We start from the raw sequence: 72,089 nt of genomic DNA, 5'->3' as shown, positions 1-72,089 counted from the left end.
GTCACTAAGTTTCCATGGTACGCTCATATCGTTAATTACTTAGTTACTGGCAAACTTCCAACTGCATGGAGTGCACAAGATAAACGTAAATTTTTGGTAAAGGTTCATAACCTCTATTGGGATGACCCATATCTTTTCAAGTATTGCCCCGACCAAATTATGAGACGTTGCATTCCAAATGATGAAATTTTTAGTGTTCTGAACTTTTGTCATAATGAAGCTTGTGGTGGTCATTTTTCTATGAAAAAGACTGCTGAAAAAATCTTACAGTGTGGTCTTTATTGGCCCACTTTGTTCAAAGACACTAACAACTTCTGTCGATCATGTGAAAGGTCTCAGAAATTAGGTGCCCTGTCCCGAGGACATATGATGCCATTAAACCCAATTCTTGTAATAGAAATATTCGATTGTTGGAGGGTATACTTTATGGGACCATTTCCACCTTCTTCTACCTTTACATTCTCCTCTCCATAGACTATGTCTCAAAATGGGTGGAAGTTGTGCCTTGTCGAAATAATGATAACACAACTGTTGTGAAATTCTTAAAGGAAAATGTGTTATCTAGGTTTGGCACACCACGCGCTATCATAAGTGATCAGGGCACCCATTTTCGAAACCATTCTTTCGAGACCTTAATGCAAAAATATGGTGTAATTGATAAGGTGGCATTGCCTTATCACCCACAGACAAATGGCCAAGCTGTGTTAGCCAACCGAGAAATTAAGCAAATCTTAGAAAAGATGATTAATCCTGACCGCAAAGATTGGTCCTCACTACTTCTCGATGCTCTCTGGGCATACCGCACTGCTTACAAAACTCAGCTTGGTATGTCTCCTTATAGGCAAGTCTATGGTAAAGCCTACCACCTTCCTGTTGAGGTTGAACACAAAGCTTATTGGGCAGTTAAAAGCCTAAATTTTGATCTCAAGGCAGCAGGACTCAATCGTAAGCTTCAGTTGTCAGAAATTGAAGAGTTAAGAAATGATGCTTATGACAACTCTAGGATCTACAAGGCCAAAATGAAAGTGGCCCATGACAAGCAGATCCTCAGAAAAGAATTTGAGCCAAACCAACGAGTGCATCTTTATGATTCTCGTCTGCATATCCACCGTGGCAAGCTGAGATCAAGGTGGACTGGTCCATATGTTGTGAAATTTGTCTTTCCCAACCGTGCTGTTGAGGTCATAGACCCAACTGATGGGAGAGAATTCAAAGTAAATGGCCAATGACTGAAACACTACATAGAGAGGGTGACCCAGCCTGAAGAAGTCACTCTCGTGGAACCGGTTTACCAAGTCTGAGTAGTGTTCCAAATTGTTTGTACATAGGTTTGTTTTCTGTTTATTTGCCTTTTGTCATTTTATTTTATTTGTTATCATTTTGTGTTTTCAGTTTTTCATGTTTTAGAGAATCAATATTCGCTCTATCACTCGACGCTCGCTATCCAGGTGTTCTCTGTCCCTGCTCTTTTACATTTATTATCTTTTGAGACATTGAGGACACTGTCAGATTTTGGTTGGGGGTGGTGAGCATATTCATGCACATTCGTCTTGATTTTTCTCATATTAATATTTTCACGGTCAAATTTTTTTTTAAAAATTACTTGTTTATTCTTGCAAAATGTTACTTTTTAGTCAATTTTTGTTATCTGTATTACTAAGAGTTTCTCTAGAGTTACCTAATGCACATGCCAAACATTGTGGTAAGATGGTTGATTAGCACATATTTGCTTTGAAATTTTCCTTGTTTAAGAATTCATTATTTTCTGTGAGAGGTGAGACTTGAGAAAACAACTTTAAAAATTTTATTGATTCTTAGAAATGGTTATAATTATTTGGACAATGTATTGTGGTATGAATGGATGATGTTTTAGGGATAATATTTTCTATAGACAAATCTTATTAGAGAGCCTTTTATTATGTTCTTCATGAAAAAAAAAAGAAATATATAGAAAAAAAAAACACAAGAGCAATAGTTCTATCATTTTCAATTATGTTGTCTCTTGTGTTAAAAAAAAAAGGGGCGTGTTTATTAATTTCATGTTTTATTTTATAGCGCTTAGAATAAATGTAAAGATTGTCTATTTAACTTAGAATTCCCAAAAAACTAGTTTTGTGGTACTCTTTTTTATGGTGGTTGTCCAAATAGTTTATTTCCTATCTTCGTGTCAATGATTATTTAAAAGTTTGTCCAAAATATATATCCATTTGATGAGTGCTTGCTTCTTTATTTCCAACTCCATGAGCGAAACCTTTAACTTTAAATATTTTCATTTACATGAGAGGTTAATGGAGTTGAGACTTTTACTTGGCATAATTTCAATGGCTTTATGTGCTATGGTTTGCGATAAGAAGGTTCAAGTTTGGTGCACACACTCACAACTCTAGATTTACTCGAAGTAATTTTGATAACTCTTGTTGACTTATTACTAACATTTTGTGTTAATACTTAAGTTCTTTTATAATTTTTGACCGGAAATATATCACTAAGTTTCTAATTAGATTTCTGAAGTTCTTCATTCATAAGCACTATACTTCAATTTTTCTAACTTAACATCGTTGACGAGTTCTCACTGTCACTATGTGTTATATATGTTTCTGCATGTATGCTTATTGTTGTTGTACCACTAGCTTTTGTGCAGTTAGTTGCTAGATTCTTTTGTATGTTTGATTGTTGTTTGTCAACAATTTATGAAGTCATGTTGTGTTTGGTTCAATATGTCTTGGTTAAGAGGAGTTAGCCAAATGAGGCAGAGAAGGCGATCAATAGCTCTTACTAAGTGTTATCCCCAAATATTTATATTTAATGACATAGCAATTTGATAGACATGTGTCAGTGGATAACACACTCTTATCAATGTATTGACTAAGGAAATGAGAAAGGTTGAGACCAAAAATGTGTCATGCCTGACCAGGGATGAAACATGGCCGACCAAAGGTGTGTTTGCCTTAGCCAACCAGTGTGTTCCATGCCCAACCCTTTGCCTATGCCGACTAGAATATCCCCTGCCGACTAGAATGTTCCATGCCAGCTAGTGATGTTCTTTGTCCATGCCAACCGGTGGTGTGTTTGGCGTTGTCTTAGCCGACCAATTATCTCAGAAGTTATCATCTAGGTGACTCTTCGATAAGGCCTCAGTAACATCCTCAAACTGAATCATTCGCAACTACCGCGGGAATATCTAAAACATCCCGGAATAATAGCTATATTGATGTAATTTATTTATTATTCATTAATCAAAGTTGTTGAAACAATCAAGGCCCCCGTCAAAGCGGGATATTTCTCATGTACAATCTATGAGCCTATAAATAAATGGCTCATGGCATTATTGAGGGGGATCTAATTCTAGGAGTATTTTTACTGAAAGTTTAGAGAGAGAAACATTGTATCTTTTCACTTGCACTTGAGAAACTCAATTGACTCAGGTTCATCTGATCCCAAGTGTAGGCCATATTACAACTCTAAGTGGATTAGGCTATTACCAACGAATTGGGGCTGAACCACTATAAAATTACTTGTGTCATTTATCTTCTATTCAAGGTTTATCGTAGTTTTTTGCGTCTACTCGCAGTTGGCCAAAATCGTGGTCAACATTTTTGGTGCTTTCATTGAGAGCCTAAATAGAAGAAGTACACTGCTACCCTACCAATATGGCTCCCAAGAATACCAGTATGGCCTCCAAAAAGAAAAGTATGTCAAAAGAGCTTGCTAGAGTAGAAGGTCCTGGACCTCAGAACCCAGAGATTGAGCCCAGGGTCTTTCTTGAGGAGACCACTCTAGAAGTTGAACAACTCCAGGAATCAATAGACGCTTTCCAAGAGGGGATGATGCAATTCAATGCTCGGTAGGAGTCTTTCACTGAGGAAATAGCCAGGCAGAAGGCTGCATTCGAGCAGCAAAAACTGGAGATGGATGTCAGGAGTGAAGAGATTAGGCGACGACAGGAGAAGGCCGACCGGGGACATCGTGGGGCTGCACTTGCTCTAGAAGCGGCCACCCAGTTGACCCAGGCCAATGCCCAGGCTGTGGCATGAGGAGCAGCCACCTAGGAAGCAAGGAATAATAATGCAAGTCGAAGGACCACTGGCAAAGCCAATTCTCAGGGACTGGACAGAGATAGGAGTAATCCCTCTGGTCGGGAGGATGATGGGGTCCGCTCCAGAACTGCCTCGACACAAAGGGAGAACTCTAGAACTCCCTCCAGGAGCCACCAATCAAAAACTTCTAGATCAGGAAGTCACCGATCAGGCAGTAAGAAGACTCCACCTAGGCAGGATCAGACTAGGACTCCTCGAGAAAAGAAGACTTCACAGTTTAAAGATGGGCATGGTCGTGATGAGGCAGATAGTCATCATACTGATCGATCAAAAGATAAAGAAGGCAACAGCCCACAAGGAGGAAAAGACTGCCCAGGACATACCAAAAAGCCTCTGCTACATACCGGCCAGCAACGTAGTGGTAGAGAGCAAGTCCCACGCAGTAAGCTTTCTGAAAAATCTAAGAGCACAGTGTTTGATCGGTTAGGAGGACGCACTTCCCGAAATGATCTAAGGGATGTTATCAGTGACAAGAGAATGACCGTCCCGGTCGAAGGGCGAGATCTGAACCGCCCTGCCAGTCAAGTAGAAATACTTGACAACAGTGCACTAGATAGAAATGCCCGACCAGGCAGTCAAGACCTTGAGACCCCGACGGTCGCCCTAGCCATCTAATCCCAACTTGATGCGTTAACGGCTGCAGTTCAAGGTTTGTCAAAACGACCTTCCGAAATGGATGCGGTAGACCACAGGAGTGGCAGTCCGTTTTGTGCCTGAATCAGAGCAGCCCAGCCACCAAAAAACTATAAAGCACCAGTGCTGCCAGTATATACAGAAAAGGCAGATCCCATAAGAGATGTTGGGAAATTTGAAGACCAAATGGATCTGCTCGTGGTAAGTGATGATTATCATTGTAGAGTTTTCCCTACTACGTTGTCCGATACTGCCCAGGAATGGTATTGGAAATTCAAGCTGAATTCTATTACCTCTTGGGAAACTTTCAGGAAGGAATTCTATAGAAAATTCAGTACTTCTCGGACTCCTCCAATTTATGCCAACCACTTGGCTGATATCAAACAAGGAAAGGATGAATCTCTAAAGAATTATATACAGAGATTCATGAGAGAGGCCAACTGAGCAAATGCTGTCGGAGATGAGGGGAAGATGGTTGCCATATCCTCTGGGATAACTTATCGGAGCCCTTTGTGGGATAGTGTACATCGCAATCCAATTTCAACACTCCACCAATTTCTTGACCGAGCAAGCAAGTATATGAAATTGGATGACGCGATTGAGAAGAGGAGAAAGGCATAAAAAATCCAGGCGGATCAACTGACCCTCCTAAGAATGGAGGAAATGGTCAAAATGGTGGAAAGAAACATGGGAATAACGGGTCTGATCGCCATGAAGAAAAGAAGGCTAAGTCGGGTCCGAACGATAAGCCGACCAAGTATGAGCCTCGATTCACTAATTACACCACACTTTAAGCCAGTCGGGCAGAAATATATCTCACAAGTCATCAAGAGGTTTCCTATCAGAAACTCCCACCCATCAGGAAGGAGATGAGTAAAAGAGACATGAATAAGTTTTGTCATTTCCATGAAGACTATGGTCACGACACAAATGAATGCAATCATCTCAAGGACAAGATATAGTTTCTTCTCTAGTGGGGAAAGTTAAAAAAGTATCAAGCAGAGAAAACCCAAGGAGAAGGAAGCAACAACAATCCTGGGTTCAAGCGACAGTGGTCTCCACCCTTGCAACCCGAGCCTGTGGACTTCACTTTAGATACTATATGCGGGGGACCACATTTGGCTGGGGATAGTAACAAGGCAAGGGAAAGATATATGCTCGGACGCTTCGACATGATTTGGATGCAACATCAACATCAGAGTTCATGACTGTAGAGGAGCGACCTCCAAAGAATCCACGGTATGAAAGTGAGTCTCTCACTTTTACTCGGGATGATGCTCTGCATGGGTATTGTGGTAATTTTGGCCTGTGAGGGCAATTTGGTAATTTATGTTGATGCACATGTGAATTATTTTTTGTATTATTTCATGATTATGTGTGATTTATTTCATGATTATGATATGTGTATGTATGGTAGCGGCAATACATGATTCCTTCAATTATTGAGGGCTTAAGTGCCAATTATATTGGAAAATAATGGGTGAGAATAGAAATATGAATCTTGTGGAAGAAAATGTAATTTCTATAAGTAAAAAATATTAGCTTAAGGAGGAATTACTAAAAAGGGCTTAAGTGGTTTCATAAGGAAGCTTAGATGGGGGATAGGATGGTAATTGCGTATTATTGATTATTGAGAATTAATAAATTATGGAAAAATAAAGTTTAAATCTATTTTATTATTGTCAATCGATGTATCGATCAAAGCAAGGGTTTTCTCTGAGGTTGAGGTCTAGAAGGTTGGAGAAGTAAGAATCAACTTGAAGGTAAGATCTTATTACTCATTACAATCTAGGTCATGTTTATGATTGTTCATGGAATTTAATGGTAGATGATATGAATTAGTTCTTAGAATTTCATGTTAGGGTATTAATATGTTTTAATGTTATGAACATGCTATGGAAGAATTAATGATGAAATAAGGACTGGTTTTGGGATATATGTTAATAACTTAGGAAGAATGGGTTTTATTACGTAAGAATTGTTAGAGATATTGAGTTAGGGGATTATCATGATTTTTTGGTATTTTATTGATCTCTAATAATTGTATTATGTTTTAGAGGGATTCAAGAGGAGAAAAGCGCAAAAAGAATCATTCAAATCATATTTAAATTGAGAGAGTTATGGTTGTCTGAAGAACAGTCGCGATCTGGATTCTTCGTCGGGCGTGACCGCGCCCAAGGGGTAGCGCGACAGCGCTACATGCCCATAAAACATGTGTTTTTCCTCAATTTGATGGTCTTGGTTGGCGCTTTGATGGTATAGTTTAAGGATTTTCTGTTTGGGGATTTTAGGACTTTCTTAAGGACATTTTAAGGCTGTTAGGAGTTCTAGAAAGTCTAAGATAGATTGCATAAGTCTAATATTATGTATGATCTATAAGTTCAAGTGTGTATGTTGTTTGGCTTAGGACTTGTTAAAGGATACTTTAATGGAACAAGGAACGTGTTTTGGAGTGCCGCTGAACCTGAGGTAAGAAGAGTGGTCACTGTAACATAGGATGTGCATTTGAAGGCACAAATTTATGTATATGTGATCTAATTAAGTTATGTATTTTATGATTATGATTTTGTTATGTATGTTATGAGTTTATAAATATTGCATGTTTATGTACGTTGTTGCATTCTTACATTGATATGGGTGTGAATACACTTTAGCAGAGTTGCTATAACCTATGTTTATGTTATGACATTGTTTAGTGTTTGGTAAGATGTTGGGCAGGGTAGTTATCGAAATAGGTAAGTGTCTGAGGCCATGAAGGTTTAGGGTGGGACGCCACTCGCTACCATAAACTGTCAACACTTGTTTACATTGTTTGTTTGATATATACTTGTGTGGCATGCTTATGTGATGAAAATGCATGTGTAAGTTATAATAAAATGCATGCTTACGTTTCTCGTGCTACGATTCTATGATGAGATGTTGTGGTACGGTATGATTATGAAATAATTATGATATGTTATAGTATGCTATGGTATGTTAAGTTATGTTATGAGAATGATGTGATACGATATGAATTATTATTGAACTCTATATATGTTAAGGTGTAGATTATGAGTAGTATATGAATTAGGTTGTGATAGTTTGAATTAGTTGATGATTTATGTTTATGTTTTTTGTTTGACCTTTGGGGTTGTGACCTACATAGCTCTTATTGCTGGGTATTAGCTCACAGGTACTCTGTGTAGCAGGTAAGGGCAAAAGCATAGTAGATGAGGAGATGAGTTGGAGCAGGCTCGGTCCGATGTGTGCATGTCGTGATTGGTTGACTTGGGAGTCAAGTGGTTGCTACTTATGTATTATTGTTATAAAGTTTTTTTTTATCCTTTGGTTTATGCTGTGTCTTGAACGTGTATTTTTACTTACATCGTACATGTGAAACATGATATATTTCAAATATCGAGATCTCGAGCTGCATGTTTGTAAAATATGTTAATTCATTATTGTGTTTAATAAAAGTTTTGTTTTGCTTAAAGAAATTCATGTAAACATTAATTTACTTAAATATGGAGTATTTGGTAAATTAATGGGTTTTAAGTCGGGTCCTTACAGTGTGTCATCAAGAGGGGCGGTGGTAGGGGTTCGACGGCATGGGCGGCGAGCGGCAGCAACAGGCAGACCTGGGCGGAGCCATACGGTCACGTCGCACGGATCTATACGGTGTACGGACGTGGTCGTAGGAAGGGAGGGAGGGGCACCTTGGGGTTCGTGCCACAACAGTCACCGATGGTGGTGTAGTCATCTCAATTTTCATGCCAAACTCTGTTGAATCCAATTACAACAATTTTATAATTTACATTTCAAAAACTAAAAATTACAAAATTCCGATGCCCCAGAAATGACTAACATTTTTCATCTAAAAATTTTAATAACAATTCCTAAACCCAAAAGCACCGTTATAAACAACCCTTAAGAATCTATCATCATCAATATAAACATCCATCTATTCTAATATATATCACATATAATATAAAAATGCACATAATCCCACACACAAATTAATAATATGCAGATATTAATGACTTGCTCTTGATACCAATTGTTGGAAAAACAATCAGAGTGCGCAACGAAATGGCATGGTGGACCCAGTTTATTAAACAAAACAAAAAAGTTCCACCTCTCATATAAACATTTTATATGTTCAAGAATACATACATACAGACAGGAAATATTAATATGCAATATCATTAATCATGCAACATATATATAATTATACACATACTTATATATATCATATGCACATATATACAAATACTCAATAACATAATTATTTACCTCTTGAGGCCTATCAAGTATCCTTGAGTCATTTTGTATAAATAACGATCTTCATATCCAACGCTTTGAGTACTCAGACCACGATCTTTCGAAGTGTTCTCTACACCTCAAGATGTGTGTGGGCACATAGAGAACAAGGGTTTGTAATTTAGAAATCACAAGTTTATCTCAACACATGAGTACTTGGATCATGACTTGAGAAAGGTTGGAATAATAGAAGAAGATGAGAATTTCTTGTCTGGCAATTTTCTGAAACGTTTTCTTAATCACCACTCTCTATTTCTTATTATCACATAATATATATAGAGATTATATATTACATTATTATTCATAATAATAATAATAATAATAATAATACAATCATAATGATGATATAAATTGATTTAGGTAATGTCTAACTTACCAAATTTGAAAAAATCTATTTTTAAATTATTAATTAATTAAATAAATAAAATAAAAACAAGACTGTGTCATGTGTGTAGCACTATTCCCTTCAACGAATATTGCATTTTTCCTATTTGCTTTTATTTATTTAATTGTTGAAATAAATCATTCCCACAAAATATGGTATTATCTTTTTTAGAAAAAGATCACAACCATAATTCAAATTTAAATTTTAAATTCAAAATTCAAATTGATCTTTATCATTATCATCGTCTTTTAAAAATCAATAAATCAAAACTATTTTGACTTGCCATTTTTATTTTCTCCCACTCAAATAAAATAATTAATTTCAAAAATTAATTTATTTATTTTACATATATATTTCGAAATTCTATATTTAAATAAATATATATTTTCAAAATTTTAATAATTAATTCTAAATTAATTACTCAACATCAATCATCATATAATTGTATATTTGACCCAAAGAATAAAATTATTCTCAAATTTCCAAATTACAGTTTTATCATTGTATCAACTTACCTTGATATGGTGTTGACAGAGCCACTGCGGGGACCTATGGACCTATAATATCAAGCCTCAATAAATATTAGATTATTAATGAAAGCTCTTTAATTAAATAATCACATTTATTAATCTCATGATTACTCCACTATAAATATGAGATTTAACTCTTGATAATTGTAGACATATATATACATAGTACTTTATTAAAGAATAAAGTGTTCATTGATATAGTCATTACATACAACATTGATCCTCTATTAATGGTTCATAATTAAAAGGGAATAAAATTACTATTTTACCCTTTTAACTATATCTAGTTCCTAGTGTACCATTGACTTTACTAGTGAAGGTTGTGTCACAACAAGTTTGCGACGTGAGCGCTCATATCATTTTCAGTTCCAAAAGTCAACCCAATAGGGAATCATTATTCAATCTATAAGAAAGTATATATTCCATATCTGTTAAACTATGTCCTCAGCCATATATATCATTGAGTCCTCAAAAAAATTGTCCTTAGCCTAATCATTCTTACAAACCTTAATGCATGAATCAAATGATCAGATGATATATATAAGAGTTCATAGTAACCTAAGGATTAAGATCACCATGTATATGATCATTGTTTGATGTGTTTGATTAATACTACGAAACGGTGTTTAAACAAGTATTAACAAATCACATCTAGTCCAGTTCTATATATCACTATATATATAGTACATTCACTTAAGTGTCCTACTACACTGGTGACCTGGATCTAGGTCGCTTGTATTCATAATACTAGTGAATCATACTAGCAGCAATTAATCTAAAGATTCCATAACTTTATTTTACTGCGAATTATTTTAAGTGCATTATCTCAATCTCGATCCTCTCATACCAATATGAGATTAAGACCACATAGATGAACTTTGAAATTTTCTAATATTTACTTAATATTATCAACATAATATCGGACATAGTTTATATATATAATAATTCAATTCAATTATTTATTTCATTTAAAATATTTGTCAACTACAATTGCTTTAAGGGCACTATTCCCAACATATATATATATGATTATTTGACGGGAAATTATGACAACTAATAAATGAACTATTAATGTAAAATAATAGGAGTAAATTTCCTGTACCTTAACCAAGAGTGTTTCACTAGCAAGGATTTAGGAAGTTCGGAGATAAGGTAAGTAAATCTCACTTTACGTGCTTAATTGTGAAATATATGATTTTGTTGATTATGAGTGTTTGAGATAATTAAGTGTGAAATGATAAGACAAGTGATGATTTACAGGTTATATTTTCTAATATGAGAATTCAAGATTTATGTGTTATTAGAAAGTTTACCTTATTTGGCTATTTTGAACTTGAGTTATAAGCATGTGCGCTGACAATTTCATCATAGCACCCGTTTATGGCATGGAAGTATATAAGTAGACGAGCATATTGTTAACGTTATTTTTCATTACATTCTCAAATAATTTTGATTAGTTTAGTGTGTTTTAGATTAAAATTGATAGTTAATAAATAATTTGGTGTTTATAATGAAAAATTTCAGTAAAAGTATTAAGTTTGGAGTTAAGCAAACATTTTTCATCAAGATTTTGTATTGATTTGATACGTTTTGTGCTAAGCTGGAAATTAAACTCTATTTTCATCTATGATCCACGCCTTTTCTGGGGAAAAAATCATGAAATAGAAGCTTTAGATCTCTCTCTCAGCTTTCTAAATTATATTGAATCGTCTTATTTGGAGTTCGGATGAGAAAGTTATATGAGTTCTACTAAGGAATGTTGACTAGGGAAACATACTTTGGACAGCAAGTCGTTGGGCCCTCGTGGAATTCGTGTGAGGGCTTGTGGAGTCATGCTTAAACTTATTTAAAGGCCTTTTCAAAGCCCATTATTTAAGGAAGAATTCATAATTTCACCTAGGGTTATCATATGAGACCGTATCTGAATGTGGAGAGCAAGATTTTGAGAAGAAAAACACAAGAGAAGATTAAATTTTGAAGAGTGAAGATAGATGATCACTCCTAGTTTCATATTTTCTTCTTTTTCTTTATTTTATCTTGTTCTTTTGAATTTCAAAGTGTGAATTGTTATTCTTGTTTGGTATTTTAGTTTGAGAAGATTAACTAATTAAGGAAGGGTTTAAGGGGAAGAGAATGAGAGAGAAAAGAAAAATGGGGTGAAAAGATAAATGGCTCACGACTAGCCTCGCGTATCGGCATCTAGGCACTTGCATGGGTGTTGCCTTGTAAAGATCCTCGTGTACAAGTCTTGACCTTGCATAGCGAGGCCCTCACATAGCGTCTAAGCCTAGGCCTCACATAAGGTCCTTCTTAGTCACGCGTCTCATGTTGAAGTCTTTGTGTTCAAATGTCGCAAGGTAGGTCCACCTCCCTTCGTGGTTAGACTTTGTTTCTGTTATTGATCAGGACAATTCTCCATGCTCACATCATCTTTTAACTCTATCATATCCTTGACCTCTTTCTTCCCTTCTTCCTCATTCACTTCCTCTTCCTCTTCAATTGCAGGAGTATCTACGTTGACATTATATGACAGTTGATCACTATGGCCAAAACTAATTTCTGTCAACTGATCAAGTTCGACAAACATATGGAAATCAGACAATCAGGTATCATGCATAACAACTATTTCATTCATCAACTACTGGGATGTCCCACACATTTTTATGATGTACTTCTTCGATTACTTTCCAATCTCGATCTTTTTTCATATCATCAAGATAGAAAACTTGTTTAGCCTGAGTTGCCAAGATGAACTTTTCATCTTTGTACCACTTAGACTTAGTATATATACTCGTTATATTATTCTCACACTTATTCCCGCCCTTAGTGGGATCCATGTCAAACCATTTATACTTACATAATACGACAAAACATCCAAAAAGGTATGACATCACTACAACCTTCTCTAATTGTCCGTAGAAATTATTATTTTCTACCCCAAGTACGGAGACACCACTATTTTGAGTTTTCAAATTTTTATCTCTATCATAACACAGAAATCTAACTCCATTGACAACATACCCAAGGTACGAAGAAACAAGATTAGTCATTCCATGCTTTTCCATCAGCAGGAAGACACATGACACCATCTTCTTTAACATGCTCTTTGTGATGCCATCTCATATGTTCTGCAATGTGCCTTGACGCAAATTTCTACATCAGCTGAGGGATCAGCAGAAACTAATGCATCACTTTATGGGGCACTTTTTTGCCCTTAGTATTGTTATCCACCCAACAATCCTCCCCACATATTGGATACATAAATCTTCTAGCGTGTTCCTTCCAAAACAACGCACAGTCATTCTTACAAACATGGACTGACTCATAACCCAAACCCAGTTTCCTCAATAACCTCTTCACAATATAATGTGACTTCGGTAACTTATTTGGAGCTAAGAATGCATCTTCTAACAACTCAAAGATTCCATCAAAAATCTTATTAGGAAGTTTCTCCAACACATAGAAATGCATCAACTTAACTACAAAATTCAAAGAAGTACACACTGGGAATAACAGAGACTCCATATTATCAAATACGTCATTATAGTATTGTTCAGTGCCTCTATAGTCTGATGTTGGTGGTATCTCATTGTCAACCTCGTTCTCATTATCTTCATAATTTCAAGTTGCGCTATATCATTAAGAACATCCATCATCTTATTCGAGCAATTGTCCTATCACTACAGCAAAATGAGGATGTTATGACTCCCCTGGGGAGTCATACAAATTCTACCATGTCATCCTTATGAGGAGATGTGGTAGCTTGAGTCATTGAAACTGACCCTACAACGTCTCCCCTAAGGAGACGTGCTACACTTTCCATGTCTCCTTGGGGGAGATGTGATAGGGTGTTAATAAATGGAACACCTACAATGTCTCCCACAGTGAGACGTTGTATGTATGTACTTTTTCTTATACGAGCTTTTCAATATATATGTTACACAAATTTTCCAAATATGAAAAATCCAAAACATAGATTGCACTGCTAAAAAAAGGTATACATAAATTTCATGATTTTTCATTGCCACTTCATTTGAAATGATAGATACATAAGTAAAAATACATTAAATTAGACTTTTACACAAACACATTCCTTACTACTAGATCACAAACTCATAAAAAAAAAATCAAAATTTTACACAAGCACAATCATCAAGTATCATTCCATTTTTACACAAATCCCCAAAAGAGGGCACTAATATTACATCTTGACCAAACATTGGTTTCATGTCAATTGGACACTGTGAACATTCCACCTGAAATATATATAAATATAGCATCAATATATAAAGATAATCATTACTTTACTACTTTAAAGTGTATAAAATATATTATTTCTGTACATTTAACATTATAAAGAAAAAGAATTATTCAGTTCAATTGTACATTTTCTAATCAAATATAACAAAATATATATACATAAGTATATATATTTAAGAATAGAAATTGCAAAACGCTTGAATTTCAACTCAATAGAAATTAAATATAATATTGAAGATTAATCTTAATTAAATCAAATAATTTTGTTTATACCCATGAATCATCAAACTCTTACTCAATCAAACCCATTAAATCAGAAGAAAAAACATCTTACCAGAAAAATGGTGTGCGCCTCATCTTCTAGACAAATTAAGCATCGTATTGCCTCATGAGAATGCCCACCACACCTCTGCCTATCCTCCACATCGTTGCCACTGCTCATCCACTCTCGCGCGGTTATCATCAATGCACAACTCATCGTTGACGGGTTTGAGAGGTGCACTAAGGATGGTTTTAAGGGTTAAGGTTGACAACTAATTAAGGAAGGGTTTAAGGGGAAGAGAATGAGAGAGAAAAGAAAAATGGGGTGAGAAGAGAAATGGCTCATGACTAGGTTTAGCTTTAATTTAAATGAGAAGATGTAAGTGAAAAGGGTGAGAGAAAGAGAGAAATGTCAGAGAGAGTAATTTGAGGGTTGAAAAAAAAAATTCTTTTTTTTTATTAATTAATTAGGCCTCAAACCAAATTTTAGTCCAATCAAATAAAATATATAATTAGTTGTAAATAAATGTGGGAGAGAGAATTGTACATCAATTGTATTATTTTTTTTAATATTTAGACATCTCCCTAGGTGACACGTGAGAGGCTTTTCACATCTCCCTAGGGTAGACGTGATACCCAAGCCTAATTTTTTTACACACCCACTTTCAACGTCTCCCTTTATTTTTTTATGTCTTACGATTGTAGTCATTAAAAGTCAATTTTGTTGTAGTTCATACGACAATAGTACTTTGGGCAATTCATTTGCTCATCGTCTTTTAGCCTACTTGAGATGTTTTTATTCACGGCTTCAACCTGCCCATTTGCTTGTGGGTGTGTGACAGAAGAAAAACTCTTTGTTATACCATTAAAAGCACAAAACTCAGTAAAGAAATTAGTGTCAGACTAGATTCCATTATCATACACAATATTATTTTGCAATCTATATCGACATATGATGTCCTTTTACCACAAAGTCTAGTACCTTTTTAGATGTAATAGTTGCTAGTGGTGTTGTTTTTGACACAATCTTCTTTTGCAATCTATATCGACATATGATGTCTTTTTACCACAAAGTCTAGTACCTTTTTAGATGTAATAGTTGCTAGTGGTGTTTTTTTGTCCATTTAGTAAAATAATCTACTATAACTACAACACACTTTACTCCTACTCGACTTGTTAGAGGTTGTTTGATCAGGTCGATCCCTCAAACTGGAAAGGGTCACGGTGGTGCTCGAGGTATCTTGGAAAATCCATGGTACTTGTCCCACTTCTTGACATACTCTATTGAGTCTTCATTCATAGTCAACTAGAAATATCATTGTCTTAAAATCTTTTTGGAAAGGCCCCGCATCGTGGTTGCCACAAAACCCCTCATGTATTTCTTGTTGGGAATACTTATACAGGATCTTATTTATTTTCATGTAAATCATATATTAAACAAATTAATATAAGAAAATCTAGAACATGTTTCTATAATTGAATTTAAACAAAGATAATGATAAGAGCACTTACATTATATGTAGCGGAATGAATAAGTCATTCCTTCAATTTCTCTAACCCTTGTATCCTTTCTGTCGCAAGGTATCACCAAGAAACTGAAACGATCTTCAAATTTCTTCACACTCTTCCACAATATCCTTAGAATAACCTAGACTAGAGTGGGAAATTCTCAACACATGAGATAGATATAGAGAAAAGAAGAGATGTGAATATGGAAACTTAGAAAATGACTTTTTGTGTAGAGAGAGTCTAAAACACTAAAGTATCAAAACTAGTTCTTCTAATCATCTTTTTTCAACTCTCACTTAACATTCCTTTTAAAGGCTCAATTAGGTCACTTATTTAATTAAGAAAATCAATAAAATAATAGGCAATAACAGCCCTTAGGTCGAAATTCTCATGGGTTATAGGCCTGTGAAATTTCTCATTTAATTATAAGCCCATTGGACTAAAATTCACAGCTCGTATTATTTTCTATTGATTAATTATTTATAATTTGAACCTTCATTTAAACTTATTTATTAATTTAGACACAATTTGTCTTAATTAATAAATTTTCCCTAAAATCTATTTTCTTCTCTAAATTGTATAACTATGTGAAATTATCCAAAATTGACTTGGTCAACTTTGATAATTACAATTGATGATTAAATCAAATAATTGAGACTATCTAGATTAATTTGTCCAAGGTACTGCGGGGACCATGGACCTATGAAATCAAGCTCCAATAAGTTATCTTAAATTTAACAAATAAATTTACTAACTTATTAATTCCTCGTTACTCCACTAAAGACTCGGAATTGCACTCCTTAATCAATAGAATACTCTATAAGCAATATAGATACGTTATTAGTTATTCATTGTTACAACCATAATTATAACTCAATCCTCTATAGATGGTCTACAATGAGATGGGACTAAAATACCATTTTACCCCTCATTGTATTTTATTCTTAAAACACTTAGTTCTTTGTAAATGATATTTCAGTAAACTAATATTAATTACTGAAATGAGATCTCTATCATTTAACACCTCAAACCAAACTAAAATGAAACCATCGTTGTACTTCTTCATCAGAAGCTATAGATGTTCATATCTATGATTAACACTCCCACTCAATTGTACTACCGAGTTCCCAAGATATAAGTATGGGCTAGTCCGTAGGGTAAACTGGTAACGAATAAGTCAAAGAACTCAAATAATACAATCAGTTAGAATACTAACCACTGAGAATTGAGATTGAATTGACCAATGGTCAACTATATAATATGACTAGAATAAATAATAACGGTGTGCTTACTTATCTTATCTACTGTCAATATGAGTCCTGTCCGATGTAACAAATACATCTAATCTTATCTACTTTGCTAATGTTCTAGAAAGAACATAACTCTATAATGTGTAAGTAGAACATATCGTAGATTGGTAAGTCAGTGTAAATCCTGTGCACTGACTAATCTTAGGAATAACTTATTTTTTGAACATATAATCATATTTATATTCCACTGTGATTATGTCACTATAAATATAATTGGCTATATGCTCGGGATTTAATAGAAGTTTATATTAAACAAATAATCATGAAAATAAAATATGTGAGCAAAGTGATTAACCAAGTCAAAAATGATATCCATTCTTTTATTGATAATAAAATGAGATTACAAAGAAATTGAGTTTTAATTAGGGCATAAAACCCCAACATTTCTTGCCACTACTACAAAAAGTCATTTTCATGCCAGTCAAACACATCAGTCAATAAAGTCGAATGACATTGTTGACCCAAACATGGCTAACTGGCGCAAATTTAGCTATACGATGTCACAAAGAAGACTGACGTCGTTTACTTTCGCCTTTAGCACCTGTGATGGGCTGATGCATTACTACTCATTTGTGTTAGTAGGGCAATGACAAGAATGAAAAGTGGCATAATAATCAACCAATGATGCTAAAGGGGCTATTTTTATCAAACAAAACAAACAAAAAAAGTCCACGCACACTTATGGGCTTCTCTCTTACCCTAAATTTAATTCACTCTCCCTCTCAAACTTTTCTCACAGCCGTGCTTCACCCTCTTTCTATCACCTTTTCCATTTTCCCTTACTCTCGCAATGTCTCTCTCACTCGTTTCCCTTCATCTCTCTGTCTCTCTCTATCCCTTCCCTCTCTCTCTGTCTCTGTCTCTCTCTCTCTCTCTCTCTCTCTCTCTCTCTCTCTCTCTCTCTCTCTCTCTCTCTCTCTCTCTCTCTCTCTCTCTCTCTCTCTCTCTCTCTCTCTCACCCCTTCCTCTAAGTCTCTCTTTTACACTCTTACATTATTTTTCCTTTTGTTCTATAGGTGCGGTAGTGCAAGGAGATTCAACAGGGGGTGGCGGTGGTTAACGATGACAACGAAACGCTTGAGGCCTTTATCATTTTAGACAAATACACACATACAGGCCTAAATATATGTTTGGAATAGAAGTTATTTTTAAAAGACTTAATTATTTTTCTCTGTCATATTTTTTTCAAGTTTGGAAGTTTTCTCTTTAGTTTTAAGTTATACATATTTTTTCTAAATTTGATTTTTTTTACCATTTTTCCTTTCATCTGGCTTGAGTATAAAGATTTTGTTATGATTGATTTTGGTTTTTCTTCTTTATTTTGGTTAGATTATTGTTCAACCCTTGAAGGAGACGAATCTTATGGTTGCTGGAGAGCTTATTTTGAGCTCAAAGATCCTGAGGTGAATTTCTCTATTTATAATGTTTTCTTTTAGATGATGAGAAAAATGTAATGAATTTTGATTTGGTAGCATGACGAGACTTGTTTAAGCAAACAAACAAAAGTCTTATTTTTGACCTTATAAATGAACTACTGTGAATGTTATTAAATTGAATCAAATAGTTATATATCATCATGACTGGTTATTTTCCCACACTTTCCTCAAAACCAACTCTTCAATCTAATAGTTTTGTATTATTCTTCTCCTTAAGAAAGAAACACTGAAAGCTGATGTGGAGAAGCTAATTCTTCAAGCAAGATAGGTGAAGTCCTTGTTTGTATTTTAAATTATATGTAATAAATTGTGATAGGTGTTTGTATCTGTCTTTGTGTTATTGATATTCTAAGTTTGATTTTGTAATGAATTTTGTTTTTAAATTCTGATGATGTTGAAAAATATAGTATCCAATCAATTCTGAGTTTTATTTTGTGTTCTTGACATTCTGAGTTTGATTTTGTGTTCCTGATATTTGATTGATTTTATTTTTTATTTTGTTTCAAAAATCAAATATATTGTTGATTTTAATTCGCATCAGTTTCCCACTGATGCAAAATCTAGCAAATTTGCATCATCTGATTTCATGTCACTTTTTGTACTGATGCAGAAACTCTTTAGTGTTTGTTCTAAACTAACACAATTATACTTTTCGAACTGAGCGAGCATGCCTTTTGCTCTGTTCAAGTATACCATCATTTTTAGTCATCTTGTCTGATACTTTCCCATTATCTAATTCATGACCAGTTGTGAATCACTATATATATTTATCAATCGAGCTTTTACATCCTTGGCTAATCTTAATCAAGCGAGGAAGACTTCATATTCTGCTTTATTATTTGACGCACTAAACCCAAATCTTAAGGCACAATGAATATCATTCCCTTTAGGAGTAAAAAAGAATTATACCATCACCTGAAATGTGCTCATTTGATGAACCATCCATGAATAGTTTCCAAGTAGGGAGCTTGATCTTTTTCTTATCCACTATTGGTATTTCTTCAATTTTTTGGTTGTTGCTATTTAGTAGTTGCATGCATTCGACTATGAAATCTGCTAGCACTTTCCCTTGTTCGAGGTTGATAATTTATTTTATATTGGCCGAGCTTCGTAGCCCATTTAAGTAATTAACCAGAGGTGTTTGGTTTTTGCAAAACTTGACACAAGGGCTGGTCAGTCAGTACTTTAATTGGATGAGCTTTGAAATATGGCCTTAATTTTTGAGAAACAAGGACGGGACAATATACCAGCTTCTCAATCAGAGGATACTTTGACTCTAGTCCTATTAACTTTCTTCTCATGTAATACATTATGTATTGTGCTCGCTCCTCTTCTTTGATCAATGCAGCACTAACAACATGCTCGGTGATTGCTAGTGTAATACCCGATATGAAATCTTATTTATTTATTGGTATTAATTAAATATGTGATTGAATTGTGTGATAATTAAATTAATATTGGTTATATTTTTTTAATTAAAGGATTTATGATTGCAATGCTTAGATAGAAGTCTTTGAGGGCTTTAATGTAAAAATAAATATATACGAGAATATTTATTCTTGAAGTATATTTTTTAGTGGGACCTCATAACTAGAGCCTTATATAATTTTAAATAATATGATGATTTCTTGAAAATTTCTTCTCATTTTGATGATATATCTTGATGTTTGATAATTGGTTTGAGTCTGGATTAAAGTAATTGTTAAGAAATGATGAATCCATTGATCCTTAGGGTTAGATCTTGATCAATTGGGCTAGTTTCTATGTCATGAGGGGAAGTCACCATTTTTCCTAAGTTGAAAAGAACCCCGTCGGCGTCCATGGTGGATCCGATTGTGGTGGTGTGCTCGATGGCTTTGAGTCATGTGTGTGAATGTATGATCGAGCAGAGAGAAACTACTATTGCTGTCCTTAAATCTCGATTTATCAAGTCCATAAACGTGGCTGGGGAATTGGTAAGTCCCAAAAGACATTACCAAAAATTCAGAACGAAAAGCCATTTTCGGGATATCCTCATCCTAAATCCTTAACTGATGGTATCCCAAATGAATATCTATCTTTGAAAAGATATACTTCCCTTGAAGTTGATCAAACAAGTCATTTATTCTCGACAAAAGGTACTTGTTTTTTATCGTCACCTTATTGAGTTCTCTATAGTCTATACACATCCTCATTGACCCATCATTTTTCTTCATAAAAAGTATTGGTGCTGCTCATGGAAAATGGCTCGGTCTAATGAAATCTATAACCAGTAACTCTTAGAGTTGGGTCTTCAACTCCTTTAATTTCATTGGTAACATCCGATATGGTGCTCTCAAAATTAGTGCAGTCTCTGGTGCTAACTCAATAGTGAGCTCAATCCCTTGATGAGGTGGCAAGCCTAGTAAATCCTCAGGGAACACATCCAAGAATTCTTGTACCACTCTTGTTTTCTCCTGCCCTTGCACCACCACCTTAGTTGTATCGATCACGTTTGTCAAAAACCCTACACACCAACTTTGTAGCATCTCCCTTGCCTTTAGCACTGTGATGATCAGAATTCTGAGTCTGGTAGTTATCCCCGTGAACATAAACGAATCATCTCCTTCTGGCACGAACTTTACCACCTTCTTCTTACAGTTAATTGTTGCGTCGTACTTAGCCAACCAATCCATTCCAAGGGGTCACATCGAAGTCTGTCATCCTAAGCTCAATTAGATCTACAAACAACTGCCTATTGTATATCTACAAAGGCAAGGCTATAATTCATCTTCTAGATATTACAACCTCCCCAGTTGGTAATATGGTCCCAAATCCCACCGCATAAATTTCACATGGTTTATTAAACTTGTTCATTATTTTATCAACAATATAAGAATGAGTGGCACCAGAATGTATTAACACATAACAAGAAATTTATGCAGTAAAGATCTGACCTATGACCACAGAAGTACTTTCCTTTACTTGTGCCCAAGTAAGGGCGTAAACATGTGTTGGAACCAAATTATCATTCTTCTTTGGTTCTTCCTTTAGAGCGATCTCCTCGAGTTATGGGCAGTTTCTCTTTATGTGTGCCTCCTTTCCACATTGGTAACATGCTTTAGCATAGCACTGTTCAAGGTGTCGTTTTGTTGCATTTGGGGCACTCTAGATGACTCTTCCAAGTTCCTCCATTTTGACGGTTACCTTTTTCATCCTTAGCCTTTTTATCCACTCTTGATGTTCCTGATCCCGCACTGAATTTCAATTTTTTATCATTAGTGTTTTTGGAAGCATTCCTCTTTGCATACATTCTGGAAACTCCTTCCTTCCAGATCATGTCTTCCATTCTTTCAGTAGTAAGTGTCTTCTGCAAAACTTGGGCATAAGTTGTAGCTCCCCAGTGGAAACTATCTCGACATCACGGGCTATCATAGACTTGAGCCCTAACACAAAGCGGTCCTTTCTAGCCATGTTTGTAGGAATTATATCGGCAGCAAACTAAGCAAGTCAATCAAAATTTTGGGCATATTCTGCCACTATTAGATTCCCTTGCACCATTCCATGTAACTCACCCATCTTTGATGCCTGTACTGTGGCGTTATAGTACTTCTTGTTGAACACCTCATATATTTCACCCCATGTCATCCTAGTGACATCTCTTGTCTACTCCACTAATTCCCACTAGATTTTTGCATCCTTCCTCAACATATGGGTAAAACAAGCCACCGTATCATTTCCTACCACTCGCATGAAGTATAGGATTGACATCTTCCTACTCATCAATTCCTCAGCTACGATTGGGTCATTGCATCCCTCAAACTTTGAGGGATGTTGCTTTCGGAACCTCTCATACATTGGTTCAAGTGTGTCTATAGCTTTCGGATAGACTGCCAACGGCATAGATGGTTGTTGAACCTCTCGTGCTTCATGCGTCAATATTTCCTGTTGTTTCCTTACTTGCCTAAGCTCCTCTTCTTGCCTCCTTATAGTAGCCTCTGATGCAGCAAATTGTGCCTCACATGCTTGAGGAGCAGGTGAATGGTTATTGTTCTTTGCATTCGTGCGAGTGTTCCTCCTTGGAGCAGGTGGTGCATCAACGTTATGGTTCACCCCACCATTCCTTTATATTGATCTTCGGGGAGGCATATTTCTATCTTACTCATGAAACCAACCTTGGATACTTAATACGACTCCCAATATAATAATAGCAAAAATATTTTAATTAGACAGAACTAATTCCATTTATTCCATCTAATAATTGAAATGTTTAACCAAACAATAATCCAAATAAAATAATAATTAATCTCTTAAAATCCAATTTAGATTAAAATTTCTACTAAAACTTAAAACTTAATGTCATGATCTATAGCCATTTGCTATGAACAAGAAGTGAATCGCGTAATTTGCACCTTAACTCCGCAGTCATAGTAGTCCCGCATAATTTCCTAGCCTTATCCACTCTTTGATACTTTGCGAACTTATCGAGTGCATGATTGTATTTTTTTCCTTGTGGGTGCTTCTCGCTTACCTTCTCCCAAAGAAAATCCAAATCCTCTCGCATCTCCAATGATGGAATAGTCGCCTTAAGCACCTCAAACTTCTTCTTGCAATCTATCAAACCTTTTCTCCGTACCATGTTTTGAATGTGCCTATAGACTCGAACCAGATGGACAACCAAACTCTCCATGTTGCGCTCTACATCACAAGGCGCATTTATCTTCCTCACCTTACGAATCTTCTTCGCCAACCTCTAATTTGGGCCTTGTTCCGCACTATCATCGAAACTCTTAGCTGACTCGAGCTTATAGAGCAATGACTCAAGCTTGTCTTCGATGGTGAGTATACATGTTAGGATGGTCTACAAAAAGTTTGGAAACTGTAGCTCTGATACCAATTGTAACGCCCTCATTACTCAAAGTGCTACGTGAGTGATTTTAAATAAAAAGAATAAACAAATAATTGAAAATTTTAGTTTTTATTGAGAAATAAATAAACCATAATCTTTTTTCGAAACAAAAGCAGATTCTGGAATCCTCTGAACTTTTAAGAAAATAAAACAAATTTAATTAAAAATGTAACCAAGGACGATCCATTAACCTTCAAATTTGTTTTAAACATCCACGAACGTTCCTAGAACAACCATCAAGCATAATCTCATGCAATAGCAACATGAAAAAGCTTCTTCCTCAAGCTACCTGTTAGAATTAATGCCCTAAAAGCATGTAAAGATATTTTATTGATTTAAATAAAAATACAATTTTATTATATTTGAATATTTTAATTAATGTTTGAATTAATTATATAATAATATCAAGAAAATTCCTTATTCATTCATGAGAATATGATCTTGTATTAGTACGAGAGAATTAAGATCGTATATAATGAATAAAATAGTTAGTAACATATTAAAGTAAGGAATCTTTAATTAATGGTTACTAGTGCAGTTTACTAAGTATACAGGATGCAAGTGATCAAGATTCGGATTACTGATGTGGATAGAAATATTAATAAATGTGTTGTATATAGTAGAGATTATATATGACAGGAGCGATGAGAATTATTTATCTTTATAAACTTGTCGTTTGACATAAAGATTTAATTATTATCATAATAGGTGATCATTTGTAGATCAGTCTAAATCCTGAGTATTCATGAACTCCTGTTTATGTTGATTGGGTCTTTTGATTCACTCGTTAAGGTTTCTTAGTATAATGATGCTAATGACTTTTGTTTTGGAGATTCAATATCATGAATGGCTGGGAACATGATTTACAATAATGGAATCCATACTTTCCTAACAGATCGAATATTGGTTCCCTTAAAGGTTAATTCTCGAACTAAATAGTTATTGAGCTCAAATCTATAATATGATTATAGATTAATTATTCGCTAGTGGATTAATGATACTTAACGATCAAGAGGTAATTAGAAGGGTGAAATGGTATTCTTGACCAGCTCTAATTAACGAACTAATAAATGAAGGATAAAACTACATTTATTGATTATATCAATGGACTATAAGAGAAAACTATGTAAATATAATTATATAAATACTTAGAGTGCAATTACATATTTATAGTGGAGTAATCATGGAATTAATAAATAAGATTGTTCTATTAAAGAGTTTTATTAATAATCTAGTTAACCGGAGCTTCGTATTATAGGTCTATGGTTCTCAGATCACCTCTGTCCTACACTATCAAGGGTGAGGATGTCAAAAGAAAGATTTGTAGAGAAAATGACTTAATTGTAAATAAATTAATTTTTCAGGGCAAGGAAATAATTATGGGCAATTAATTAATTATTTAACTATATAGTTCTTATTTTGAAAAACTATAAGGTTAAAATAAATATTAATCATGTTTTGATTAATATAAAGAGAGATTAATTATTATTTTATTTAGAATAAGATATTTATTTATTTATTTAAAACTTATATTTTAAGATAAAGTTAATTTTGAATTAACTGATATTTATTTTGTGATAAATATATCGTCTTAAATATTAATTAAATAAATAAATGAGAAAATTAGTAATAACCCTATCGGTGTGGTCGACACACAGTGATTTCCTATTCCTGAGATTTGAATTTTGAATTTCAAATAATTCGTTTATTTAATTATTATTTTTTTAAATATGATTTAAATTAAATAAGGTTATATCTGATCAGTTTTATTTTAATAAAATAAAGATTAATTAAATTAGTTAATTATCTTTATAAACTTGAAAAGAAGCGATACTTTGAAAGAAAAACAAGAATTGGTTTTCATAGATTGTCAGACTCTCTCTTTGAAAAGAAAGCGATAATTTTTCCTGAACATGAAAATCTATTCAATACATCTTCTGTCTATCAAACATCTCTAGATCTCATGTGTTGAGTACATCTAGAGAGTCTCAAATCAACCTTTTGAATCCTACGTGCCCACACACAACCTTGTGTGTTTGAGGATTGGTCTGGAAGATCAAGGTGTGAGCTTTCAGAATCTAGATTGGAAGATCGTTAATTTATACATAAAGATTTGTGGATACTTGATAGGCTTCAAGATGTAATCTTTAATCTATTTGTATGTGATTTAATATATCTATATATGTATGATCCTAACTCGTATTAATAAATTTTTCAAAACCAAATTTATCTGCTGCATTTCTCTGATTTACACTTTTAATACCAACACTATCATGGTGTCTCCCATGGTGAACACTTTTAGATCTATTGAAAACCCCAATATAGAACCTAGGTATGTTTCTAGCCCTTATAAACCATCAACACAGATCTTAGGATGCCTATACACTAGAATTAAGCCAAATAACAACTCCAAAAATTCCAAAACACCATTAACAACATTTTTAACCCTAGATCCATTATGAAACTTAAAAAGAAAGGTTTAAATAATTCTTACCCAATCAAGATCTCAACAACCAATCCTCTATTCCTTCCTCCTTGGCAAGCTGTCAGCGTCAGGTGGCAGGCGCATGGCTCGGCTCAGCTCGGCTGGCGTCAAACTGGCCAAATGGTGTGCTGCCAAGTGGCACTGTGGGGGAGCAGCTAAAACTTGGGTTTGGGCTCCATTTTGGGCTTGATTTTGGGCCTATTTCTCCTTCAAAAATACCACCTTATCATCATTTTTTTCAATTATATTTCTTTCTTTCTTCTTTCTTCTTTCTTTTTGTTTGTGTCAAAAATATATTTTATTTCCTGAAAATTAAACACAAATTAAATTAAAATTAATATTTTCAAATATAAAATATATGACAATAAATCCATGAAAATATTAATTAAAACTTAATTAATTTTGTACTTTAAGACTAATAAAATGATATTTTTGAGCACTAATCACAACCCCCAACCAGCTTATTGCTAGTCTCTAGCAATTCAAGCGAAATAATAAATGTCAACATGATATATTTCCGGTCAAAAATTATAAAAATAACTTAAGTATTAACGCAAATTGTTAGTAACAAGTCAACAAGAGTTATCAAAATTACTTTGAATAAATCTAGTGTTGTGAGTGTGTGCACCAACTTAAACCTTCTTACCGCAAGTCATAGCACATAAAGCCTTCGAAATTATGCCAAGTAAAATTCTCAACTCCATTAACCTCTCATGTAATTGAAAGTATTTAAAGTTTAAGGGTTTCACTCATGGAGTTGGAAAAGAAGTAAGCACTCATCAAATGGGTATATATTTAGGACACACTCTTAAATAATTATTGAAACGAAGATAGGAAATAAATTATTTGGACAACCACCATAAAGAGTACCACAAAACCAGTTTTTCGGGATTTTAAGTTAAATAGACAATCTTTACATTTATTCTAAGAGCCATAAAATAAAACATGAAATTAATAAACACACATTTTTTTTTTGGACACAAGAGACAACATAATTGAAAATGATAGAAATATTGCTCTTGTGTCTTTTATATATATATATATATATATTTTTCTTCTTTTTTTCATTTCTCTTTTCTTCTTCTTTTTTTTTTTTTTTATTTTCTTTTTCATGAACAACATAATAAAAGGCTCTCTAATAAGATTTGTCTATAGAAAATATTATCCCTAAAACATCATCCATTCATACCACAATACCTTGTCCAAATAATTATAACCATTTCTAAGAATCAATAAAAATTTAAAAGTTGTTTTCTCAAGTCTCACTTCTCACACAAAAGAATGAATTACTTAAACGTGGCAAATTTCTAAGCAAATATGTGCTAACAACCATCTTACCACAATGTTTGGCATGTGCATTAGGTAACTCTAGAGAAACTCTTAGTAATATAGATAACAAAAAATTGACTTAAAAGTAACATTTTGCAAGAATAAATAAGTAATTTTCAAAAAATTTACCGTGAAAATATTAATATGACAAAAATCAACATGACATGCATGAATATGCTCACCACCTCCAACCAAAATCTGACAGTGTCCTCAATGTCTCAAAAGATAATAAATGTAAAAGAGCAGGGAAAGAGAACACCTGGATAGCGAGCGTCGAGTGGTAGAGCGAATATTGATTCTCTAAAACATGAAAAACTGAAAACACAAAATGATAACAAATAAAATAAAATGACCAAAGGTAAATAAACAGAAAACAAACCTATGTACAAACAATTTGGAACACTACTCAAACTTGGTAAACCGGTTCCATGAGGGTGACTTCTTCAGGCTGGGTCACCCTCTCTATGTAGTGTTTCAGTCGCTGGCCATTTACTTTGAATTCTCTCCCATCAGTTGGGTCTATGACCTCCACAACACCGTTGGGAAAGACAGATTTCACAACATATGGGCCAGTCCACCTTGATCTCAGCTTGCCAGGGTGGATATGCAGACGAGAGTCATAAAGATGCACTCGTTGGTTTGGCTCAAATTCTTTTCTTAGGATCTGCTTGTCATGAACCGCTTTCATTTTAGCCTTGTAAATCCTAGAGTTATCATAAGCATTGTTCCTTAACTCTTCAATTTCTGACAACTGAAGCTTACGATTGAGTCCTACCGCCTTGAGATCAAAATTTAGGCTTTTAACTGCCCAATAAGCTTTGTGTTCCAGCTCAACAGGAAGGTGGCAGGCTTTACCATAGACTAGCCTATAAGGAGACATACCAAGTTGAGTTTTGTAAGCAGTGCGGTATGCCCAGAGAGCATCAAGAAGTCGTGAGGACCAATCTTTGCGGTCAGGATTAACCTTCTTTTCTAAAATTTGCTTAATTTCTCGATTGGCTAACTCAGCTTGGCCATTTGTCTGTGGGTGATAAGGCAATGCAACCTTATGAATTACACAATATTTTTGCATTAAGGTCTCAAAAGAATAGTTGCAAAAATGGGTGCCTTGATCACTTATGATAGCGCGACGTGTGCCAAACCTAGATAACACATTTTCCTTTAAGAATTTCACAACAGATGTGTTATCATTATGTCGACAAGGCACAGCTTCCACCCATTTTGAGACATAGTCTATGGCAAGGAGAATGTAAAGGTAGCCAGAAGAAGGTGAAAATGGTCCCATAAAGTCTATCCCCCAACAATCGAATATTTCTATTACAAGAATTGGGTTTAATGGCATCATATGTCGTCGGGACAGGGCACCTAATTTCTGACACCTTTCACATGATCGACAGAAATTGTTAGTGTCTTTGAACAAAGTGGGCCAATAAAGACCACACTGTAAGATTTTTGCAGCAGTCTTTTTCATAGAAAAATGACCACCACAAGCTTCATTATGACAAAAGTTCAGAACACCAAAAATTTCATCATCTGGAATGCAACGTCTCATAATTTGGTCGGGGCAATACTTGAAAAGATATGGGTCGTCCCAATAAAAGTTACGAACCTCGACCAAAAATTTACGTTTATCTTGTGCACTCCATGCAATTGGAAGTTCGCCAGTCACTAAGTAATTGACGATATGAGCGTACCATGGCAACTTAGTGACCGCGAAGAGATGTTCATCAAGGAGGTCATCTCGAATGGCTGGGCCATCAGCGGAATCAAAAAATTCAAGACGAGATAAGTGGTCTGCCACCACGTTTTCAACTCCTTTCTTGTCTTTTATGGTCAGATCAAACTCCTGTAACAGAAGGATCCACCTAATTAAACGCGCCTTAGCATCCTTTTTGGAAAGGAGATATTTTAAGGCGGAATGGTCTGTAAAGACTGTGATAGGTGAACCAATCAGGTAGGAACGAAACTTGTCAAGTGCGAATACTACAGCAAGTAACTCTTTTTCAGTGGTAGAATAGTTCATTTGAGCACTGTTAAGAGTTCTACTTGCGTAATAGACAACGAAGGGCTTCCCTTCCCTTCTTTGACCTAAGACAGCCCCTGTAGCATAATTGCTAGCATCACACATGATTTCGAACGATAAGTTCCAATCTGGTGGCTGAATGATAGGGGCAGAAGTGAGTTTTGCAACGAGCGTTCAGAAAGATTCCTCACACTCAGGTGTCCAACTGAACACAACATCTTTTGCTAGGAGGTTTGACAAAGGGCGAGCAATTGTCGAAAAATTTTGTATGAACCTCCTATAAAATCCTGCATGCCCAAGAAAAGATCAAATGTATTTAACAGTCTTGGGGGTGGGCAGCTTTGATATGAGTTCAATCTTTGATTGATCAACCTCAATTCCTCGTTCCGACACAACATGCCCCAAGACTATGCCTGATGGCACCATGAAATGACAGTTTTCCCAGTTGAGTACCAAGCCTTTCTCTTTGCAACGTTTAAGCACAGACTCTAAATTGAGAAGGCTTGATTCAAAGGAATCTCCAAAGACTGTCAAATCATCCATGAATACTTCCATACATTTCTCGATCATATCACTAAATATGCTCATCATGCATCGCTGGAAAGTGGCTGGAGCATTGCACAGGCCAAATGGCATACGCCGGAAGGCAAAAGAACCAAAAGGACAAGTGAATGTGGTCTTATCCTGATCTTCTAAGGCAATCTCGATTTGGTAATACCCTGAATAACCATTGAGAAAACTATAGAAAGGATGACCTACCACACGTTCCAATATTTGATCGATGAATGGAAGTGGAAAATGGTCTTTGCGGGTGGCTGCATTTAACTTTCTATAATCAATGCACATGCGCCACCCAGTTGTGACCTTGGTAGGAACAAGTTCCCCTTTTTCATTTTGTACCACTGTTACCCCAGATTTCTTGGGAACAACCTGAGTTGGGCTGACCCATTTACTGTCAGCAACAGGATAGATTATGCCAGAATCCAAAAGTTTCAAGACTTTAGTCTTAACTACTTCCTTCATCGTTGGGTTCAATCTTCTTTGAGGGTCACGACGTGGTATAGCCCCGTCTTCCAATTGAATGTGATGGGAGCAAATTAATGGACTAATACCTTTGATGTCAGCTATCGTCCATCCTAATGCATCTCTTTGTTCTTGCAACACATTGATGAGTTGGCGCTCTTGTGTGGCAGTGATCTTGGAGGATATTATGACAAGAAAAATGTTGTCAGCTCCCAGGAAAACATGCTTAAGACCATCAGGATGTTGGGCCAACTTTGGTTTAGGAGCTTGTTCAATGGAAGGTTTTGGTGTTTCTCGATGTTGAGGGAGTTCCTCAAAGATTGGATTCCAAAACATGGTTCTTTTAACTTGTGAGTGCTTGACGATTTCAGGGTTGATTCCAGACTCATCAGGCTCAGAAATTTCTGAAATTTGGAAGAGGTGATTAAAATGACTAGAAGTGTATTTCGATTTGACCTCTTCCAAAATAAGTGTATCGATCAGATAGGATTGGAAACACTCATCGTTGTCAGGTGGTTGTTTGCCGATGTGGAAAACATTCACTTCTAGAGTCATGAAAGAGATTTTCATGAGACCATTCCTACAGTTAATGAGTGCATTAGCTGTTGCGAGGAAAGGTCTACCAAGAATGATGGGAATTTTGGACTCTATACTCACTTCAGATTGAGTGTCCAAGATGAGAAAATCAACAGGGTAATAGAATTTTTCAATTTGAATCAGAACGTCTTCTACTATTCCCCGAGGTTTCTTAACTGATCGATCAGCCAGTTGTAGCACCACAGATGTGGGCTTGAGTTCTCCTAGACCTAATTACAAGTATATTGAATATGGCATAAGATTTACACTTGCTCCTAAGTCTAGAAGGGCTTGACCAAATTCCTGTTCCCCTATTTGGCATGAGATGGTGGGACAACCAGGATCTTTGTACTTCGGCGGTGTTTTGCAATCAATTACCGCGCTAGCTTGTTCTACCAAGAATGCAGTTTTCTTGACATGGTGCTTTCTTTTAACGGTGCACAAATCCTTGATAACCTTGGCATAAGCCGGCACTTGTTTGATCACATGCAACAATGGCAAGTTGATCTTCACTTGTGTTAAAAGGTCTAGGATTTCACCATGATTTTCCAGTACCTTTCCAGTGGATTTCAAAGCTTGAGGAAAGGGTGCCTTTACTGGAATGCTTATTGGCACATCATCATCTGGAGCGGGCATTGACGTACTCGTTGTCTTAGTTAATGGTGAAACCGTACTTTGACCACTTCGAGTAGTGATGGCATTAACCTCTTTGAAATTTGTATCTGCAGAGGAGGAGGTTTGTGCCATGTGTTGCCCTTTTTGATGGATTAGAGGTTGAGCGGGAAGTCTCCCATGCTCTTGAATTGCCAAAGTAGTGTTTAGCTTTGTCATTTGGATTTTCGTGTCCTTCATTTCCTCTACCATTTGTGTAAACACAAGCTTTGAGCTCTTGAGTTGAGGCTATCTGAGTTTGCGCAAGCATTTGCAAAGTATTCTCAAGAGAATTACTTGACTGCATGTTATTTTGAGGAGCAATGTATGATTTTGGTGGTTGTTGCTGCTCAGGCCTCCATTGGCTTCCAAATGCTTGGTTCGAATCCTTCCAGCTGAAATTTGGATGGTTGCACCAACCGGGATTGTAAGTGTTTGAGAAAGGGTTATAAGGTTTCTTGTAATCCCCTAAAGCATTGCATTGTTCCTCATTTCCTCCTCTTAACTCACTAAGAGTTGGGCACTCTTGCGGTTGATGTTCCGTCCCTCCATAGATAAAGCATGGATCTCGTGTCTCTACCTTTGCAGCCATGTGGATTCCTCTACCTTCTTGAGATTTGAAAGCCTCGAAATGTTGACTCAATGATTCAATTTGGCTTTTGACGTTGTCATCTTCCCTTAATTGGTAGATTCCAGTTGATCGTGGCTTGTCCATAGGACTCGGTCCATTCCGTGTGTAGGATTTTTCAGCGAGATCGTCGAGGTACTCGAAAGCTTCATCGGGATCTTTTTGAAGGAATTCGCCATTGCACATCATTTGTACGAATTGTCTTTGTCCGGTTGTGAGACCGTCATAGAAATAGCTGATCAAACGCCAGCTTTCGTATCCATGATGTGGGCATTGATTTATCAAATCTCTAAACCTCTCCCAGACCTGATGGAAAGTTTCATGGTCTTTCTGGATGAAAGTAGAGATTTGCCTCTTAAGGCTGCTAGTCTTATGGGGCAGAAAATATTTGGCAAAGAATGCTTTCGTCATTTCGTCCCATGTTCCGATAGATCTAGGCCTTAAGGAATACAACCAACTTTTTGCTTTGTCTTTGAGTGAGAAAGGAAAGAATTTCAATCTCACAATGTTGGTGACATCAGCTCGGTTGTTGAATGTAGCCACCACCTCTTCGAATTCCCATATATGCACGTACGGACTCTCATTTTCCAACCCATGGAAGGTTGGTAAGAGGTTAATCATGCCGGGTTTGAAATCGAAATTTGGCATATTGTTGGGATACATTATGCATGAAGGTGTGGCTGTACGCGTAGGATGTAAATATTCCTGTAGCGTTCTTGGTTGGACTTCGTCTTGATGAGCCATCGTGGGTGGTTCGGGAAGTCTCGGTGAATCAGGAGTGTTTGAACGAATGGAAGAAAACGACGAACTAGGAGAGTTTTCTAAAGTTTCTACTTGTTGTCTCACAAATCTCCCTAGTACGTCTCTGTTTCGTGGCATAAATATTTTTTAATTTGTAAGTATTATAAGCGCAAATGTGTAATAATGTAATAAGTATACACCAAAATGTTCCTAGGCCAATTGGAAAGGCTGCCAAGGTACCACTTTAGGCCCAAGAGCTTTTCTAGAACTCCCCGATGTTCTTAAAAAAGATTGGAGGGTAACGCTAGCACAGACCTTATTTAAGAACCAATTTTTCTAAGACAGAACAAGTTTGGTTTTTACTAATTTCCAAAATTACACAAATGTTCTCAATACTTTGTTTGATTTTTTTTTTTTTAATTTTATGATTTAAAATTTTATGCTTTTTTCGAAAAAAAACCTAAATCTAGAAAATAAAATTCTAAACCTAAAATTTTTTTTTAAAAAAAAACGAACAAATAAAAAAAATTAATAAGGAAAAAATAAAATAAAAGAGAAATTAAAAATTATACTATTTTTTTTTTAATAGAAAGAAAACAAAATTAATTTACTATGCAAACCTTTAATTGTAGAATTACCTCCCTGGCAACGGCGCCAAAAATTGATATCGCCCAATAAATTCCTAAGCGGTCGCAGTAGTAATCGGGCTATGTCGTATCCACAGAGAGGTAAAATACAAAATAAAAAGAGAGATTAGTAAATTAAAAATAATAAACCTTGGAAAAATGTAAATTTGAAAAAAGAATATAAACATTAAATGAATAAAATCGAGAAATTAGAATCAGAAAGAAAGTATGGAAGGCATAAATTTCATTCATGCAAACATATATATATTTTAATAAAATTGATTCATTCTACTCAACTATAATTCTACACCATTAATTATAGTTGGAAAATATATATAATAAAGCTCACCTTAAAATATGTTCTTTAATTAAATTATACTAACTTCTAATTTTAAAAACCTATCATATTATATACCTTAGAGCGACAAAATACCAATGACAGAATGCAGTAAAAAGCATATAATATAACAAATATCCTAAATTAAATTAAAAGCCTAAATTACATAAGAAGAGCATGACTAGACTTATGTAAAAGACACTAATAAATTTAGAATAAAAATTAGAAGAAAATAAATTTAATTGTAACAAATATATAGAAATGAAGAACAAAATAAAGAATCAATATATTAAAAATATAATGTTAAACATAAACTTCACTCTAGCCTTTCCACAAGAAAATTTAGCCTAAAATAGGCATTGTTGTCACTCACAAAAATGTAAAAGAAAAATATGAAAAATAAGTGTTTTTCTCTCCAATACTCTCTATACTCTCCTTACACAATCTGATAACTTTTAACTCCATTTGGTCCTCTATTTATAGTGTAAATAGGACTCAAAAATGTGTAGAATCGTGTACAAAATAGTTGGAAAAATGGCTGCAAAATAGGTGCAAAGTGGGAAAAATGATGTTCAGCCGTGGGAGACAAAGGCTGACGACGTGGGGGAACATGGGGCGACGTGGCAGGCTTCGGTTCGCTCAGCAGCTGGCTCGTGTCAGGCGGATGGGACGTGGCGTCAGGTGGCAGGCTGTCGGCGTCAGGTGGCAGGCGCATGGCTCGGCTCGGCTCGGCTGGCGTCAGGCTGGCCAAATGGTGTGCTGCCAAGTGGCACCGTGGGGGAGCAGCTGAAACTTGGGTTTGGGCTCCATTTTGGGCTTGATTTTGGGCCTATTTCTCCTTCAAAAATACCACATTATCATCATTTTTTTCAATTATATTTCTTTCTTTCTTCTTTCTTTTTGTTTGTGTCAAAAATATATTTTATTTCTTGAAAATTAAACACAAATTAAATTAAAATTAATATTTTCAAATATAAAATATATGACAATAAATCCATGAAAATATTAATTAAAACTTAATTAATTTTACACTTTAAGACTAATAAAATGATATTTTTGAGTACTAATCACTCCTCTTTCATCGTCTATCACTTCTAGGACGAGAAATCTAGATCTCCTTTATAGTCACAAGCCTCAAAATAGTGTTCATGGATTTTGATCACAAGAGAGAGAGAGATCTCTTGATCTATGAATGAATGGGAAAGAGATGACCACTAATGAACATAACCTTAACTCTATAAATAACTCTCTAACACCAAATTACCATCATATCTTTAATATAAGCTTGCTTATTAACTCTCCAAAGCTCTTTTTGGTAATTCCCCTTAAACTAATAGTTTCAATTATTAAAATTTACAATTTCTACCATAAAAGTCATAATTCTATTTTAACCTCAAATTTCTAATACTCATGACAATTATGCCCCAAATAATTGAAGGAGCAACCGTGTGATCGCCTTTCATCAATTTCAAATAATCATGGGTATGCATATTAATTCATTCATAATTTCAATATCTTGCATACCATACACATATATCACATAGCAAGTAAATACCAAAAGTTACCAAATTACCACAAAACCAAGGCCAATTTACAAAAGTACCCCTCTTCAAGGAAAGCAAATATTACAAATAAGATATATAAGCTTGCCCTAAAAGTTTGGAATCATTTAGAGGTGCTTAAGGGTGATTTTGAGCACCCTAGGCAGTGGGGAAGTGACATGTCGCCACAAAGCTTAAAACAAAAATCAAGACAGAGGACATGCGACATGTCACCTGTCTCAAGATTTTAGTTACGTGTTTTAGCTCCAAAATGATGTGTTTAAAAATTCTATTCCTACTGGTTGAGTCTAATGACGATGCATGCACTATAAATAAGGATTATTAGACAAAAGTGAGTGATATTTTTGTGAGCAGTGTGTGCTTTACGAGAGAGACATTTTCAAGTGCACATAGGACCTTGGGTTGTGAGGTTGAGAGTATTATATTCCACTTGTTTATCTTTATTTGTGAAAATTGTGATCTCCCTCCCTTAGACGTAGGCAAAGTAATTGTTGAACTACGTAAAAAAAATTTCAACATTGTATACAAGCTTACTCTTTGCAAGCTAATTTGCTTAGTGTCGAAGGTTATCCACACGTTTGCCTAAATTGCCTCTATAACTTGGTGTAGAAGTTTAATTCATCTATAAATAGATGGGTACGTACTATGTCCATTTGGAGACAAGGAAGCAAGAACTCTACTAGTTAGAGTACAAGTGCTTTCCTGAGTGAAACTTTTGTGAGCTTAAGAGAGCTCCAAGACAAAAGTGAGTGACCTCTTTGTGAGCAGTGTATACTTTGTGAGATCCTTCTACAATATGAGCCTCCATTGACAAAGCTATGAGGAATAAGAAGAGGAAGTAGATTGTATTTTGGTTTTTTATTTTATTTTATTTAGAGATTGAATAAATGAAAACGTGATATTATCATTTTCAGTTTTTGGCCTAATTTTTTTTATTTAAACCTGGATTGTATACCAATCTGGCCCTAAGAGGAATGTTATTTACAATAATTAATGTATTTTATCCTCTGTATGTAATAGAGAGAAATCCACTCATTTTTCTTAACCGCATAAATTTAAAGAGATTAATGATCCATGTACCTGCAATGAAGTCGTTTCTTTTCCTCTTTTTTTTTCTTTTTTCCAAACCAGAAACTCATCTCATGTACACCCTTGTATTTTAGCATGCCTCCTGAAATTGTAAAAACAGCCGTGCTAAAATGTTTTAAGCAAAATGACAAGTAGTTTCGCTACAAGTCATTTAGAGAACTTTATTATAAAGAACAACTAAATTGAATGGACATTTATTTTTATTTTTTTAAATTCCTCAACAGATCATTACGAATGCCGCAACTTTTTTCTTTTTTATCAGAATTAAATGTGTCAGTCCCGGAGTCCCAAGTCATATACAACACATGATCTCCTCATTATACCATAGATCCCCGAGTGAATAACATCTCTGATATCCACTCCCACTGCAACTCTTTGAGACCATGAAGATAATAATAGGTTTTATCTTGAAGCCTTTCAACTACCAAATACTCTGTTCTTCATGATTCTACCTACCTCAACTACACTCAAATGTCGAATTCTGTTTTCTTCCATCCATTTCTCCAATCCTGCAAAATCAGTTTTAAGTTGTTTTTCTGACATCTTCAACAGCCTCAACCCCTCACTTAGTTTTGGAAAGAAGCCTTCTGGCCTTATACACCAAGCTCTAAACACACCAAACAAAACCTCCAAATCACTACCAAACCTCTCAACTCCACCATCGTAAAACTTCACATTGCTCAAAAGAATACCATTGAATATTATTCGATCAATCCCAGAAGCCAGACTTCTCCACACCCCAATGAAGTCTTTCCTGTTCAAATTGACTTCTAACACTGACATTTTCCCTTGCAGATAATCAAGTGCCCCAACTAAAGACTTCGAAACAGTCCAACCTTCCTCACTTTTGTCCTGCCACTGCCTCTTGTTCTTCATATAATCTCGACATAGAGCATCAAAACCCCTCAAAATTACAACATATAGTTTTTCAACCCACTCCATTCTAAATGCCTCCAACTTTCCAGTCTCCAAATCAAATATACCACTTTCAAGATCTCCAATTGGTCCTTTACCACCTTCGTTCTCCTCCCTAAAAGATTCTTCATGTTGATCACCCTGAACTGATCCCAACTCCAGAAAGAAGACATCCTCACACCATTCCTTTAGTGTAGATTCCAATTTATGAGCGGCATTAATAGATTTTGCCACTTTAATTAAGGCATCATCATTAGTCAAGGCAGTCAAACCTTCAGCTTCTTGGCACCTGAAAAGCAAGCAGTTCAAAAACTTTACTAAGATAGGGGCACCAGCTGATCTGAGAAACCTTGACCTGAGGGATAACTTAGGAAGTGATCGACAACGGTTAATTATAGCTGATAAGTGTCGTAGAAAAGCACTAGCAATTGGAGGAGCATTATAATCTTCGGGATTGGATAAAAGGTTTGCTCCCTGAACCTTTATTGTCCAATTTTTCTCATCCTCACAATTAGTTTTCAACTTATTTAGTATATTTCCAAGCTCTATCTTCGCCCAAAGGTCAAGCCAGTCAGGCCGATCACTAAAAACAGACAAAGAAGAAATCTTCTGCATGCTCCCATCTTCCTGAAAAGAAAACGAGACTCCAGAATGCTCCAACAGAGACTTAATCTGTTTATCAAAAGATATCATCAAGTCAATAAGATGAAGCCAGGATGCTCTAGCCTGTGATTGAATATCTATATCATTCTCTTTATCCAACTGTGCAACATACTTGGGGAAAATTTCTTTAGCCAAGTAAGTTGATAGGGAGGATACATTAGCTGAAATCCATTCTTCTCTGCAACTATATCCAGATAGCATTGCTTCGTCAACCAGTGGTTGTAATAGTTCGTCCATAGAGTCTACATAATCCCTGGTCATTTTATAAACAAGGGCAAAAATAAATTCTGGCTTATCAATCCACTTTGAGAGATGGCGTTGGGATGCCAAGGACATAGGATTAACCAGCTCCTCAATCACCCAAAGTGGCTGATATAGAGCAACTTCCCTACTAAAGCCTTCAAGTTGCCGAGATTTTCTTCGTCTCTGAAGTTCCTGTAGACTGCACAGAGCAAAAAAGTTTTCACAGTACTGGTGTTTGAGGTCCCCTTGCATTGTAAAAAGAGGATTGAGGACTTTGGCTGTATTTGGGGCTGCAGAAGTAAAAGATGATAGTGAGGGTGGCCATCCAAGGGAAGCTAGAAGTGCTCGATGGTCTGCAATTGCCTGTGGTCTTAAGATGGCCAAAGCTCGATCTACTCTGTGATCAACTGCTGAAACAAGACGTCCCCATTGAGAGTGCCTTTTCGTGACCGAAGTTAAAATGTCTTCAGTCAGTCTCAGAGTTTTAATAGCACGCAAACGAGTATCCTGCATTAATTGAGAATTCAAGTATAATCAATGACCTGAAGACATAATAATTAAGAAAACTATTTAATGTAAACAAAGTTTCCGTACTCACTTCTGAGTCTTGTGTTGCATAATACTTCCTTAAGTTTTTTGTCATGGTTGAAGATACAGCATCTTCAATGTCACCAATCAAATTATCAAGCTTCAATGCTGTTTCTGAAAGATCAAAGGTATAAAATAAATTAAAAAAATAACAGCACAAGAAAATTTGACTAATACCAGAGTTCAAATCACGATTATTATAACATGTATTCCGAAGAAGAAAAGAACTTAGGTCGAAAACACAGTAACATATTACTATTATATATAGAGGGATATTGACAGCAAAATTACCCAGATAAATACCCAAGCTTTTTTTGGCAGTGAAACTAGGTAAGCTCACTAAAGCAGTGCTTCGTTACTACCCACTGCTTAACGATGTTAAATTCGCCATAAAAAAATAAAAGCTTGAGTATTTATGTGTCAAATTTTCAAAAGTTTGAGTACTTATCTGTCACAATTACAAAAGTTTGAGTACTTATCTGTCACACTTACAAAAGTTTGGGTAGTTTTGTCACCAATATTGCTTATATATATAATAATTTCTCCAAATGACGAAAATAAAAATCGCCCTTATATGGGAGGGACAAAAGTGATGTCCCTAACTAAGAAGCTCATTTTATATATATATATATACTTTATTTTTACAAAAATAATGATTGAATTAATATTATAGAGGGTAGTTATATTTATACTTCAAAATATTATAAAGACACCCCATTTCTATAAAATATTTTTTTAGTACATATTTAAGATTTAACCTTAAAACAAATGGCTAAAATATACCACTTTAATTCTATTAATTAAATTTTAGGATTAGCAAGTATACTCCAATTCTAATTAAATTAAAATTTTATTTTTGTCCTATTAAATTGAATATTTATAATCTTTTAAAATTGGATTTATTTTTAAAACAGTACAAAAAAAAAAACATATTGAAAAAATTATAGAATATAAAAGTTTAAAAATATTTAAAAAATGACAATTTATATATAATATAAATATTTAGAGGTATAAATGCAACTCTTATTTACAATATTTAATCTCTGTTTTTTTTAAATAAAATTATAAATATAAAAGGATATTAGTGGCGAAACTACGCAAACTTTTGTAGGTGTGGCAGATAAATACTCAAGCTTTGTTGACAGTTAGAGAAATAGAGTATTAAATTTGATCTTTTGGGTTTCCTAGGGGTATAGGAATCGTTTCCTATTCTGTTTTTTTTAATGTAGTGATTCTTGTATAGCCTATATATAGTTCTAGCCATAAGTTGTATAAAAGAGTATCAGAAATAAAATATAAAAAAAGTGTGATTATTTCTCACCATTTCATTATGGTATCAGAGCTGTAAGGCTCCTCTCTGTCCATTCCAGCAACTACCAATTTTTCCAGCAAATCCGTTTCAGTCATTGATCTCGGCAAGAACCAGTCCGTCGTCCAATCACACGGCCCACCCAACTGCAAAAGCCCTCAGATGGCCAGCCACGACGCAACCCGACCCTAGTCACTCCACTCCGGCGTCGTCTCCAGTCATTACTCCGGCGCCGCACAACCCAGGCAGTTCTCCAAAGGTCTCGACCAGTCCAGTCCGGTGCTCCTCACTCTGCCAATTTTTTTTGTTTTTGTCTCCAGTAAACACTCGGCCCCCCTAGCCTTCAGAGTCTCTCCCTCTTCCTTCAGGCTAAAGCACAATAGCCCAAGCTACTGTTCCAGGCCCAAGTTGTTGTTCCAAGCCCAAGCTTTTTCCCTACTGATTCCAGGCCCAATATTTTGTTTGCTCACTGTTCAATTTTTTTTATCTGTCTCTAACCCAAATTTTTTTTTTTCAGAAATTGTTCAGCTAATTATTTCCAACATGTCAAACAATGAAAAAATTTCATCCCCAACCAGTGTACCTATCCAAACTCAGGCTCATAATCAGTCCACCATTACCTCTATCAAGTCTAGGCCCACAATTCCTAATCCATCTTCCTTAAAAGCCAAGTTTGTTACCGACTCTCATAGTACCTCAACTACACAGTCCGGTAATGTTCTTTCTACTTTCCAAACACCATGGATAATCGATTCCGGCACAACTGATCATATGACAGCTTTATCTCACCTATTTGATTCTTATTATCCATGTTTCACTAAATCTAGTGTCAAAATCGCAGATGGATCTTACTCTCCTATTGTAGGAGTTGGCACCATTACATTGTCTGCTGATTTACATCTTAAATCGGTTCTTTATGTGCCTTCCTTGAAATGCAATTTAATCTCTGTCCATAAGTTAACTGCTGATAATCATTGCCTTGCTAAATTTGTGTCAAATTCGTCACTTTCAGGATCTATCATCAGGGAGAACGATTGGCAGTGCTAGGATTCGTAACGGACTTTATTTCTTTGATGGACAATTTCAAAGAAAAGAACAACAAGATCGTTTGGATTCAAGCTCTAGTTCTAATTCCTATGTTTCAAAATCTGATTTCACTTCTCGTACAATTATGTTATGGCACTGCCGACTTGGGCATCCAAGTTTTTCATATTTAAAACAATTATTCCCATCTTTGTTTATTCATAAGAAGGTGGCTGAATTTCAATGTGACATTTGTCAATTTGCCAAGCATACACGTGCTTTGTTTCCTCCAAAGATGTATACACCCTCTAGTTCTTTCTCTCTTGTTCACAGTGATATATGGGGACCCTCCAAGGTCACTACTTCTCATGGTAAGCGTTGGTTTATTACGTTTATTGATGATCGCACCCGTATCACTTGTCAGAAACATGTCAAATTTTTCAAAACTTTCATCATATGATTCAAACCCAATATCAAGCCTCTATCAGAGTACTTCGTACCAACAATAGTACTGAATATTTTAATACTACTCTCGGTCCCTACCTTCTCAAAAAAGGGATTGTTCATCACAGTTTGTGTGTAAACAGTCCCTAGCAGAACGGGGTTGCTGAACGGAAAAATCGTCACCTCTTAGAAGTAGCTTGTGCTCTCATGTTTACTACGCATGTTCCAAAATACCTTCGGGGCGATGCTGTCCTCACTGCTACTTATCTCATTAATCGTCTTCCCAGTCGACCCCTTCAGTTCAAAACACCATATTCTGTTTTTCAAACTCTGTATCCTCATGTGTCCGCAAATACTTTGCCTGTCAAAATTTTTGGTTGTATCTTTTGTCCACATTCACTCCTAAAATAGGAGTAAACTTGATCCTAAAGCCATTAAGACGGTGTTTTTGGGTTATTCTCCTACACAGAAAGGCTATCGATGCTATTGTCCTCTCACCAAAAAAATCCTATACCTCACGTGATGTCACCTTCTTTGAAAATACTCCTTACTTCACTCCCACCTCGTTTCAGGGAGAGCATCATAATCATCACGAAAGAGAAGCTCAATGGTCGTGGGGGTTAGAATTACCTCTATCCCGTCCTCTCTCTTTTGAGCTAGAAATTACCCCTTCTCTCTCTTCTGAGCCAGAAATCACTCATTTCTCTTCTTCTGAGCCAGAAATTACCCTTTTCTATTCTTCTGAGCCTCCATTGTTTTCTGAGCCTTGAACATCAACCCTCTCACGAATATGGATCTTCTCTTCAAGACCAACAGAAAGAACTACGGGTGTATTCCAGAAGGAATAAACAGGTTACGAATCCTCAGCATAGTCAAGCTTCAAATCCGGTGATGGAACCACTTCCCTCAAAAGATCCAGGTACTCTTCCATCAAACAAACAGTCAGATCTAGATATTCCCATTGCATTGAGAAAAGGAACTAGAACATGCACCCAACACCCCATTTCAAAGTTCATCTTTTATTCAAAATTGTCATCTCCATTTAAAGCTTTTACCTCTAGTCTATCAGATGTTGTGATTCCAAGGAATATTGAAGAAGCACTTGATTCTCCCCAATGGAAAGCAGTAGTGCTTGAAGAGATAAGAGCACTCAATGGAACGTGGAATTTAGTGGAGTTACCACCAGACAAGAAGGTAATAGGGTGCAAATGGGTGTTCACAGTCAAGTACAATGGATCTATTGAGTGGTACAAAACTCGATTAGTTGCCAAGGGATTTACTCAAACCTATGGAATTAACTACACGGAAACGTTCGCTCCAGTTGCCAAACTCAACACTATCAGAGTTCTTCTCTCGCTAGCTGTTAACCTGGATTGGGAATTGCATCAACTTGATGTAAGAATGCATTCTTGAATGGGGATCTTGAAGAAGAAGTGTATATGAGTCAGCCTCCGGGATTCGAAGAGTCTCTCATGACAACCATAGTTTGCAAACTGAACAAATCACTCTATGGCTTGAAACAATCTCCTTGAGCATGGTTCAATTGTTTCTTGAGAGTTGTCAAAGGGCTTGGATACATACAAGGTCAGACTGATCACACTCTCTTTGTTAAGCACTTAGGAAGTGGAAAAATTGCGGTATTGATCGTATATATTGATGACATAATTATCACTGGTAATCGCACTGAGGAGATGAACTCAATCAAAGAAATGTTGGCAAATGAGTTCGAAGATAAAGATCTCGGTGCTCTCAAATATTTTCTGGGTATGGAATTTGCTAGAAGCAAAAAAGGTATTTCTGTGTCCCAGAGAAAATACACTCTAGACCTTCTAAAGGAGACAGGCATGCTCGGAAGCAGGCCCAGCAAAACTCCAATTGAGCTCGGACATAAAAGGAAAATGTTTGAAGGAAGTCCAGTTGACAAGGGGAGGTACCAACAGCTGGTACGAAAACTCATCTACCTCTCACATACTAGACCCGACATTGCTTTTGCAGTGAGTCTAGTCAGTCAATACATGCATGATCCGTGTCAAGGACATCTCAATGCAGTGTATAGGATTCTGAGATATCTCAAGCAAACACTAGGAAAAGGCCTGTTCTTCAGGAAGACAACTGACAGAAAAGTTGAAGTGTTCACAGATGTAGACTGGGCTGGCTCAGTTGATGATAGAAAGTCTACTTCTGGATATTGCACAATGGTATGGGGGAATGTGGTCACATGGCGAAGTAAAAAGCAAACAGTGGTCGCAAGAAGCAGAGTATAGAGTCATGGCTCATGGAGTCTGTGAAGCTATATGGATCAAACGTCTACTAGAAGAATTGAGGATTGAATATGAAGCCTCTATTCAACTCTACTGTGACAACCAATCTACCATCAGCATTGCACATAACCCTATATATCATGACAGAACTAAACACGTGGAAGTTGACTGCCACTTCATTAAAGAAAAAATTGATGGAGGAATTATCAGCATTAGATATGTCCAAACTGATCAACAATTAGCTGATATTCTCACAAAGGGACTTTCCAAACAAGCATTTGATTTCCTAGCAAACAAGCTTGGACTCATCAATATTTATAGTCCAGCTTGAGGGGGAGTGTTGACAGTTAGAGAAATAGTATTAATGATTTGATCTTTTGGGTTTCCTAGGGGTATAGGAATCGTTTTCTATTCTGTTTTTTAATGTAGTGATTCTTGTATAGCCTATGTATAGTTCTAGCCATAAGTTGTATAAAAGAGTATCAGAAATAAAATATAAAAAAAGTGTGATTTTTCTCACCATTTCATTAAGCTTTTCTTTTTTTTATGGCAAACTTAACGTTATTAGGCAGTGGATAATAACGAAGCAATGCTTTAGTCAGCTTAGGTAATTTCGCCCCAAAAAAAGGTTTGGTATTTATTTGTTACACTTGAAAGTTTAGGTAGTTTCACCGCTAAAATATATAACATTAATAAAATTCATATGGCTAGCATATGAATTGTCAGTGCAAAAATCTCATATGGTCAAACAACTGAAGCCAATACCAAAGCTAAGAGAAGCAATTGCTAGCCAATATGTATGTTAATGAATATTATCCATCTTATTTATTTTATTCAGAGCCACCAGCCACGCGAAAACTTTGACCTTTATGGGAACATTTGATTTCCATAAGAACTTAAAAGGTTTAAAGCCCTAGTCTCCTACTTGGCTTTTCTCTCTCTCCTAATGAAGAGACCTCTCTATCAGTCACCCTTCCTTGAAAATGAAAATTCCAAGGGCCTAGAAGTTAGAACCACACTGTACATGCTTCCAAAATCTCAGTCGACTACCATTACAAACTTCAAACCTCACACGATTAAGAATTCAGAATAACAATAAAAAATGAATTTCTTGGGATTCTTAATAAAGCCCAAGAGGCCTGACCTACATTTCAACCATAGCTATGACACCCGATTATACTTTTAATGATTTTATGCCATAAGGTATTTGGCTTTAGAGGAAATCTCCTTAACCATTCCATAACTTAAGATCTATTCTTCCTAACCAAGTTCCAACATCTAATCCTCCTTTGTCATGAATTTGGGTAGCTTCCTCCCAAGCCAATAAATGATCTTCATTACCCCCACACCACCACCACCTTCCCACTAGAAATCTCTCGTGATATTTTCCAAAGAATGGCCAACTCCCATTGGCATCTTGAAAAGGCAACATAATATACAAGAATTGATGATAAAACAGCTTGAGTGATGGTAAGCCTGCAACCTCTGGAAAGAAATATTATGTGCCATCAATCCAGACATTTTGCAACCTTTCTAACAACCAACTCCCAATATGATATGCTCAAACAATTCGTACCAAAGGCAATCCAAAGTATTTAATTAACCACTCTCCAACTTCACAACCACTATCTCAGCCAAAGACCTCCCAACATCATCTTGAACATTAACACCTAACAAAAAACTCTTAGCCATATTTATTCTCAACCCCAAACCATGCAAAATACCTCAAAAAAATAGGGTGTCATCAGCAGATGGCAAGTAAAAAAGAGACAGAGCATCCCTACCCACTTTAAAAAATCTATATAAATCATTATTCGTAACTTTATTCATCATTCTACTGAGACCATTAGCCACCAGAGTAAATAAGAAGGTGATAAAGGGTCACCTTGTCTAAGTCCCTCGTACTCTCAACAATTTTCATTGGCCCTCCCATTCACAAACACTGGAAAAGATACAGAGTAAATACAACCCTGCATCCAGCTTCACCATTTTGCACCAAAACCTTTCTTCTCCTAAATAAAATCTACAAAGCTCAACTCAAGATTGTCATATCCATTCTTCCCAAAAACGCTATATTCTTCCACTGCTTCATTAGCAACAAAAACCACATCTAAGATCTATCTTCCTGCAACAAATGCACCTTGGGCTTCTGAAACTGTATCCTCCAAAACTGCTCTAAGCCTCAAAGATTAAATTTTAGTAATTATCTTGTACAAAATTGAAAACAAACTGATCTAAAGTCTGACACTTTGCATGAGCTCACTCTTTTCAGAATGATGCAAATGTATGTCTAACTACCCCATCATATGTCTCATCTCCTCGAGTCAATTATGAATTTATGATTGCATTGTGTGTCGGAGTGTAACCCACTTGTCAAGGTACAAAGCCTTTCCAGTGAAAAGAAAGATTCATTTACCTAAGTATTATTCAGGTAAGCTTAACCTTGCCGTTTCCCAAAGACATTATGCCTTTGACTTTTTCTTCATTTGTCTACAACCCAGTCAAGAGTTGTACTTTTTCTTCTTTTGTCTACAACCTCAGATGACCAAGCTCTCTTATTTTTTTGGGAATAACGTATTAGGTCATCTATACAACAAATATTTTAATTAACATGAACATGATTAATGTTCTGTATTTTTCTTCCAGCACAAATCATACTATCTCTTTCACTTGTGCTTGTATAATTATCTCGAATAACCCTACTATCATATAGCAAAATCTGCTAACTGAAATTTAATCGAGATAATGAAAATATTCCCTCTCTTCATACTTGACACTCAACCTCAGTATTTTTTTCATCCCCATGTAAAGCACGTGGTAACCTTACTGTATGTTCTTTCATTTTACCTTCATCCCAGTTTGTTGAAATTGCCTATGTTATCAAATAGCAAGACACAAATGTGTAAAAAATTTAACGTCTCAGTAGGGGTAGTGTGTAAAGGCTTGATGAATATAACCATGCGTGAGTAATAAAGCTTAGTTGTCTAAAAATGAAAAATAAAATCAGTGATTTATAGTTCGTCCAAACAAAAATTCATACCATAGCTTTAGTAGGGCGGACAAGTGTCACATAATTGGTACTGCCAATTTTTAAGCATCTACACAGTACACGAAACTAGTCCAAGGGAGATATAAAATTACTACGAACAAGAAAGCTAAACGATCTTAGTGTTTCATCTAACAATTAATTAAATGCAAGATGTAGGGAAGAAAAGCAAGGCAAGAAAGGCACACGGAGAGCGAGAGCAACATTACAGTGTTTATAGACAATCTAGTAATAATACTAAACAAATGAAAACAATAAAGCAAAGTAAGGCGATTCTATTTCAACAAGGGAGCATTCAATTGAAACCCAAACAAAATCTCAAATTTGTATATGTTGTAGATATTGCAAGAAAACAAGGTATATGTCCTCCGTTTAGAAAAACGGGGGCAACATCAGTGTCCCAAGATTAAAGAGCAATATAATGCAGTCGTCTATGTTATGTAACAAACACATAAGAATGCATACACACCCAAAAGATCGAAAACCAGAAGTAAAGCACAGGGTTTCCCCATTCCCATTTCTAATCATGACAAGTTGTTCCCATTATCAATCATAGTTATTTCTCGTACTCTAAAATTCAAAAAGGAACTGTATAAGAAACTCACCAGCATACAGCCGAACAGTCTCGACTCTCGCCACTTCCTTCGCCAATGCTGGCAACTCCTCCCCCAATATCTTCTCCGTTCTCCCTTTTCCCTCTCCACTTTCCCCATCTGTACCAATATAAATATAATTATATACATCAGCATTACAATCCCACAAAACAACCATGATAACCTACCAAATTTCACCAAAATCACAACAATTCAGCAATACCTGGCTCGGTATAATTATGAGAGCGAGTGGAAGATCTGAGACCGATCAATTGGCCATTAATGTCGCTCAAGAGGGCGTGGATTTGATCGGAGAACAAAGCGTAAGCAACCAAGGTGGCTCCAAGGCTCCGATTGAGGTCAATTAGGTTTTGATCCAAATCGGAGCAGTGAGATTGGAGCTCTGAAACGAGATTGGGAGCTCGGGTCAGAGTTTCTCTGGTGTGGAGATTGTCATTTAAGAAGGATACGACAGAGGAAGAGAGGTTCGAGGCTGGAGGCAGAGTTGGGGCGACCGAGTCCATTGCTTCATGCTATTGACATTGACTGAGTTGGAATCGTTCGTTTCGTTGTTATGAGTGGGAAATTTGAACCGAAGCTGAGGGTATTTTGGTGATTTAGCACGAACGAAAGCTATACGAGGAGCTTTGCTCCCATTGAAAGGAGTTTGAAGAGTTCTGAGCAGTGAGTCAGTGACTCGGTGCCGAGTCAACACTTGACTCGTTCTCCGATCTTTTAGCCAACACTAATACGAGCCCAAATTTATGTGGGCTTGGGCTAAGGCATAAGCATTGACAAATGATAGCAAATGATCCAATTACATAGTTAATACTGGGGATCTTTATGGAAAATTTACATCCACAACCCTATTTTTAGATGAACAAGTACAGGCCTTGCAATGGGCAATGGCAGAATAGTTGGTGCAAAGGGAACAAGATAGGAAAAGGTTGCCGGCGCTGAGGCCTGCCAAGTAGAAATGTTGAGACTCCCAGCGACACCCAACAACGCTCCTAACAACCACGTACTGCTCGCAGTTAACATAGAAGCCCCTGGGCAATAGGTTGACGCTGAACAAGTTAACCCGCCATCAAAAGTACCAAGGGTTGACCAATCCAAACTAATCTTGGAAAAGATTTGATCGATAGAACCCACCTACTTTTAAGGGGACTGTCGATCCTATGGTATCCGAGGTATGGGTCAGTGTGTTGGAGCAAATTTTTGACTTTATCAAAGCTTCGGGAAGGGAGAAAGTGATATGAACAGTGTACATGCTGCGAAAGGATGCCCGCATCTAGGGGATGCATCGAAGAAAGGACATAATGTGGGCGAGATGGAATGGTTAGAGTTCCTGACTCTCTTCAATTCTAAATACTACAATAGGACCGTAATGGATCACAAAGTGGTAGAATTCTCCAATCTAAAGCAAGGGGCACTAAGCGTGCAAGATTATGTCCGAAATTTTGATTGGTTAGCAAGATTCGCCCCTAACCTAGTGAACACTGAGGCAAGCAAAGTCCAAAAATTCTGAAAGGTTTGAGAGGAGACATAGCACAGTTTGTGGATATCGGGAAGACGAGCCCGGAGACCTATGAGGAAGCCGTAGAATGGGCTATTTTCCAAGAACCCTTGATGGTTCAAGAGAAGAAGGAACTCTAGAGAGCCAAGGAACGAGTTTATACTTCCAATAACCGAGAGCAATTCCACGCCAACAGGAATGGGCCTGGTGGACGGTTCACTCCCAGGTTCAATTAGAACTTGGGGAGATCCAACAACTAGGGTAACTCAAGGTTCTAGAATGGGGGAAGCAACAAAAGGAAAACAAGACCCCCGAATAGAGGCTCAAACTTCAACAAGCAGGCTAGGTGAGACATTGAATTATGGCTGATGTGCAACATATGTAACCAACGTCATCAAGGCGAGTGCAAGTACAGAGCTTGTTATACGTGCGGTAAAAATGGACACTACTCTAGAGAATTCATGAATGTTATAGGTCAGAGGGGCGGGAATGGACAACATAAACAAATAGGTGCCCCACCACATGTATGCGCTCTTACCCAAGGCGACAAAGGAGCTGGACCATCGAGATGGTATCAGGTCAGATTCTTATCATTTGAACCTCAGCATATGCATTGATGGATACTAGTGCATCTCATTCTTTTATAGCTGATTCATTTGTTGAGAAAATAGATAGAATACTTGAGCCAATGTCTAATGTATGTGGGGTATCCTTACCTTCGGGAGAGGACTTGCTGATACGGTCATGGGCTAGAGTTGTACCAGTCTGGGTAGTATGTCGCGAACTCACAGTCGATCTGTTAGTTTTAGATCTACACGAGTGCGACATCATATTTGGGATGTACTGGTTGACCAAGTATGGGGTCATTGTGAATTGGAAACAAAGGAGAGTAGTCTTCAACTCGGCAGGAGAGGAACCCTTTCAAGGCACAACCAAAGAAAAGAAATACGCCATGATCTCCACAATGAAGGCAAGAAAAATGTTGGATGATGGTTGTATCGGGTATTTGGCTAGCATTGTGGACAAGGACAAGGAGACAGAGCTACAACTGGCCAACATACCAATAGTATGTAAATTTCCTGAGGTGTTTCCCGAGGACCTTCTTGGGATACCACCCGACCGAGAAGTCGTATTCGAGATAGAGTTTATTCCAAAAACAACGCCAATTTCAAAAGCTCTGTATCAGATGGCACCTGCAGAACTCGAGAAGCTACAGACACAACTTCAAGAGTTGTTGGATAAGAAGTTCATCAGACCAAGCCATACTCCGTGGGGAGCCTTGGTCTTATTTGTGAAAAAGAAGGATGGATCCATGTGAATGTGTATCGACTATCAAGAGTTGAATAAGGTGACAATCAAGCATCGATACCCGCTATCAAGAATCAACGACCTATTTGATCAACTTCAAGGAACATCATCAATTTCAAGATCGATCTCCGATCGGAATACCACTGGTTGAAGATAAAAGAGTCAGATTGTAACGTCCTGGTTGGCCTAGACCGTTACACTGTGTATTTAAATAGTGCTAGACTCGCTAAATGAGTCATTTTGTCATAAACGTGTAACTAAATGTGAACGACGGTTTATGGTTAAATTTTTTGGTAAAAAGGAATAACCATTTCATTAAAATATTTATGTTCATACATGGGATCCTAAAATAACGTTTAAAAGGTTAATTACACATCAAAAGTTACAACCAGCTAACCTAAGCGGAAAAATAGGGTTTGACCCTAGTTCCTCTGAGAAACCCCGGCTGTGATGATCAACCAACCGCATATGTACACGTCGCCACCGAAGCTCTCCAACTCATGGCTAGTCCAGCTTCCCTTTCCCCTTCCCTATACCATATAGCACTTGTGAGCCGAGGCTCAGCAAGAAAACTTAAACATGCTTAACAAGATATTACAAAATCATAAATAGCATGTCTAGTAGTATTAACCCTACTCATGCAGGCATTCTATTCAGATAAGTGACTACAGTGTCACACCGGGGCCCGTTGCCCTAAGTAACTGACTAATAAGTCATACTGGGGCCCAGTGCCCTAGGATATGGGACTACGGAGTCACCACAGAGCCCATTACCCTATCTCTATATAACCAGCCTTGGAGCTGGCCCAGCGTACCTGGTGCTTTAGTTTTCCAACGATCATTAGGTTGGACAAGTGTATGTCACACTTCTGATTAAGCCTAACCATATCGACCAACGCTCAGCGTGCTATTATCGCCTTTGACTTATAAGTTAATGCTTTTCAATCAGATAATGCAAATAAGCATACACCATTTAACAATTATCCAAATACAAAGCATTGAAGCGTGCTTAATCAAACAATCACATGCATAATTATAATCATGCACATTAGCAGAGGACCGAGCCCTAATCATAACTATATTTAACAATTGGGCCAAGCCCTAATCACATACATCACATATTGGGTACAGTTTTCTTACCTTTGGTCCAAGCGCAAGTAGGCAAGCACGACTCTCGAGAACGATCCTCTCCCAAGCCTTGGCGGTAACCTAGTCACAACCCATAAATAACGTTCTCATTACCATTCGATTCCATAAATGAACCCCAGGACTAATCCTGTGCTCTCGGGACCTCCAATTCCGCCACATGGGGTGGTGAAATTGTCCCCCGAGCCCCTAGGCCTATGCCTTAAAACTACGAAACCTAGGCACCTGAAAATGGCTTGGCACCGCGGCACAGCCTAACAAGCGTTGTTGCACCTAGCTAGAGCCTCTTACCCTGGACCACCTCAGCGCCGCAGCTCGAAAGAACAGCGTCGCGGCGCCCCTACGTGAACCCATAAAATATGGGGTTTTCCCACCATTTTCCTTCAAGCCTAAACTCACGAAATCCCTTCCAATAGTGAATAAAGGCCAAAAATTGACTCCCAAACTAGTCTAGCATACCTTAAAAAACACAATAACACCTCAACCTCAACCAATTCCCTCTTAAAACTCAAAATCACCACCTTGAGCCTCAAAGCTCAAGAACACTCAAAACCAGTGAAAAATTCAGTGAGTTAGAGGAAAAAACCATTACCTCAACTGGAATTCCACCTCATATTTGCACATAATCCAATCCTTGCCTCAAGAACATCAAGCCACTCCAAATCTCCACTTGGAGCCAAAGCACAAGAATAAGAAAGAGAGAGAGAGAGAGAGAGTAAGTGAGCTGAGAGTGTTTCTTTTGGTTCTACTAGGTTCTGAGTTGGTCGAGTATATCATTCCTCTAGCCAAGTAAATGACTAAAATATCCCTTTCCCATTAGCTTACTCTCTACCGCCCTCAAGGGAAAAGACGTCATTGCCACATTTCCTGCTAATCTCAATTAGCGCCTCATAATTCCTGTTACTTCCAATGTGACAGTCAGAATCCCGTGATCCGTAAGGGGAAAGACCAGGTAAGCTGTGCAATCCCACACCGCCTGGGGAAGGTCAAGTATGATGATTCTAAGACTGTGTAGGTATGGGACTACACAGTTGAAGAGGGCTTAAATGGATTGATGGGTACTACCTATATCAACAAGATGCATCTTCTTTTCGGTAGCCCATCACTTAAGAACTCCAAAGTTAAGCGTGCTTGGCCTGGAGTAATCTAGGGATGGGTGACCTCCTGGGAAGTTTTCCCAGGAAGTGTGCGAGTGAGGACAAAGCACGCTGGAAAGACTTGTGTTGGTTTGTAGGGCCAGTTGTCATTCCAGAAAGCAGCCATAGTGACGTGGGGCGTCACAAATGGTATCAGAGCCTTGACCCAGCTGGAAGTGTGGCCGACGGGGACGTCGGGCCCATAAGGGGGGGGGGGTGATTGTGACAGTCAGAATCTCGTGATCCGTAAGGGGAAAGACCGAGTAAGCTGTGCAATCCCACACCGCCTTGGGAAGGTCAAGTATGATGATTCTAAGACTGTGTAGGTATGGGACTACACAGTTGAAGATGGCTTAAATGGATTGATGGGTACTACCTATATCAACAAGATGCATCTTCTTTTCGGTAGCCCATCACTTGAGAACTCCAAAGTTAAGCATGATTGGCCTGGAGTAATCCAGGGATGGGTGACCTCCTGGGAAGTTTTCCCAGGAAGTGTGCGAGTGAGGACAAAGCACGCTGGAAAGACTTGTGTTGGTATGTAGGGCCAGTCGTCATTCCAGAAAGCAGCCATAGTGACGTGGGGCGTCACATCCAATATCCTCAAATAATCACTAAATAATTCCCTATTACCCGATAAATCGTGTTAGTGTACTAAATTACCAAAACACACCTAGGCTCACCCCGAGCTGGGTATTTGACCCGATTATGACTAAACCGCTAATTTGCTCCCTAGGATCGTATCGTGCCAAATAACCCAAATATATCCACATAATAATGTGATATCAATCATATAACATGCATATATATATATATATATTCAAATATTACATCAACGAGCCAAAATTACGAAAATACCATTCTAATAAGAAAATGGCCCACATGCATGTTTAATACACTTAAACATGCAAATACAGTCATATTATAATATAACTCACATAATTTATGTAATACATGCATATATTCACATAATAAATCAATTATTGCCCTCCTGGTCTCCTAATCAAGGTACTAAGCCTTATTAGGGAAATTTGGACATTACACAGATATTCCAAAGATGACTTTCCGAACGTGGTACGATCACTACGAATTCATAGTGATGTCCTTTGGACTCACCAATGCACCATCAAAGTTTATGAATCTTATGAATAGGATATTCAGTGAGTATCTAGATAAGTTCATCATCGTGTTCAAAGATGATATTCTTATTTACTCGCAAAGCGAGAAGAACACACAACTCACTTGGAACTAGTTATGCAAATGCTGAAATAGAAGAAGTTATATGCCAAGTTCTCGAAGTGTGAATTTTGGCTGGAGAAAGTGAGTTTCCTCGAACACATGGTATCGGGGAACAGGATTTCGGTGGACCCCACCAAGATCGAGGTCGTTAAACAGTGGAAACCACCAAAGAATGCACAAGAAGTTCAAAGTTTCTTGGGGCTAGCAGGGTATTATTGAAGATTCGTGGAAGGTTTTTCTAAAATAGCAGTGCCAATGACCTCTCTCACAGGAAAGAACATCAAGTTTGAATGGATCGATAAATGTGAGCAAAGCTTCTAAGAGCTGAAGATGAGGTTAACAACTGCTCCAGTACTTACAATCCCAAACGGCACCGAGGGCTATGCGATTTATAGCGATGCATCAGGATAAGGATTGGGGCGGTGTTGATGCAGCATGGCAAGGTGATAGCCTATGCTTCGTGACAATTAAAGAACTACAAAAGGAACTGCCCTACGCATGATTTGGAGTTTACAATGGTAGTTTTTGCGCTAAAAATCTGGAGGAATTATTTGTATGGGATTCACAGTGACATAATTCTTTACTCATAAGGAGTTGAATACGAGGCAGTGACGATGTATATAATTATTCAATGATTATGACTGCGACATCCTGTACCACCCGAGAAAAGCCAACAAGGTGGCAGATGCACCAAGTCAACAGCCAAGGGCCTACGTGCTGATGGTGAAAGAGATACCACAAGAGTTGCAAACCGACATCTACACTCTGGATTTGGAGATTGTGGTCGGCCAACTAGCAAACCTCTTTGTATAGGCAACCATCATGGAAGTTATTCAGGGAGGACAACTTGTTGATCCATGGCTACAAAGACTGATATATGAAGTGAGAAAAGATGTATGACCGGGGCTTCATATTTCAGAAGATGAGGTGTTAGGGTTTAAAGGTAGAATATGCATTCTGGATGACATTGAGATCAAGAAGCATATTCTCTACGAGGCACACAATGCCCCTTACGCTATGCATCTGGGCACAACGAAAATGTACCAAGATTGAAGACATATTTTTGGTGTCGGGAATGAAAAATGAGGTAGTAGAGTATGTAGCACACTGCCTGACTTGTCAGCAGACCAAGGCCGAGCATCAATGACCAGCGAGTTTATTACAACCATTGGAAATTCCAGAATGGAAATGGGAGATTATTACTATGGATTTCATCATTAGTCTACAAACCAATTCAAATGGGAACGACACGATTTGGGTTATTGTGGATAGGCTAACCAAGTTGGTTGTAATGCCCTGGATAACCAAGACTGTTACACTGTGTATTTTAAAATAGTGCAAGACTTGCTAATCAAGCCGTTTGAACAACAATGTGTTCCTAAAGTCAACTATCAGGTTAGGGTTAAAATATTTTGATCATAAATGGTTAATTTTCATTAAAACAGATGTTTGGTACATGGGATCCCAAAAACAGGGTATAAGTGATAATTTACAACTCTCAAAGTTTAATACAATCAAAATCCACTCTAATGGCAAAATACAAGTTTTAGGGCTCCGTCCCTACACTTTCCCTCAGCCATGGCGGACGAGCAGCTGACTATGTACACTTCGCCCCAAAGCTCTCCAACTCATGGTTGGTCCAGTTTCCATTTGCCTTTACCTGTACCACGTAGCACCCGTGAGCCAAGGCCCAACAAGAAAACCATAAACAGTAAGCACATATAACAACAGTAATATTCAATCAGTTCAGTCATTTAACAAAATTCAAGCACATAACTAAACAATAGTACACATCATCTCAAACACATATCGTAACCAATTACATAATTGCTCAGGATTGGCACACTTAGGTCGAGCCCTCATCTATTTAGCTGACCCCGGCTCGCTTAGGCCGAGCTGCGTTCAGTACGCTTATCATCAGCCCTAGCACTCTTAGGCCATTCATTCTCATATACATAACAATTTTATAATCACACAATATGCATATCCAATTATTGGGAACCTCAGTCCCATTCACAACCACAAGGGTACAGTCTTCTTACCTCAAATCCCGAGCAAAGAATACACTATGGCCCTGAGCATGATCCTTAATCCTGAGCCTTGGCGATAAACCTAGTCACAGTGTCAATGGGTAACCATCAATTTCTAATCCAAATAAATACTTAGGAAACAATAGCTAGCCTCCGAGACCTCGATTTCTACTAAACTGGGTAGTAGAAATCGTCCCGAGCACTTAGGTTTGAATTCTCGGGCCTCCCCGAGCCTTAAACCCCATTTTCCCTTAATTCTCCATTTAGGGCCACGACTTGCCCTTGAGAGTCGTAGCCTGCCCCTTGACAGAGGCTCAATCCTCCTTGATGGGGGACATGGGTCGCAACTTGCACTCCTCCGAGTCACGGCGCGCCTGGCGAATAGAGGCTCCCAGCCTCCAAAATTCATGCGGGTCGCGGTGCCTGAAGGACAAGGCCGCGACCCAAGCCCCTAAACCCAGAAAATCCTCCATTTTCTCACATTTCTCCTCAAGCCTAACCTCAATTCACATCCCAAACCAACAGTCAAACCTGGATTTAAGCCTAGAATTCCCATCCTTTTGGTCCAAACATTATATTTAGCTTATAATCAATTCTTACTCTTATTAAATGCTCAAATTCAACCAAAACCAGCTAACAACTAAGACTCATGCAAACTCAAATCTTAACATGGTTTCAGCAGAATTATAGAGAAACTAACTTAAATTCTTACTTGAATTGGTAGTATAAACTTCTCAAAAACTTTTGATTGTCCTTAGCCTTGCCTTCCCCTAGCTCAAACCAGCCCAAAACCTTGAATTTCCTTCTGTTTTTCCTTTGCTTCAATACACAAGGAGAGAGAGAGAGAGAGAGAGAGAGAGTTGTGATTTCTGAACACTTGGGGCGGTTTCTGGCTGAGTCTAGACTTACCCCTGGGTTAAACTCTTAACACAAAAAGACCAAATTACCCCTTGAATCATTTAGCCCTCTACTTTGTTCTAAGGGTTAAAATGATCATTCCGCCTCCATTTTCCCGCTAATTCCTCAAGTGTTCCTACTGTTAACCAATTAACCCTGTCATGTCTAATTAATTGCCAAATATTTATTCGTTACCCAATAAACCCCAAAATATTTTCTAAATTCCCAAAATAACCCCAGGCAACCCCGAGCTGGGTATTAAACCTCGCTGTGACTATTTCGTTAATTCGCTCACTAGGACCATCTCGAGCCATATACTGCAAATATATCCACATAATAATGTGGTCTCAACCATATATCACATAAAATCATATTTATGCCCTTAACAGGTCAAAATTACAAATATGCCCTTATAAGCTACAAAGGGCCCACATGCATATCTAATACTCATAAACATGCATATAATATATTCATATAATCATGCATGCCACAGTGTCACACATTTAACCAATTAAACATACATATATCCAATTATGCCCTCCCGGCACGCTAATCAAGGCACTAAGCCCTATTAGCAATTTTGGGTCGTTACATCAGTGCATTTCTTGCCAATCAAGATAACTTACTCAGCTGAAAAATTGGTAGATTTATACATAGCAAAAATTGTGCATCTGCATGGAGTACCTACGTCCATCGTATCTGATCGAGATGGACGCTTTACATCAACAATCTGGAAAAGAATGCAAATGGGACTAGCACTGCTTTCCACTCACAGACCAATGGTCAAAGTGAGCGAACAATTCGAACCTTGGAGGATATGCTAAGAGCTTATGTGTTGAACTTTCATGGTGCGTAGAATGTGAAATTTCAATTGATATAGTTTGCTTACAATAACAGCTACAATGATTCCATTAAGATGGCTCTGTACGAAGCACTGTACGACAAGAAGTGTCAATCACCGATTCATTGGCATGAGGCTGGTGAAAGAAAAAATTTGGGATCGAATGAAGTTGATAAGGTCATTGAGGATATTCGATAGATATGCTAGAGATTGCAGACCGACACAAGAGACCTCTAGTATTCGAGGTTGGAGACAAGGTACTACTGAAAATAGCTCCACTGCGAGGAGCAATGAGGTTTTTACAGAAGACGAAACTTAGACCAAGGTTCATTAGACCTTTTGAGATTTTGGAGAAAATCAGGGAAGTAGCGTATCGACTAGCTCTTCCACTAGCCTTATCTCTAGTCCACGACGTGTTTCACGTGTCATTGTTGAGAAAGTACGTGAACGATCTGACACATGTCCTCAGCTACGAACAGCTAAGCATGGACCCTCCTCAACTAACTTATGAAGAGAAGCTAGTAGTGATTCTGGACCGGATAGATAAAGTGTTGAGGAATAAGACGCTGCCTTTGGTCAAAGTGCAGTGGTGTAACCACGAAATTGAAAAAAAAATACTTGGGAGACATAAGCCAAGATGAAGGAGTGGTGCCCTCATCTGTTTTGAGTTTCAAGGAAGAAACTTCTATAAATTGTAGGTATTGTAATACCCCGCATTTCGGGCACCTACTAGTAACCAGTTCAGACCGATGAAAAATTATATGAATAATATTTTGATTAATAATATAGGCTTGAGATTCCATAATCATTTTGTTATGATAGCCATTAAGTGTGATGTGTGATTGTAGCCAAATTAGAAATTTCGGTCTCGGACAAACACGAAAACTCCAACTTGGTAAACTCTTGGATAAAATTATGTTAATAGAAAAAATAATATGGACATAAAATTTATTTGAAATTTATATTAAAGTCAAAAAGTTTGACTTTGTAAGAAAAAAATCTCTAGAAATGCATTTTTTTTTTAAAAAAATGCACATTTTAGCCAAAAATGAGATTTTGATTAATTAAATATTTTGAGTAACAAATATTGGAGTTTGATTACTTAAATTAAATAGAAAGGTATATTTAATTTAATTACCCTAGGTTAAAATTTCTATTAGGAAGTAAGAAAAAAATTACCACAATAGTAACTTTTTGGGAAAATTACCATTAGACTAAGATTAATTAGCTTAAGTTAGACTAATTAGGAAATTAATCAAGGGTAAGTGGGGTTAAAGGGGACGACAACTAGGGGAGGATTTTATGGTCATTTTACATGTTTTTAGAGTTGGTATAAATAGTAAAAAGTCAACCAAGTCTTCATTTTTCACACGAGTTTCTCTCTCAAGAATTCATTTTCTCTCAAAAATCTTCTTCCTTCTCTCTAGCCTGGTCGAGTACCCCATATGCTCTTCTCTGAAATTCTTTCATCAATTCTCACCTAAACACTCATATCTCAGATCTTTCTTCTAAACACATAGCCTTAGGTCACTTGAGTTTTGGTTTAAAGTTAAGGAAAAAGATAGGAAAAACTAGACTATCAAAGGTAAAAGTCTTAACTCTACATTGCCAAAGTTTGAGTTTTTTTCTCTTAGATAAATTTGCATCTTGGTGTAAATTGATTTGTGGTATTGTAGGGAGTATATAAATGTAGAGAAAAGGCTAATCAAAGGTTTGAAGAGCTAGAAGTCACCTAGATCAAAACCTAGGTCATCAAGAGGTATATGGTCACCTCCCATGAGTTTTTATTCAAAATTTTTGTTAATCTGTTGTGTTTAATTTGTTTGATATGTTTAAATTATATTTTGGGTCTATAATAAGGCTTATTCATTAGCTAATCATGCATGCATGGGTGTTTGGATATTGGTTAGAGTTGGAGTCCAATATCCCATTGGCAAAACTATGATTTTTTGGCTGATTTTTTGAATGAACCTTATGTTGTTATTGGTAAATTAACCTGTAAATTTTTAAAGAAAAAAAATGAAAAGGCTGAGAGTTATGAGTGTTCAAAGTTAGACAAGAATTTCTGCTCAAAATTGCTTCTGGGCAGCCAAATTTGAAAATTTGTTTCATTTAGTTTAAATAGTTAAAATAATCTAATTTTTAGTAGAAATAACATTTAGATATACTAGTAAGGGCATAATAAATTTCAGACCTAAATAACAAACCAAAAGGACTTTATGAACTTCCAAAGTTCACAAAAAACATTAGTTTTTCTCTAAGGCAATTTTGTTATAGGGTATTTGAAAATAGTTTTCACTAAGTAAAAATGATTAATTTTAAATAAAATTTTGCAAGGAGCTTCTTACAATAGCCCGAATTTGTAGATCATTGAAGCTATATTTTTTAACATATAAATTTCTAAACTAGGTAACCTACAACTTAGTTTTGCAAAGTTTTTAATTAAGAAAAATAATAGAAATTATTCTTAGTATTTAACTAAAGGAATGTGTTTTAGTTATAGTAATTATTAGTGTAGGTTTAACCCACTAAATAAATTAAGATTAAACTGGATATTAGAAAGTTAATATTTTATTGATTTGGTTTAAGAAAATTTAGAAATGGGTCCAAAACCCAAAATTTAGCTTAAATTTGAAATAATATTTTTAATCAACTTTTATTCCAATTCCTCTTAATTTACCAAAATCTAATCACAAGTATTTCTTAATTTTTTTTATTCAACTAAGTTACCAAAGTTTATATTTAAAGTTATTTTATTAGAAAATATGAGATTTGTTTGGTAAAAATCAAAGGAATGGTAAAATCGGTTTAGCTTGAAAGCTTCTGAAACTAAGTTTTTCTGGCTCGGATCGATAGTGAGAATAGAGTGGGAAATATTGTAAAAAGTTGACTTTTAAATAACTAGACTTATTAAGAGAAGTTTTGTCGAAAGTTTTAAATGCTGCTTAGAGGGCTAAACTAAGTAAGGGTGATAATACCCTTACTTAATAAACGGTAGTGACTAAAATGCCCCGATGGTTTATTATAGAGTCCCAGAATGTTTACTTAGTTAGCTAGATAGTTAGTAGTAGTTATAGTATTTTAGATTTCGTGGATTTTGATTCAAACTGGGACTTAGTTGGAAACTCATAGCAATAATTATAGATTTTATAAGTTTAACCTATAGTTTAGGAATATTAATTATAACATAAGGTTTGATTTTTATGGCTGGTCCTAGATATATTATTTATTATAACCTAAAGTTTAGATAGAGCCAATAAGAGCATGACACTTGTCATAAGCATGATTATTAATGAATTAAGTATTTTAAGGATAAACTAAAGAAATAGAAGCTTTAGTACCTACCAGAAACTATTAGGATCATATTATGACTCAGTCAAAGTAGTTATCCCATTCAAATTATGCTGAAAAAGTGCAATTACGTGTTTAAAATATTCACGTATGCCGATATATCGCAGCATGGGAGCCGATATATCGCCTAACAGAGGATACTGAAAATATGTTGGCGTTGCACGAACGTACGAACGAAGGCTCGGGACTAAGACAGAGCCGATATATCGCCATATAGGGGCGATATATCGCCGTTAGTGTGATTATTTTTTAAACTTTTATTTTTAAAATTTTAAAATAAGCCTTAACTACTTAGACCTACCTCTGAACGTTTTGACTGAGTCTTAAGCCTCTGATTGACGAATATTCAAATATTTTCAATTAATATTCATTATTTTTATTCAAATAAAAAAGGGGTTAGTTTCACTCCTTACCTCTATAAATAGGACCTAGTACCCACTCATTCCTCTCATTCTTCAAGCTGTGATCAGAGCCTCCAAGGTGCTAGTATTACCATAGAGTGACAAACACTGATAAAAATTGGAGACGTTTGTTGACCCTGATTTTGGCCAACTGACACGGAGTCGAATTTGCTTGATGTGGACAAACACGTTGGAAAGAATGTGATGACGAAATAATAAAGAACACAAGAGTTTATAGTGGTTCGGCCCCATAATCTGGTAATAACCTACGCCCACTTGAATTGTTATTGATATAGAATTCAAAGGAGTGATCAAAGAACTAGGGTTCAATGAGTTTCACCAACCTCTGAAGAACAAGACAATATATCAAATGATCAAAAAGCGAAAAAGAAGAAGAAGCTCCCTTTCCCTTGACCCCTCCTTCTCTATTTATAGGCTCAAGGAGGATTTACATTAATTTGTTATAGATATTATTTCCTAAATAATCGGATACTTAGGAAATCATGGGAGATAATTTCGGATACTATCATAACTGCATAAGATCTTTTCCGCATATAGCATGTGTACGACCAGGCTAGTCGTACGAAGAGATCGAACGTCGTGACACTTGATGTCTTCCCGGTCGATAGTCGAGCATGAATTCTGCCAGATGTTAGCCACGTGTACTAAATGTTTGCCATGTCATCCATGCTTGTTTTTTTGGATAACATTTGCCCCCCAAGTTTGTTTAGTGTGACCAGCAATAAAGAAACTTTAAGGAAACAACCATTCATATCCCCACGATGTTTGTCAGGATCACCGTGCGTTTTTGAAAATCGTGACATAATTATGTCTAATCAAGCCTTTTTAGTTTTCAAGAAACAAATTGACTGCTTATACACTTCCCCATGTTTCGAGAATTAAAAATAATGATTGCTACTTTTTGGCCATACCTCGGTCCCCATAAATACCTTCTTTTTCTCCTTTATAAAATTTTTTCTTACCATCTTTGTCAAGAACTTCAAGAACCTTGCCTTCAGAGTATAGAGCTTCGAAACCAGTCAGTCGCCTAGCCGAGGATCTCTCCGACTCGAAAATTTTCATTCTCTTCCGAATCTCCATCTTCACCCATGTAATCACTTTGCCTTTTTAAACTTTTCATTATACCATGCACGCTGTTTCTAGGTTCTGTAATTTCTGTGTTCCTGAATAGGGTTTTATGAGGATCTTTTTGTATAAACCTTCCATTGCCTGGTAAGAGGGCATCTTTATGCTTTGTATAGGTTAGGACTTAGTTTGATAGTAAGGATCATAGGCTTAGGGCGTAAGATCGACGTAAAAATTCAATCTTTAAGCTAGGTGAAAAAACTGGGTATTTTCCCGCCCTTTAGGAGTCGTAACAGTTCTCTTTCAGAAAATAGTTTATTTCCTCTTTGATCCATTTTTCAAATCATTAGTGCCGAACTTAGCGTAGGAGTAGGATGCTGCTGGTTATTTAGACACGAGCAACGTTATCCCAACCTTCCACACTACTTCGCAGACTGTGTCTTATCTCCTCCATTGTCTGTTTGTAGTTCATATGCAAGACCCTTGGGGGGGAGAAAGACCTATTGAAGATGACCTCTTGGCCCAACTACTTGAAGGCGAAGAGAACCCATCTACTTTGATACCAGAAATCCCTTTTTCTCGTCCTAGCTCAAACCGTCCTCCATTCCCCAATCAAAGAATGGCCTAAACAAAAACAAAGGCTCGAAAAAGGAAAGACCCTAACTCCTCAGGCCAGCCTTCTGCTGATACCCCCTCGATCAGTGGTTGAGGCGAATTAGCTCCAGAGACCAATGTTCAAAGGTGTGCCCGTCCTCGCTATGTTGACCAGCCAGCCGTTGCGTGGCACATTGTCCCTCAAAGTACAGTGACACTACGGATGATTGCCAACTATTTAAACAGATACAATCTGACGGGTGTGACCTTAGTTAAACCATCTATCGACCAGCAAGCCAACCTGCCAGGCGGGGCTTACAGCGCCTGGTCGAGGTTCCACATTGAGGCAGGTGCCACCCTGCCTTTTCACTCATTTTTTCAGGGGGTGGCTAATTACTTCGGAGTATCCCCCTTTCAAATCACCCCGAACGGATATAGAATGCTGGCTGCACTCTTTATCCTTTATAAGCTCAAAAAATGGCCAGTACCTTCCCCCCACGAGGTCAATTTTCTTTTTGACCTTAAGTCCAACCCCAACCAAGATGGTACGGGGTTTTTTCACTTCTGCCGCCAGGAATCCGGATGCACCTTTTTGTCCGACACCACCCATATCTCTAATGTGGGGAAGTATCACCATGAATACTTCCCCACTCTTGACCTTGTTGCGGACAACCTGGCCTTCACCCGAGGAGGTAAAAAATCTTACGCGAGTAGCTTCTTTACTTGATGCTTTTCTATCATAATATCTTGACATTCATTGTGTTCCAGGCCCCTGGTTACGTCCAGTCCCTACTCCAGGGATGGAGTCAAGGGCAACACTCTTAGCTAGCATGCCGAATGTTGATAAGAGTGTAAAAAACTTAGTCAACGAGGCTAACCTAAGGCTGGTCGGCCTTTGGGGCTCCCAATCTGCGACGAATGAACCCTCAGCGGGCGGTGTCCAAGCCGACGCGGAACCTGAGCAGGAACCCGAGCAGCAACCTCAGGCGCCTCCTCCTCGGAGGCGGTCAACTGGGGTTACGATCAGGGAACCTGTCGTCCCCCCCCCCCCCCCCCCCCCCCCCCCCCCCCGAGCGGAGAAACCTTCAGTCCCCAAGGGCAAGGGAAAACAAAAGGCTGTCGAGCCTACCGAACTTTCTGACAATTCGTCAGATGTAAATGGTACAATAATCTCGCTTTTAAATAATTTGCCAATTCCCTCTCATCTATTTGATGGGGACGGAAACTTTAGGAATGCTCCCTCTTTAAACTCAGATTTCTTCCAGGAACTAGGTAGTTCAGTAAATAATGCTACGACCAGTAGTTGTAGCCCTGGTACTTTACTTGTAATCCTTTTACTTTTATCCCTGTTCCCCTTATGAACATTTAATCTCACTGCTTGATTTGTTTCCCTTTGTGAAGGTATGGACTCTGAGGACGTCTTCGCTCATTACGAGGTTGCTGTTGCCTCTTCTGTCCCGAAGAAGGATAGCAAGAGGGCTCGAGGGGAAAGCAGCAAGACCCCCTCGAAGAAGGCTCGAACAGACGATGCTCCAGCCGCCGTCCCTTCCAAGGAGAACACGACACCTCCGCCCCCCACCGAGCAGTCGACCCCCACACCTGTGAATCCACAGCCCTCCTCTAGGTCTGCTGACAAGGAGGCATTGGACAACTTGCCCAAAGGCTCCCTGTCCAGCCTCGTGGTCGGGTCGGCTAGGGAGAGGATATATAAGCTCTCGAAGCACAGACGCAGCCAGGCCGCCATCAATGAAATTGCCTCAATGGAGGTCGACCAAATCATCAACAGAGGGTTGAATGAGATAGTCAGCGTAAGTCATCTTCTGCTACTTCATCACTTATGTCTGACTTATTTTCCTTACTTTATCTCATTCTTTGTCTTCAGGGGCTGCTGTCTTTAACTGCTAGCTGGTGCCGTGCTGGGGCGTTGGTTTCTTAAGGATAGAACTTCGACTCCAGGCTTGCCCAGGCTACGCAAGCACTTGAGGCTGACTAGGACAAGCTGCTCGAGGAGACCAAGGAGTTGTCCAAGCTGAATGAACAACTGTGTGAGGACCAAGCTGTTCTCACTAAGGAGCTTCAGGACAGCCAAGGGGCCTTGAAGAAAGCCAACGAGGATCGGCAGAAATGGAGGGAAAGTTCTGTACTTGTGACCCAAGAGTGTAAGCAGCTTAGACTCGATCTGACCACCAGCAAGGATGAGGCGAAGAAGCTCGAAGAGCGGGTACGGGAGCTCGAGGGGCGAGTGCAGGAGGTTGAGGAGGAAGGGGCCACCCTCCTCTGATTTTACGACTTCTGGAAGCACAACTGGGAGGCCAACTTCAACCTATCTTTCCGAGCGGTTGAAGAGAACTCTGATGGCGCAGTGCGCCACCCGGTTGGAGGCAGAGGAGAAGGCTAAGGCTAAGGCTCCTGCTGCTGATGCTGAAGCTGGTCCTCCTGTCGACCAGGGCACTCCCCCTAATCCTCAAGACCCTCTTGCTCAGTAAAAATTTTTCTTTTTTGTTTTTATGGCCCACGGGTCTGTTTGTAAAGACAATTTATTTTTAATGCTGCAAAGCAGCTTTTTTACTTATAACTGAACAATTACATCCGAGCAATACTGCTCGCGGAGTAAAAGATTACCTTATTGATATTATAATGTTTCTTTTATTATAATATCTGTTCGTATGACCGAACTTAGCATAGTACTTTGGTTTGATTTAACAAAACATAAATTTTGAAAAATACTCTAAGTACCGTAGCATGCTTTCACTTATTTTGTTCATGTGTTTACATACCCTTTGGTATGCTTTGCTATCGATGTACCTTATGTGCCCCCCAAGTGATCGAGGAGCTTTAGGTCCTTGGTCACTTGCCTTGACCACGACTTGTTCGAACATTACTGCTCGATAGTAAACATAACATTTATAAATACAATAAAACAACACACGTAATGAACAAATACTTGTAAAAATAAATTTACAAAGTTTGGCAAGAATGACTGGCTGCGCACAGTCCCTTATAATCTCGTATTAAAAAGGGACTAGTCATGTCTTTACGAGTGATCTTAAAAAGATCTTACACTTATAAGCGATTAGCCATACAACGTGGCTAACCCTTTTTCAAAACTTGTAAAAAGTAAAAATTAATACAAGCCAGTCCTTTAAGAAGGACTGTTCATTGATAATACTTGCACAGGTGTTCTCCATTCCAATAGCGTGGAACGAGATCTCCATTTAAGCGTGCAAGTTTGTAGGTGCCCGGATGAAGGACTTCTTCAATCTGGTAAGGTCCTTCCCAGTTTGGTCCAAGTACTCCAGTAGTGGGGTCGCAGGTATTTAAGAAAACTCGTCGTAGCACTAGATCTCTGATGTTGAATTTTCTTTCTTTTACTTTTGAGTTAAAATACCGGGCGACCTTTTGCTGGTGCGCAGCAACTCAGAGTTGGGCTCGTTCTCGTATTTCTTCAATTGAGTCTAGGGACTCCATCATTAGTTGGCTATTCTGGCTCTAGTCATATGTAATGCGTTGATGTGAGGGGGGATCTAATTCGACAGGTAACATAGATTCGTATCCGTATGCTAAGGAAAACGGGGTATGACCTGTCGCTGTTCGATGAGAAGTTCTATACGACCAGAGGACTTCAGGCAGCTATTCTGACCATGCTCCTTTAGCGTCTTCAAGCCTTTTCTTCAGGTCCTTTAGCGTTTTATTCATTGCTTCGACCTGCCCATTTTCTTGTGGATGTGTGACTGAAGAAAAGCTTTTAATAATCTCGTGCCTTTCGCAGAAGTCTGTGAATAAGTCACGGTCAAACTGGGTTCCGTTGTCTGAGACAATCTTTCGAGGCAAACCATATCGACAAACAATGTTCTTGATGACAAAGTCAAGAACTTTCTTGGTCGTTATGGTAGCGAGGGGTTCAGCTTCAACCCATTTGGTGAAGTAGTCGACTGTTACAACTGCATACTTCACTCCGCCTTTTCCTGTTGGCAGGGATCCAATTAAGTCTATACCCCATACTGCGAAAGGCCAAGGACTCTGCATCTGCTTTAACTCATTTGGAGCTGTGCGTGGGATTTTGGAAAATCTCTGACACTTATCGTACTTACGCACAAACTCCATTGAATCTTGTTCATAGTTGGCCAGAAATAACCCTGTCTTAGAATCTTTTTAGCCAAACTTTGCCCCCCAGCGTGATCCCCGCTAAAGCCTTCATGTACTTTCTTCATTAGCTCCTTAGCTTTCTCTGGTGTAATAGATCTGAGTAGTGGCATGGAATATCCCCTTCGGTATAGAACACCATCGACCAGTATATACCTAGCAGCCTGCCTTTGAAGAGTTCTGGCCTTGTTCCTGTCTGCTGGTAGTACACCATTTGTAAGATATTCCAAATAAGGCGCCATCCATGTATCTTCCATTCGGATTTCCATACTGGTTTCATTTGCTCGTATGCTTGGCTCGCTCAATCTTTCCACTGGCACAATATTCAAAGTGTCAGCATCTTTCGCGCTCGCGAGTTTGGCTAAGGCATCTGCGTTCAAATTCTGATCCCGGGGTATTTGCTGGAGGGTATACTTCGTGAACTGGGCTAACAAGTCTTTAGTTTTGTTCAAGTAGGCCACCATTTTTAGGCCTCACGCTTGATATTCCCCTAGAACTTGATTCACTACCAGCTGTGAATCATTGTAAATATTCAGCATCTTTATACTCATGTCATTTTCCATTCTTAATCCAGCGAGGAGTGCTTCGTATTCGGCTTCATTATTTGACATTGAGAAGTCGAACCTAATGGCGCAGTGAAATCGATGCCCTTCTGGCATTATCAAGATCACTCCTGCTCCCGCGTGAGATTCGTTGGACGACCCATCTGTGAATAACTTCCATGAAGGAGCTTCATCTTGAGGCTCAAGCACACTAGGATTTTCGCACTGCTCATTGTCTGGGAGTTCGGTGAACTCTGCAATAAGATCAGCCAAGACTTGTCCCTTTACTGCTGCTCGTGGTGAATATGTAATATCGAACTGCCCCAGCTCGACTGCCCATTTTAATAAACGCCCAGCCGCCTCTGGTTTTTGGAGGACTTGCCGAAGGGGCTGGTCAGTTAAGACTGTAATGGGATGGGCTTGGAAGTAAGGACATAGCTTCCTTGAGGCCAAGATTAAATAGTATGCTAACCTCTCGATGGGAGGATACCTCAGTTCTGCTCCAATTAGCCTCTTGCTTACATAATAAACCGCTTTTTGTACGCCTTCTTCCTCTCGTACTAGTACTGCAGTAGCAGCAACTTCAGTGATCGCCAGGTAAATGAACAAAGTTTCTCCTTCGATAGGCTTTGATAAAATAGGAGGCTGTGCCATATGGGATTTTAGGGCCTGAAAAGCTTGCTTGCAGTCTCTTGTCCATTCGAACTTCTTGTTGCCCCTAAGTAGATTGAAGAAAGGGACACATTTATCCATTGACTTGGAAATAAATCTACTTAGGGCTGCAATTCTTCCAGTTAAACTTTGTAAATCCTTGATCTTCTCTGGTGATTTCATGTCGATCAGGGCTTTTATCTTGTCGGGGTTGGCCTCGATTCCTCTTAAATTAACAATGAACCCCAAAAATTTCCCTGATCCAACTCCGAAGGAACATTTGAGAGGATTTAGTTTCATCTGATATTTGTTCAATACGTTGAAACAATCTCGTAAATCCTTCACATGTCCTTCTGCATTTTTTGACTTTACCAGCATGTCGTCCACGTACACCTCCATGTTTACGTCGATCAATTCTTTAAACATGTGGTTAACCAATCGTTGGTAAGTTGCACCTGCATTTTTCAGTCCGAAGGGCATTACTTTGTAACAGTATAATCCCGTATCGGTCCAAAAGCTGGTGTGATCCTCGTCAGGGGGATGCATGCTAATCTGATTGTAGCCTGAGTATGCATCCATGAAGGAGAGGATCTCGTGTCCTGCAGTAGCATCGACCAACTGGTCGATCCTTGGGAGTGGGAAGCAATCCTTCGGGCAGGCTTTATTGAGGTCTGTAAAATCCACACAGGTTCGCCATTTGCCGTTAGGCTTGGGAACTAGTACTGGATTAGAGACCCACGATGGATAAAACACCACCCTGATGAACCCATTCTCCTTTAATCTTTCAACTTCTTCTTTTAAGGCTCTCAAGCGATCCTTATCGAGCAGCCTTCTTTTCTGTTGCACGGGTGGAAAACTCTTGTCTATGTTCAGGACATGGCTGATAACTACAGGGTCTATCCTAGCCATGTCTTTGTGCGACCAGGCAAAGACTTTCTGGTTTTTCCGCAAAAACTCCACCAGTGCATGCTTCGTGGTTGGTTCTAAGTTTTTCCCGACCTTTACGACTTTGGTCGGGTCATTCTCGTCAAGTTGGACCTCTTCTAGGTCCTCGATGGGTCCAACATTTTCTTCAAAATCCCCAAAGCGAGGATCTAAATCTCTATCCTCACTTTGGGCAACACCCTATTTGGTGACTTCATCACCGGATTGGGCTTGTGTATCAATCGCCATCTGCAACCTATCTGGGGGAGTGCTTTTTGACGTTCCCTTCTTCGCCTTCGTGACTGAGGCGTTGTAGCACTCCCTGGCCTCCCTCTGGTTTCCCAACACGTGTCCTACCCCTACGTCTGTCGGGAATTTCATGGCTAATTGCCATATGGAGGTGACGGCCCGTAGATCAACCAGTATAGGCCTCCCTATGACGACATTGTACGCCGAAGGACAATCGACTACTATGAAAGTAGCGAGTAATGTCCTGGTAGCAGGCATTGTACCTGCTATCATTGGTAGTCTGATTGACCCTGCGGGGGCGAGTCCCTCACCAGAGAAGCCGTATATTGTTTGGTTGCAGGGCTCCAGGTCCTTAATGGACAACTTCATGCGTTCCAGCGAAGACTTATACAGGATGTTCACCGAACTTCCTGTATCAACTAGCACTCTCTTCACCATCATGTTGGCCATTTGGATATCCACGACCAGCGGATCGGAATGTGGGAATTGGACATGTTGGGCGTCGCTATCAGAGAAGGTTATTTTGCCCTCTTCTGACCGAACCTTTTTCGGTGTGCGGTCGTCCACAGTCATCATCTCGATGTCCTGGTCGTGGCGCAGAGTCCGAGCATATCGTTCTCTGGCCTTTCCGCTGTTTCCCACGAGGTGCGGGCCTCCACAGATGGTTAACATGTGCCAGTTACGGGGTCAGGCTGCAAAGGTGGCGAGTGTTGGCGTGTGGGTGCTTGCTCGTTGCCACCTGGAGCTTCTCATTGGGAATTTCCTGAGGCCCGTATATATCTTCTCAAGTGTCCTTGTCTAATAAGGAACTCGATCTCATCCTTCAGCTGGTTGCATTCATTGGTATCATGTCCGTAGTCGTTATGATAATGATAGAACTTGGTACTGTTTCTTCTCGAAATATCTTTTCGAATGGGAGCAAGTTTCTTATAAGGCACGCTGAAACTCGTGGCCTGATAAACCTCTCCCCGAGACTCAATAAGGGCAGTATAGTTAGTGAACCGAGGTTCATAACGGTTACCCTTGGATCGTTTATTGTCAGAGGTGGAAGGCTCATTGTGTGGCCGTTTCCCCCCATTCTTGCCATTGCCATTGCCGTTCCCGTTGCCTTTGCCGTTGCCATTGGGCTTGGACCCATTAGCGGCTTTGGCGGGCTCGGCAGTCCCCTTATCCTTGCCTGGGGGCTTCCCTTCATTGGAAATAGCATCTTCGAGATCGATGTATCGATCAACTCAATCAAAGAATTCCTGGGTAGTTCTAACCCCATGTTTTCTGAGGCTGTCCCAGAGAGGCGTGCGGCGTTTAACCCCTGCAGTTATGGCCATCATCCTGCCTTCATCTCCCACTGTTTTTGCTCCAGCAGCTGCTCACATAAAGCACTGGACGTAGTCCTTCAGTGGTTCTCCATCTTGCTGGCGTATTTCGACCAGTTGGTTTGCCTCAGTCGGGTGCACACGACCTGTGTAGAACTGTCCGTAAAACTCCTTCACGAACATTTCCCAGGAAACTATACTTGCAGGAGGGAATTTGAAAAACCACTCCTATGCGGCATTAGAAAGTGTTGCAGGGAAGATCATGCACCGAGCGTCTTCGGACACTTTCTGAATGTCCATTTGTATCTCAAACTTGTTGACGTGAGATACCGGGTCACCATACCCATCAAAGTTCAGAAGCATAGGCATCTTAAACTTGCTAGGAGTTTCTGCCATAGCTATCCTCTGGACGAAAGGAGTGCCTTTTCTCCTATCGTAGTCGATATAAGATGTTCTTCCCCCGACCAGCTGCTGTATCGCCTGGTTGAGGGCATCTATCTGGGCTTGCACGGCGCCAGGAATCGTCGTGGCCTCTGGTGCTGGGGGGATGTACTCGTCGTGCCGCTCGCGGCGATCGTTGAGTACATCTCTCAAATCCTCATCTCTCCTCTGCTGCTCGCTAGCTTTGAGCCGGTTGAAGACGTTATTTTGTCTGGGCTGCCCCTCAGCGTCCCGTCTGTCGGCTTAGTCATCCTGAGGTGGCTGGCTTCTGCCTCCACCTCTTTCTTCATTCCTCCGACTGACATTTCCTCTGCCTGAGTCGGCCTCATTATAACCATGGACATCTCTGAATCTTGATTGGCTATGGTGGGATCGACTGTTCCCTCGGTTGCCTTCCCGGGCTGGATCCTCCCGAGCATTAGAGGGTGGTCTGCGTTGGTCGGTAGGTCCCCGTGCATTATCATGCCGTGGGGGGCCTTGGACCGCAGAGCCTAACTCTGAGTTCCTTCTGTTACCAGGAGGACGCTGTCCTCTGCTTGG

At 37.9% G+C, this 72,089-nt stretch overlaps 2 protein-coding genes, 1 long non-coding RNA gene and 1 other non-coding gene across 5 annotated transcripts; 3 read left to right on the top strand and 1 right to left on the bottom strand.

Moving 5' to 3' along the window:
- Window positions 1–18,158: 18,158 nt before the first annotated feature.
- On the top strand, window positions 18,159–20,175 carry LOC133830511 (uncharacterized). The gene is made up of 2 exons (XR_009892094.1): window positions 18,159–18,687; window positions 19,888–20,175. It is a non-coding gene; the product is annotated as an uncharacterized LOC133830511 (long non-coding RNA).
- A 12,383-nt stretch (window positions 20,176–32,558) lies between these two features.
- Window positions 32,559–32,665, top strand: LOC133833385 (small nucleolar RNA R71). The gene has a single exon (XR_009892766.1). It is a non-coding gene; the product is annotated as a small nucleolar RNA R71 (small nucleolar RNA).
- A 4,080-nt stretch (window positions 32,666–36,745) lies between these two features.
- LOC133830509 (RINT1-like protein MAG2) lies at window positions 36,746–48,501 on the bottom strand. 2 transcript variants are annotated; one of them, XM_062260499.1, is made up of 4 exons: window positions 47,966–48,501; window positions 47,755–47,862; window positions 39,077–39,180; window positions 36,746–38,985 (listed from the first exon to the last, which is right to left on the bottom strand). In XM_062260499.1, the coding sequence occupies exons 1-4, from the start codon at window positions 48,264–48,266 to the stop codon at window positions 37,075–37,077; spliced, it is 2,424 nt and encodes an 807-aa protein (XP_062116483.1). In that variant the 5' UTR covers window positions 48,267–48,501; the 3' UTR covers window positions 36,746–37,074. The 2 variants fall into 2 exon arrangements, with proteins under 2 accessions (XP_062116483.1, XP_062116484.1); XM_062260500.1 differs by lacking the exons at window positions 47,755–47,862; window positions 47,966–48,501 and adding an exon at window positions 40,388–46,844.
- A 1,373-nt stretch (window positions 48,502–49,874) lies between these two features.
- LOC133832253 (uncharacterized) lies at window positions 49,875–50,576 on the top strand. The gene has a single exon (XM_062262623.1). It carries the CDS (start codon window positions 49,875–49,877, stop codon window positions 50,574–50,576), a length of 702 nt encoding a protein of 233 aa, XP_062118607.1.
- Window positions 50,577–72,089: the final 21,513 nt, after the last annotated feature.

Source organism: Humulus lupulus, chromosome 4 (genome assembly GCF_963169125.1).
Source record: "Humulus lupulus chromosome 4, drHumLupu1.1, whole genome shotgun sequence".
NCBI classification, from domain to species: domain Eukaryota; kingdom Viridiplantae; phylum Streptophyta; class Magnoliopsida; order Rosales; family Cannabaceae; genus Humulus; species Humulus lupulus.
The sequence above is the reverse complement of the archived record's forward strand: the minus strand, read 5'-3'. Positions and strand labels throughout refer to the sequence as shown.

Coding starts and splice junctions, on each gene's coding strand:
- LOC133830509 (XM_062260499.1), bottom strand. CDS start 48,266: ATGGACTCGGTCGCCCCAACTCTGCCTCCAGCCTCGAACCTCTCTTCC. Junction 39,181..47,754: donor GACTGTTCGGCTGTATGCTG/GTGAGTTTCTTA, acceptor TTGATCTTTCAG/AAACAGCATTGAAGCTTGAT. Junction 38,986..39,076: donor ATGCAACACAAGACTCAGAA/GTGAGTACGGAA, acceptor CAATTAATGCAG/GATACTCGTTTGCGTGCTAT.
- LOC133832253 (XM_062262623.1), top strand. CDS start 49,875: ATGGATACTAGTGCATCTCATTCTTTTATAGCTGATTCATTTGTTGAG.